Here is a 66,948-nt window from a genome sequence, read left to right on the forward strand (position 1 = left end):
TCTCAGAAGGAATGTAATAGGGTCCAATCTAGAAAGGATTCTTGCCAGACTTGCAAGCTTTTAGCTTTACGACAACTTCAGCAAAATTGGAAGCATGGAGTTGAGCATGAAGGTTTAGTTCAGAGATTTGTATTAAAGGGTTTTGCTAAACATGGACAAGTCCCACAGGCACCATAGTGATACTTTTGAAAGGTACAAGACAAGTCTATGTGCAGAAGAGAGTGAGTTTATGTAAGGAAGAAAAAAACATTTAAAGTACATTAGGTGAAAAATAGCATGATTAATACATCAAGGAGTTTATTTTAAAAACAACTATTTTTATTGGTATATTTCACATTTACAACATGACAAACATGTATTGCTCATCACGTTTGTTCATACAGGGGTCCCAGCACACGTGGCTTAGCTGCTGGTTGTACAGTTTTTCTGTGGGGCATATACACCTGAGCGACCCTGCCTCTCTACCGTACAACATATAACATAAAACATATACCCATTGGCGCTTGTGCTAGCGCTGCTGCACCCTGTGGTCCCCCAAGCACAGAGTTTCAGTGCTACGGAGGGAGTAAGATCCATGAAAGAAAGTAACTTGGTCAAGTAGTTGGGGGTATCTAGGTTTTTTTTGGAGGGGTGCTGCTAATAATGGGGAGTCAGTTGATGTATGGTGCAAGTTTGACCTCTGAAAGGCTTGCGAGGAGGTCCCTGCTGTTACTGTTCTTATCCGTACAGTGCACTTGGACTCAGTCGCTGGACTGGCATGCTGTTGAGCAATTGGCCAAGTTAGGCACCGGTCCCAATAACCTCACTTAGATGTGAGCAATAATTTGGGTTATGCAAGTGTTGATGCCCACAGTAATGCAGAGAACGCCTCATTTGTAAGCTCAATGAGTCAGTGGAGTAAAAAGAAAGTGACAGATTTACAGGGGAACAGAAGAACTGATGAAGTAAAGATTTATTTGGAAGCAAAAAGTAAAACAAAAAACCCGACTAATGCCTGGAGCTATATCAGACCCACTACTTCTGGGTAAAGACAGCGGCAAACCTCTCCAAACCTGGCATCCAAGCCAGGGGGCAAGAACTGCAAGATTGTGAGGAATGTTACTCCACATCTACTGATGGTATGAGCAATATGAGAACAAATAATATGCTCTCCTGTACGCAGTTCTGTATAACATTTTCTTGAGCTTCATTTTTCATCTGTCAAAAAAGACATTCTCCACCAATTGCACTCTAATCTGCACTCCATTATCCTGTGCAACTATTTTCAACCAGTTGTGCAAGTTTAATAGTTTGTCAAATTAAGACAGAAAAGATATTTTGAACACATACAATGAGTTGAAAAATTCTTAATTGCGAATAGGCTACTTAGGCCCACAAATGTTTTTGAACAAAAACCAATGGTCCCAAGTCTAAACCTTGTTATGTGCACTGCGTAGGCCTGACAGGCTTTCCTCCGGGGTTATGCCGTAACGGGTAAAACTGCAATTTCCAGTTATCTTGTGTTGGGGGTTTACGGAAGGCTAAACCCAGGAGTATTCCGGCAATGACAACCCAGGAGTATTAGGACGATGGCAACAATGAAGCCCCAGTAGGTCCATTTGAGGCAAAGTGTCTGCCCCAGATTGCCTCTGAAAAAGAAACCTACAGACTTTCAAAAATACCCAGTGACTATTCTTTAACTTTTCTCAACAAGAAAGTTGCTGCTGGTCTTAAATGTCTATTATCAAAAGGCAATATTCCCCAACTTTTTACCAAACTTATTTTCTGCTTGCAAACATGGTTAGCATAGAACCAAATATGTCGTTTAGCTCATAGCTATATAGGTTAGCTATTATAGTAAAGTGTTGACACAATTAATTCAGCTGTGCCATCTTTATTGCTCGTCTAATTATTATCACCCACCACTTTTTTTGTCACCCGTTGCAGTCAATTGGTGCTCCAACTCAAATTTAATGATCACCTTAACTCTTTTGAATGGGACATCCAGTGTGGACGTAAAGAAAAAAACACAAAATGTGCTTTACCCAGTAGAGCCCCGCCAACAATCGACAGTCAGCATTCCAGAATGTTCCTGTGTTGATGTCAGCTGGAGCTCTGAAACCTATTGTGACAGTCACCCTGGGGCCCCCTTTTATTCAGATATTATAATGTGTCATAACTTCGTATTATATCCAGTAATTTTTGTATGTAATGACATCACAGGCCTGGTTGTCTTTTCTACCATCTAGTTCTTGTCCAAGGAGGATCCGGATCTTATGTTCATCCTTCGCCAAGTAAGCATCTTTCGAGAGATTTCAATAGGGCAGTACTCTGTTTCTTCATAATAGGGACATTGTATGGGACTTTACGAAGGCTGAAGTTCACACGGACAGTCGGTCTTGCTGTTTTACAGGGTTGTGTCCTCCTTTTTCAAAATCGCAAACATGTGGTTGATGACCAACCAACAGTACCGCAGTGGCGGTGGACCTCATCTCCCGACCCATTAACCAAAGGAACAGCAAGTAGACTAGTTGGACGTGCACTCGTCATGAGTCTGTAAAGAGCACAGACGAGGAAATGGCCAGGCCCTCTCTGCTGAACCCACCTTCAAAGCTTAGTTGGTATGGTACCATAGGACGTGGGATCTACACTCGTAGGGGCAAATCCTGGAAGAGCAGAGGAAGCTGCTATAAAAGAATAAAGTAATGTTGGGTCCAGCAGGTCAAGAATGGATAATACCAAACCCGAAGGAGGGAAATGAAAGAGTTCTGGCTGACAGAAGCGCCGTCAGAAGACTGCATCTGACATTCAAAGGGGTGGAGGAACCGACCACAAGGAATATTAATTTCTCCAAAACGCCCAAAAAGGCGCTAGGATGCTGCGCGTCCCTACAATAGCAGTGTGTTCCGTTTCTAAGAGCTTCAGACGATGGCGTGCAACAGTGGTTAGGAGAATTATGGCAAACACCATCTGCTGGCCCATTTTGTATGCAAGAGGGAGTAAAAACCTTCAAATGGGCAAAGGTAGACAAGGGAACTTTGAAAACTTTGTCCAGTGTGAAAAAATTAAACTTTTCTCCTGGGAAGAGAAAATACCTTGTATATCACTATACTAAAGGCCACACTTCCATTCTTAAGCTTAGCGCCCAACAGCAACAAAAGCACAACAACCGCTTAAAGGCTTAAGGTGACGTACATTTTATTTACCCACAGGTTGATGTCAATTTTTAACACCAGGAATTTAGCTAACAAGTTATGACCCAGATAGGTTTTTATGAGTTTATGGTAAGGGATGTGTCACAGCTTGACGGACAACAGGGTATTGCAGGCAAGAGAAGGCAGTATTTGGTCACTTTACTGTCAAACCATACCCTTAAAACAGAAGGAAGCAATGCCTACCAAGAAAATCGGTGAAAATCTCCAATAATAAAGGGAAATTCTGAAGTAAATCTATTTTAAGTTAAGGCCATTCTGCACCAGTTTGCATATGGGATAGACTAACTGGTCGGCTTAACTTTAAGACAGCCGAAAACTAAATAACTAATCAATACCAGAAATTTAGATAGCTTATGGTTGTGAAATGGAACGGCTGCTTGAGACGGACTAGAAGAAAAAAAAAGTGTTGTTTCACTTTGTCCAGCATTTATGCTGCTAAGGTGCTAGAGGAAAAACCTACAGCTTAAATACAATTCAGCCTCCCTCTTAACCCCTTCGATGCTTATGACGGAACGGTTCAGTCATCAGCGTCGGTTGGGCTGTGCGGATGACGGAACTGTTCCGTCACGACCACGCCCGTTTTTAGAACCTTCAGCACAGCGCGAAAATTTGCGCCGCACTGAAGGTGTTAACTTACTTTCTGAGCTTCCGAGTAGTTGTGACACTGTACATTGCATCAACATACCACAAACACATGTATTTATTGTAAAAAGTCTTTATTAAGAAGGCTTTGATGTCAAAAATAAAACTCTTGGTACAATTTCATAACCGTAAGTCAGCTCAGCAAATATAGAATCCGGTCCTTAGCCCTGGCAGGTTAAAGGTCCGTTCTCTTTAAAATAAAATATACTTTAGTTCTTAAAATTTATTCAATAAAGTACATATTTCCTATAAATTCCCTACATATACACAAGAGGCAAAGGATAAAAAAATAAAACTAAAGATACAAACAAAACGCATCCCTCAGACAAAAATAAAATACAAAATTAAAGTATAAACTCCTCCCCCCCTCCCTCTTCATTTGAAACAGGACACACTTGCACGCTCCCAAACATGTAACATTTTTGGGCAGTTTTCACATTGGCAATTACAAGATTAAAAATAAAATATATTTATATATATTTATATATGTAGAAAGAACATTCCTTCCCAAAAAATAAAATACTACGTACAAAAAGAAACAAAAAACAAAACCCTTGCGTGTCCTAAAAATAAAAAGTGCAACCGGGCCTTCTCTTTCAGTTTATTTAACTTTTTCACAACGGAATACTGTTATTTGGAAAGAAATGATTTAGATGAGCTAGACTTTCCCCGTGCCAGTCATGAAACCCCGGGGCCAGAGTTAAAACAATTCTGTAAACATTTGATTTTTCTCTTCCAATTTTGAATTTTTGCCCCTTAGTATTTCTGCTCGCACACCCACCCCCACCCGACCCTCAATCCCCTCCCAACCATCTCTAGTCAAATTCAAAACTGTTATCTGCTCCTGTCCAATTCATATTAAATAAAGGGTTAATTTAAAAAGGTATATTGTAGTAGTTCTTAAAAAGTGTTCTAGGGGGTAGGGCGAAGCAAGCATTGCCCCTTGGATTGTAGCTCTTCCTGAAGTTGTCTGGCTAGGAGAAGATGCGTATGGCTTGGGTGACTGGAGTGTGGCAGGCAGGGCACTCTGGAGTGGGCCGTTCGCAGATCCGGATGGCGCACTCCATGCAGAAGAGATTGTGGCCGCAAGGCACCAGGGCGGCGATCACCTCACTCTCGTAGCACACCATGCAGTCGCGAGCGCTCTTCCGGTGGCCATCTGAGCTGCTAGAATCTGTCGGGGAGCCAGAAGCGGCAGAGATGCTTCCGGGTAAGGAGGAAGACGAAGAGTATCCTGTGCTGTTGGAGAAAGAAGAGAGCGAGCCCTGAGTTGGCAGCCAGGACAAGGTGCTGACGGGGTCACTGTGGATCCGTCGGGCTAGTGGATGTTCCAGGGCGATACCACCAGTCTCTGGGAGGGTGGGAGAGTGCCGGGGGGTGGCGTTGCCACTGATACTGCTGTTTCGTCTCTGGTTGCCGTTGATCGAGGAACAGCTACTGAAGGTTTGGAGGGTATTTGCCCGCTCAAACGGGGACCATATAGTGCCTGGGGCAGTAAGGTCCAGGGCCAGGAATTCAAATCCAAAATCAGATTCTTCAGAGCTCAGTGGTGGGGCGTGGGCGTCGTTGAAGGTAAACCCTGTGCTACTGGGGCCAACACCGCTGCTACTGTTGGTGCTAAACGGGCTGGTGGGACTGGCATCGGCCACGCGGCTGCTGTAGTAAGACTCAGTGGACGCACTGCCCAGGGAGCTCAGGCTGTCATTCCGCAAGCTGGCAGAGGGCCTGCGGGTGGGATTGGGGGCTTTGGCCCAGAGGCTGGACGCATTGCCTAAGAGGTCCAAGCAGACGTCGGTGCCATTAGAGTGAAAGTCATTGTCTGTGTGGATATCCACAAAAGAGCCTGTCCTCATTGTAATGTGGGCTTCTATCTCCTCCCGGGCGCGGTCAACATTCTCCGGCATTCCAGTCACCTCGAAGACTGGCTCCTTGTCTCGGCTTGGGGTTACAATGTAGGTGTGCGTAGTCTGTTGAATGCGCTTAATGGTTGCGCCCTTGGGCCCCACCACCAAACCAACCACACGGTAGGGTACCCGAACCTGGATAGTGGTCTGACCTGGCAGGTTGGGAGGCCCTTGGACAGTTCCAGTGAGGCCATTGACCTTGTTACGGGTTGCTCTTATCATGGAGAAGTGCTCAGCAGCCGACAAAATCTCTCTCTTGGCCATCTCTACATCTTCTTTCCGTCCAGTGACGATAAATATGGGTTCTTCACCTCGGACGGGGGTCTTTATGTAAGTGTTGGTTTTTGCTCGCAGGGCTTTGATCTTGCATCCTAAAGAAAGATAAAGAAAATGAAAGAAAATTAGGAGCATACACGCAAAGAGATACTCATCGCAGACCGGTTACTTATTACAGTTCTAAACAAAATCACTTAAGTGCACAGTTCTAATAAAAACGTTTAAAAGAAATTTAGACCCAAGCCTCAAAGTTCAATTCAGCAAGAACAGAGAAGGCGTCATCTTTTATGTATTGAGAACACAGTTGTAGTTAATACCATCGGACACTTGACATTTCTAAAACTAGGATCAAACACAGGAGAGGCTGCCAATATTCAAGCCCAATGTTCACTCCACGAGCAGTCTCGCTAGTTAGCGGCCAAAACCTCACAAAAATGCTCACCGCATACCAGTTCCTACATAGCAGCCCTTTTAACAATCTGGCGGGGTTAAAGCTTCACAGGGGCTACACAATGAACCATTAAAACGTTAAGATGCAAAAAAAAAAAAAAATCATTATGTCATGGGTACTCGCAGGACACCTCGAGTGTAGCAAGTGAAGAACTGATGGGGAGGGGGCATGTATTGGTTCGAATTACTCGGTTCAGCATGACAACCAACACGTCAAGAAGTACAGTGGTTTCAAAACCCACACATTCGTGAATGCGGGGAGGAAATGTCTTTTTGGAGGGTCTGGAAACTCAAGGGCCGGAGTAATGTGAAGGTCACTCCTGCGTGCAGACCGACAGCGCCCTCCCTCGCTGCTAAACTAACAATTCGCAAACCAGAGTTTTCCCCTTCCAAAAGGTCCTAGGGCTCCTGGAGGGAGGACTCGTCTAGTGATGGGGTGGCATGCCAATACACAAGGGTAACAGATTCATGCAGTAGTAACATGGCCACACACTGGAAAGACGCGTTTCAGAGGATCATAGCTGGAGTTGGAGAAAAGGTTGGGGTTGCATTGGGGGTGGGGGTCACTCAAGGGAGATTAAATACTTCTTCAATATCAATGCCTGGACAGCTCAGCAAGGGCACTCCGCAACCTAGCGCCCGGGAAGTCAGCCATCTGTTTGAAAATAGTCTACAACGGGGTACCTCTTTGAAGGACAGTCCAGGGCAGTTATATGAACTCTATCCATGCTTGCAAAACATTTCTGGAGAAGGACATAGGGATCCACCCTAAAGAGAAGAGTATCAGACTGCCAATGAGCAGCCATCACTTAAGAAGGTACGTACCCAATTGGAGTGCCACACCTCAAAGCACCACAGGGATTTGACACACCTTAAAGTATCGCTTGTGAGGAGGTCAACAGGGCATGGGGTAGGGGTGGGTGGGGGCGGGCGGAGAGAGACAACCACAGTTTGGCACAGGCACGCCGGGTTACCAATACAGCAAGATTTGCATCAAATAGAAAATCTCTAGTGTCATTTTCCAATCAATGGCTTGCAAAATTTGTAACCAAAATAGGCTGACACTTTATAACTGCTGAGAGCAGGATGTGAAAAATACCCGGTATAATTCTCTAGTAAAAGTGTATTTTCTGTTGGTACATGTCTGGGAAGTGCAACTCCCACCATCTAAAAAAAATCGTTTCCATGGTCAAAGGATGCTGTGGAGGGAAGAATTCCCAGTTTTTTAAAAACATTTTTTAACTACTGGGAGCAGGAGGGAGGCAATCCCCGAGCAGGTTTTTGCGCTACTCAGTTGCCCAATTTTAAAAAAAAATAAAGTTAGTTTGCACAAGTGTTAAAACTACAATCAACTACTGCAGCATTACGGAGAACACAGCCCGTCAAGAATACTCGAGATACTGGCCTGAACGCAAACATGCTCCCAAAACCAAAAGGCAAGTACTAAATGAGAATAAAAGACAACATGCTGTGGGGACCATGGGTCATCTATGTAGTAGCACATGTATTGTGCCACACGCTGTTCCCCAACACCTAAAAAATCTACCATAAAGAAATTCACTGAAGACCAGACAAGAGTGGTTTTAAGGAACAAGCAACCACACTTGACTTGTCTTCTGAAAAATACTAATCTAATAACTTGTTGGCAATAAAAATAAGTTTCCGAAATCTTCACACAAGGTTTCATGTCTTTCTAGTGGCTTCCTGCCAAGGCTCTTGTTTTGTCTTGACTACAATTGTATATCAGTTTTCCCATCGCCCCTCGTTTCCCATCTTTTTCACACTCTTGCAAGTTAATTTTCAGGTCAGCCTTCTCTGTCCCACAACAAGAGAAAAAGGCAAAAAAGGGAGAAAGATAAAGCCAAGACAGTCTAATGATGAAAAATCACTTCTCAGCCTCATTAAAAAAAAAAAAAGTGCTGTGCCCACCTCCTGCAATCCTCACCACATTTCAAGCAATGTGAATCTTACATAGACCGGGGACCCAACTTCATGCTACTACAAACGCTCTGCATAGAACATCTCATCCAAATATTGAAAACATCAAGGTGTAGAGGGTTCCCATCCTCAGCTTTGAGGGATGAAAGGCAGGGCAGAGGTAAACCAGGGAATCTGGGTTAAGGTATATCATACGACTGCAGTGAAGTCACACCAAACACTCATGATCTCAAACTAAAGGCTGGAAAATGTTCTATCATAGTGGCCTCGGTACCTCATTCGACTGGACGAACCCAGAGCCAAGGCCCATCTCTGCCAAACTAGAACTGCTAACAAACTTGTCGTCACTCCCTCGAGAAACTCGTTCACTAGAAAAAGGCCAACACCGGCAATAGGATTGGTCAGCATTAAACTAACCTCAGGTTAACAACAGCTGACAGGCCGGGTGGAGTGCTGCAAGGCCAGAACCCAACAGCAAACCACCACTCAATGACATCGTAGGAGCCCACCTCATCCCTACATCAAATGACTCCATTAAGGGCAACCCACTGCCTCAAACACCCAAACCAGGTAGGACCTCATCTCCCCAAGCCCCCCTCTCGGCACCAAGCCCAAAACACGGTCCACTTTGTAGACAACTCCGCTGAATTAATCAACTGCTGACGAATTTAGTACAAAATGTAGCAGTGCTCTACAAACATCCACTAACCTTACAAAATACACCTCCGCTGGCTATGCATTCGGGCTAGAAAAGGATGCTTGGGAAGGTATAGAGAGGTATATACATACTTAAGGCATCTGTTGCCTACAAAATATGTCGTACAGTTTGATTGGGGTATTGTCCAAGTGTTGATAAGCCTGTGACGGCTAATAAAGATTAATTAAAAACATTTTGGAAATAAATTCGTGAGCGGATATGGCCCACCAAAACCAGCTTTCAGCAATTTATCTGCACAATGTCAGATAGCTTTTGAACTACCAAAAGAATAATTTACATAAGACATCCCTGCAGAGTTTTACTTGCAAGAATGACTTGTGCAGAAGCCAACTGGTTTCTCATAGGCGTTAGAAATCTATGAAAGATGATTATAATGAAGGTTGGGGGGCACTCTTCGTCTGTTACTCCCCTTAATTCAGAGAAGTTACACGTAAGTTCAGGAGCCGTGGCAGATTCAGGATAACCACTTATTATGAAAATCAATTACATTTGAATATTGGGTATAGATTGGTGTTTTCTGAAAACAGAGTATGGATCAGGCATCAGAATTCCAGTCTTGACAAAGCCTTCCTTAATCCAACTCTGCTAGATTGGTAGAATGGAAAGAAAAATTCCTAAAAAAAAGCTGGTTGGTGGTGTGGCATTTAGTGTAGGGTTACTACCCACCTTGAAAATGCAAGTCAAAGAAAAATAAAATTACTGAAAATATGTAGCAGGGCATTACTGAACCATTCAATAATTTATAGCAAGCTGGTCATTCCAGTTTTCGACTTTTGTAATTTCTAACAGATGAGGAAATACCTAGTAGAACTGCAGAAAGATGCTCCATTTTATTATTTAGCAGCAATAATATTTAAATCCGAATAGTCACAGACATCATGGCCTTTACGCATGTAATACTGGGAGACAGTTTAGGACTGGTTAATTTGCGCCATCGGTTAAATAGGGCAGTTGGGACAAATGCAGATATAGGGCAATGTACCATTTACTTGGTAAAGGAACATTAACGCATTCAGCCGCCATTTATATAAGAGCATGTAGGTATAATAATTCAGCAGATTTTTTCAGTACAACTTTGAACTCAGAGAATAGGTGGCATGAATGTTGGTCAAGTATAGAGTTCCACTAGGGGGGCCAAGAGGTAAAGGATTTGGGGCTTAGCAGTGAGGGAGCGGCTTAGTTGAGACTGGTGGCTCTTCCAAGCTGGTGTAACGTGTTAAGGTTGGCAGTCACTTGATCCAGTTTGGAACACAAATGTAAATAAGTTGTACACAGCCCCACTCGCAAAGACTCCGCGCTTTAACCCGTTGCATGCTCATGCGGAGCCGCTCCGCCATGAGCCGCGGTTGCGCTGTGCTCATGACGGAGTGGTTCCGTCATGGCCCTGCCGCCACGCCTGCGCTGCGCGTTCTATTGAGCGGGCGGGGCCATGACGGAACCGCTCCGTCATGAGCACAGCGCAACTGCTGCTCGTGAGACGAGCATGCGAGCGCCGCTCGGGCCCCCCCCCCAGCGCTGCGGCGGAATTGCCGCCGCAGCGAAGGGGTTAAGGAACCATTTAGAGTTGTGGTTGGTCCTACCTATGGGGTGAGGTGGTACCGTTTTTTTTTTTAATTAACCCCAGTCTCCCTTCCAAGTAGTCATGCTAGGATTCCAGACACCAATTCCCACAACAATATTCTTCCATACCAAGTAGTCAAGGGAGCCACAAAATGTTTTGGGTTAAGGTAAGAAAGAGTTGCTCATGAATCCAAAGAGGGCTATTAGGAAACTGATTATGGTATACAGTCGAGTTAGTCATCACAACTTGAAATACTTTCCTTTCCTCTGTAGCGCTACTAGAGAAGCGAGCGCAAGGATACATTGGCGGTGATAGTCTAATTATATAACATTTGTAGAGCTCGACTAACAAAAAGTAATATGTGATTGTGAAAACCCAAAACAGACTCAACCAGTCACCGTCACCAATTGAAAGCAAGAGGACTCCAGAGTTGAGGACACTTTTCGCACTAAAAAGTTCTGGAAATGAAGAAAGATATACAATAGACATGATTACGGTTTGTGGCCCGCGAGCACACAAAAACTGGTGATAGGTTTGTAGACTACATTACCCATTCCCTACGTGTCCCTTCACCATAACAATAGCACGCCCACGGAACGGGAAAAGGAAAGGAGACGTCCACATACGTTTCATTTGGGTTAGTCCTAGACCAAAGCAAGCCCAACGTCACCAATTCAAGCGTAAATCCAAAGCCAGGTACTCATTCTGGTCATGAAACGTTTTTTCTACCCGGAATGTGTTGGGTTAAAAAAAAAAAAAAAAAAAAAAAAAAAGTGCGCAAACATACATTCTCTCGACTTATGGGTCCAAAGCCCAAACAATACCTTCTGTAAGCGGATGGTCTCACCAGGTAATTTTTCCTGCTCCCACATGACCACACCAAGGGTAGCAGAAAAAAAGAAAATTAAAGCTTCCAAGATCACGATCTGGCATTTCTCAACCCCTCACAGGAGTGTTGCCGAAGCAGGGAGGTGCCCTACAGCAATGGCATTCATCGGAACATTTTGAGAACTCTGTGTAGTCAAAGTGAAGTGTTCAGACAGAGAAAATTATTACGAGTAATTTGGAAAGAAGAGAATTCCACAATGCATTAAAAATAAGACAAAGTGGGCTAAAATGAATGGCCGACCTGGTGGAAGGGTGGGTATTTTTTTGGGGGGTGATGGAAGAATTTCATGATTAATAACTAATCCATTACCAACAACAAATTGAATATCAATGGATTTAAAATTGTTATCTCGAAACTGGGATATAAAGCAGGAGGGCATACGCATTATGAAGCAAGTGTCTGAACACCACATTCCCACAAGCCACACAATCACAAATGGCTATCACACCTTATCTGCAGTTAAGATAACACGCATAACTATATGATATCCAAGGCACTTTAAGAGCCCGATATGAAGCACCATGATTACTTTAGGAGGTGTAAAGCAACCAGAACACCCCGTTTCACACGCATCGCAAACTTGTAAAAGGCATGTTTGAGAGATTGTTCTATTTGCTTGGCGGTCCAGGGCGACCTTTGCCTCATCGGAGGATTTAAATAAAAGCCCTTGCGTCTGTTAAGTCTACAAAGTTACGCTTTACTGCAAGGGAGCACAAAGTCCAGGCCCTTGTCCAATATGTGTACGAAGGCAGGATAGTTTCTCTGAAGATATGAGCCACCAATTAAGTTCTTTATAAGATGGTGTGTTGCTTCACAGTTGTAGCAGTTTGGGCCCATAATGCTGTCTGTTGGCGCTCAACCCCAGTCATGCGCACTGGCTTCTTGAACTGAACTCCTCCATTGCTATGCTGTTGAGGCCACCAGTGCCATAAAACACATTTGGACTTTAATACTAGGTTTCAAAACTGGAACTTTTTTTCCTTTCTAAAGTTCCAGGCCTGTGCATCCAAAAGGTGGGTGCCTGCACCCATTAAGTAAGATCTAGGTGGGAAACTTATCCCAAGTGATGGGGGGGGGGGGGTGGAGCATAATGAGCAACCGTACCCCAAATGGAGAATCTACCATTTGATGTGGGATGGCACAAGTATAGGGCTAAAACTAAATAAGTGATACATGGTCACAAGTGAGGCTCGCACATCATACCCATGAGACTGAAGCAGGACTTCTGCAGCATCCGAAGCGGATGCACCCACACAATAGCCTTACAATCAAAGACTAACGCTTGAAGCTGGGGGGGTGGTGGTGGACAGCGAGACGAAAGATTTAAAAAGAAAAGTCCATTGACATTTAAAGGGCTCTATAGTGTGCCCACAAGATGAAACACATTGAAATGCAATTCAATTAGGATTACTAACATTGCCATAAACAGTGTGATCAATTCGATATTTCACATTTTCTAGCTTTTGCTAGATTAAATGTAGGTATGTTCTCTTTTATATGCTATAGAACAGGAGCTTTGACACCTACAGATATTAAGAATTTGTAGGATAAAACTGGAGAACAGAAGCAAGTCCGGTGGCAGCGAGATGGGACCAGGTGGGAAGGCAGGTCTGAGGTGGAGCGGGTCGAGTGTGGAAGAAGGGCTGGGATGGGTGCTCTCAGGGGGGTTGAGGCGTAGGATAAATGAAGAGATGCTGCAAGCCTGCCAGCGGTGATGCAGGGAATAAATGAAAGACTGGACAGAGTGGGTTGAGCAAAGTTTCAGAAGTGTAGAAGAGCTTGCAAGGGGGGGGGGGGGGGGGAGGGGGGTTCCTACTGGTGAGGTGGAGTCTGCCGACAACAGGTAACAAGCTGCCCTCCACATATGGAGGACGACGCCCCTATAAGCCTTGATTTCACAGACTGGGGTAGTGGTCCAAGAGGAGCTTGCTGAGGTATGAGGGTGGATGGGAAACTCGGCCTAATAACACAAAAGTAAAACAAGTTCTCTCAAGCAGACGTCTAAGTCATTGAGCAGGCCTCAGAATGATTACTTGTACCAGTACTTTATATGCTGAAAGAGACTAAATACACTATTCAGTGAATGTAAATTTAGCAAAAGAACAAACTTTTAGATAAGATAGCAATCAATAAACCAAAATGTAAAATCTTGCCAGGAAAAGGTTTAGCCAATAAGCTTTGTGAAGAAACTCCAATGTAGCAGAAGGATAACCGTCCTTTATACATCAGACAAAGAGCTGGGTCAGTGAGAAAAAAAAAACAACAAAAAAAAAACACGAAATGCACACAGTCTTTCACTCTGTACTAAACCATCAGATCTTAACGCAATTCATAAAAAACACATTAGATAGTTAAAAGGCGGGGTGAAAACTATGCAGAGACATTGCTCAGCCCAGAATGTAGAGCTGGGCAGCTAATTTGATTTGGAAGAGACAACGGTGCCTGAAAAGTTAATTAACGCAACCTAGCTCAAACGTTTGCCCTTCAGCAGACCATTAGAGGTGTATACATTTGGTAGTGACGAGAAGTGGGGGCCTTTTGGAGATAGGAGGGTGTGGGTAGCCTTTGCCGAGTACCAGGCTGCATTAATTTTAGTTCTGTTGAGCCAGTCCCAGATTAGTTGTATTATGCGGGGTGCAATTTCAATATCATGTACTGCAGCTAGTGAACGTATTGCACCCACACTTTGGGCTGAGATTTCAATGGATGTGGCTTTGGCTGCAAATCCACAGCGGGGTTGAAGCTGAAAGAATTTTTAAAATCACAATTCAGCTTTTGCCTAATCCAAATAACTGGATAGCTGTTAGTTAAAACTAGTACTCAGATTTTAGGTTCTCTCCTACCGTAGTCTAAAGGCTGCGTTTGGCTTTTTTCTCTAAAACCTAATTAAGGGCTTAAGGAACATCAATTTAGATTTTATTTGTTGAAGTTTTCTACGAGATAAATACATTTAACTTGTTTTAGATAAAACATGCGCGGCTTGACTTAAAGGGACAATGTTCGGTACCTTGCAGTATGCAAAAAGAACGATTGATGGACACAACGTGGAGCAACATCAAACATTCACCCCAGTGGACATCTGGGCCTAAATCTATATTTTTTTGCGCTCTGTGCCATTTCAGTTTAAACCCAGCCATATTGAAATCAGTCTTGACCAACAGTGCAGCCAAAATTGCCAAGCCAGGTCCTCCCTGGACCGGAAACAAGCATCCTGAGACTGGTTTCGGTGTTTCACCTCTCATCAGTCATGCTAGCGTAACTCCAGCGGCTTGGCTAGCACGTGATGTCTGGGTCTAAACTGGGGTGGCATGGTGAACAAAAGAACTATGGAGTTAACCCAGATCTCTTGACTGGGGGTGCATGTTTGATTTGATATGTCTTCAGTCCATAATTTGTGCCTTTTGCTTTCTCGCCCCTAGTGCGCCGGGTATCCCCAGACATTTGTTCCAGGTTCACTGCGTCTCTGGATCCAAGGTAGCCTGGCGGATTAAGTTTAATGCCCCAAAACTGGTCCATGGATGCTTGGCAGTTAGGGCTGGACTGTTCCCATTGGGCACAGGGTCAAGACTGATTTGCATATGGCTGGTCTAAACTGGGGTGGCATAGTGAGAAAAGCAATGGATTTAACCCTGATCTCTTGACTGGGGGTGAATGTTTGATTTGCTCTGCATTCCGCCTATCATCTATAGGTCTCTTGCTTTCTGCACCTTGGAGTAGGCAGATTACCACTAGCTAGCGTAATAAGTTTTGGTATTTTCACAGTTACTTGCTCTCTCACATCTGAGGAGGAGTTGGCATGCTCAGGCAAATGCCATGCCAAGGACAAGTTCCTGGAGGACTCACTCTCTAAACCGTACCCATAATTTATCTAGTCGAAATATTCTGATGGTCTATTTCACCTAGCAACGCCATTTTGTAACCGTTCCTTGACATCAAAACTACAACATTTTAAACAGGTCTTCAGGTGCTTGTTTAAAAAAAAAAAAAAAAAACACACACAAGGCGTGTTCTGTCTCTTGGGCACATGGCTATAAAAATCCTGGCAGCCACTAGACAGAACAACTCCCTTCAGGACGCCTAGAAAGAAGAGGGGAAGGAGAGGCTACGATTGGGCAGAGACCAGAGTGCTGCAGCCAATAGGAACCTGCCTGCATGATGTCACCACACTATGCAGAGCACGTCTGGGTCTAACAAAGAACAATGGAGCAGCCAGGCGGCACAGTCTATAAGCGAACAGGAGATGCTCCAAGCACCCGACCTGGAGACAAAATGTAAAGAAGCCCCGGATTAAAGGTCAGACTGGCATCTGCAGCTACTGGGAACAGAAACCTGGTACCCCTGCATCAAGACAGGCTACCCAGACACCAGCTGCCAGATTTAGGAGAAGCAGCCTTCCCTGGTGATGTGTGTTGAGCCTGGCATCTTAAAACTTCAGTGGGAGGAAAATTCAACAGCATGAAAGGAGGCAGGGGAAAACCAGCAAGTGGAGGCATGCCCCGAGATCCTTCTGCAAGTGTTGTATTCTGCAGCCAAAACTTGACAAGAATCTCCTGCAGAATACTGGGGTCAATATGCCTCCAAATAGACGTGCGTTTTGTTTCAAAGCAAGAACCCCCACGAGGTTAAATAAAAGCACAAGGGACTGCAACAAATCGGACACGTTTCGTGTTAGTTGTGCGTGGGCTGCACTAGAGGGTTAAGATGCTGCTGCCAGCATTTAAAGGTACTAGAATAAACGCCATCTGATTGGCAGCACGCGGACGGCAGGTCGATACTGCTCTACCCAGGAAAGCAGAGGCCTCCTGCTCAATGCATTTTAAATACTAATGCAAGAAACTACTGCAGATACAAATAGTCCCTTGGAATGAGACAAATAGACCTGACAAAGGAAGTGCCTGGATGTTGCATTTCACTTAAGCAGCCCGATGAGGTCAGCACCATTGGAGCCTCCACCTTGTAAATACAAGCATTGGCAAAGCCAATAGGCGTGGCTTCCATTTTTGAGTTCGGACTAAACCATCAAAAGCATGCTGAAGGGAGACACAATTTTTTTCTTATACAACACATAAGCAATGGGTCACTGGGTAGGTTTTAAAGATTTGTTAACAGGTCGTGAAGACAGTTTTGCTTTATAGCCAAACATAAAAGGCGGAAGCTTTGAAGGTGTTCAAGGCCCCACAGAAGCCAGCCCAAAGCCTCTTGTGTACCCACAACACCGCCCTAGGACTTGCCTGTACCTTTCCATACATACTCGTCACACCACCTCACTAGGCATCAGGACAGTATTATGAAAGAGCCAGATTGCCAATCATCAGGGGTAAAAATCTGCCTACAAGGCCCTCATTCTTGCAAGATTTTCAAGTAAACATGTTTCATGCCAATTATTTACACTTTATCTATGCAATCCTTGCGGCTCTCTAAGAAACCTTGCATTAACCGGCCCTCTGGACTCCACTCTTCATTACAGGCCCCATTCAGCAGATACATGCACCCACCATTTAAAAGGCCCTTAAAAGTCAGACTTGCCATTATACTTCCTCTCCTGCATCACAAAGCAGGCATTGGCAAAACCAATGGGTCTCACCTTTATGCTTTGACAAAGCAAGGGTATTGGCTTTACCAATACTGTCCCACATTGGTGGAAACAAAAACTAATTTACATATTGCTCACCACTAGCAAAAACATTTTTTAAAGGGCGATTATGCACACATGTGCCACGAGTCATCACACATGCACATGTAAATGTCAAGACCCTATAGCAGACCCAGAATCGCCAAGAACACGCAAGTGGCCATTTTGGTTTCTTTAATTCACTATTCCAAGATAGCAGCTACCCAGCTAGAAAAAGTAAATAAGTGAACAAAGGGTTTTTTTTAAAGATCTAATTGCACGAATTGCTTTAAAGGGGGGGGGGGGCGGTTTAAACTAGGGCTGGCTATGAAAGTATACAATCAAAAGGATGGCAAAGAGCTGTGCTTCAGAGGTGGGATAAACAAGAAGTTAAGAAAGCCATTAAATAAGCTTTCTAATGAAATATCAAGAGCCAATCAATGAGCTTATCCAAGGTTCACTTAAAGTTATGGTACGGTCCACAATAGGTCTTCCTCAACATAAGACTACAAGCTGTCCGAAACAAAGGCATAATTGTCACAATGGGCGCGACTGCTTACTTGCTCCAAATTTTGTTGCACAGAAAGTCATGAAAGTATTTTTTTTTTTTTTTTAAACGGCCAAAAAAAGTTGATTGGTCCAAAAAAAAAGATACATCTTTAAGAGACAGCATACATCCATGAGCAAATTTCGAGACTGCTTGTAACGAAGAAAAGAAAAATGTTTTAATTGACACTTGTGCAAAGACTACTACTATGTTAAGCAATTCTATTGATCTCTACAGTCACACATACTAAGGAGGGAATGTTCTACTAACTTCAATAAAAGAATATTGCGAAACAGACTCCGCATATCTTTAAGGAATTAAGATCTACAGATGCATAAAAAAATATTAATGGGTGCAGAGCCCTTTACGTGCAGTGCATTGTAAATGAACAGCAAGGACTCCGGCAGGAGATAACACCGACCCAAAGCTATGCGTGGCAGATGTGAAATCAATACCCAAACTCTAAAGACTCCTGCAACAAGAGCAAGCAGTCCCAAAACAGAGACACCCGTCAACACTGAAGTACCTGCAGGGTGAATGAAGGCTTCCCGAGAGAAGGCCCTGACAAAGTATTTTATTTTTAAGAGAACTCTGATCCAGGGCCGGTAATCAAGAGAACACATTTTACCCACCTACTTGATAGATGCGCACGTACAAAGCCGCCAAGAAGAGAAACAAACTGGAGTCCAAGGGGAAGAATTTATTAGTTTGTAAAGTTGGTCACCGCGGACCACTTCTAGTGGGATGTGAAATCTGGAATCCTGCAGATAAAACGCTTTCTAGTGAAGACAAGGGTACGTTTTTAGCTTGGGGTACCGTGAAATTGGGTAGATTATGTTTAAAATAGAGTGGGGTAGACTGGAGTGGGTGGTGTCGATTGGAGTGAGGCAGGTTGGTGTAGACTAGAGTGGGGTGAATTGGAATAGAGTGGGTGGGGTGGATTAGAGTAGATTTGAGTGCGGCGGAGGGGGTACTTGGAGTGCACTAGATTGGGTAGATTAGAGATAGGTAGATTGGAATGGAGTAGAGTGGACAGGGGTAGAGTAGGGTGGCGCTAATTGGAGTGGCTGGAGTGAAGGGAGTAGATTGGGGCGGAGTGGAGTGACGTACTTGACCCAACTCCAATCAGAATGAAGAGAAAATTGGAGTGGTGTGGGATAGATAGGAGTGGTGTAGATTGGGTGGATTAGAGTAGGGTAGACTCGAATGGAGTGGGGTAGACGGAGGTAGATTAGAATGGGATGGAGTGGGGTGGAGTAGAATGTAATGTGGTAGAGTGGAGTCGCGTGGAGTGGGGTACATTAGAGAGGAAAGGGACAGGTTGAGTGGGGTAGTGTGGAATGGAGTGGGGTAGATTGAAGTAGACTAGAGACGGGTACATTGGGTTAGAGTGGGTAAGTGGAGAGGAGGGATGTGGAGTGGCAAGATGTGTCGTAGAGTGTCTTACAGCAGAAGAACGGCACAGAGTGGAGCAGAATGTTCTACAGTGAAGATGGGTACAGTGGAGTAGTGTAAAGTGGAGTGACAAAGGATGATTAGTGTGCTAGCGCACTGCAATTACAGACAGCACATCTCCAATTCAAATGGCCATGACATTTGCAGACATCCAGTTTTACTGCGCACACACACGTGTGGAAATGTCATCACCTAGTGTATTGATCTTCTTAAAATATTTGTTTCCACCACACTTGAGAATTACCAAAATTGTGCTTCATGTCTACTTTTTTCATTTAGATTTATTTTGAAATATCAGCATAGTTTGTTTTTGTGGTGTGCTGGAAAAAACAACACTACAGCCCGTCATCTCACATAGGTACTGAGCAGGATGAATTGTCGCTGAAATGCTTTCACTTTGAATTCAGCAAAAGAAAGGTAAAGAGCACGGTTCCTTGGAGAAGACAGCTTGACAATTGACCTCAGTCTTTGAATGCCAAGCTAACATGACAAACAGAAAGCAAGTTCGTGGAAGAATACAGTTACGGTTTGGGCAACGGGAAGGAGGAACTCTAGCTGGACAGCCTAAAGCAAATAAAGCCAGCAAATCTGATTTACAAGCCACAAAAGCAATGGTAAGCAATGGGCAGAATGCATCCCTAGGCCAACTTTCTGAATCTCCCCAAAATGTATTTAGCAAACCAGACAGCTGTGCTGTGTGGTAGGCTGTGACCTACAATGGGGGCTTCTGTGCCAAAAGGTTAGGTAATTGGACAACATTTGGAAGGAACTGCAAGGCACTGGTCTACCATGACCACCCCCCACCCCCACCATTTAGGCTACTCGGTGAGATGGATAGGGTCCTGTGGCCTTGGATTACCCGCCTCAGCCTTAATTCATGGCACACTTCACGTCCCAGGCAAAACAGCCTGTTCAATGCTATAACTGAAGCAGAGTCTGCAGTCTTCAGAAATCACTACTACTAAATTGTCTTTCACCAAACTTCTGAATACAGCCAATACTGCAAAATTGATCTATGAAACATAGTAAGTATTGAAAAATAGAATAAATGTTTTGACTGATCCTTTCTTAAAGGATACAATAGTTCATGCACTGCCCGAGCTTTCAAAAGGATGTTCCTTGTCCTCACACATCATTCAAGCCCAAAAGAACAAAAGCACAAGCAAAGGCAAGGAATTAACTGAAGGACTGTTGCCCCAGAAGATTATGTATATAATGAAGACTGTTAGAATACCCTTAACATGTTTTTTTATTTAAATAACTTCCATAACAACAGGGAAGACTGACAGAAGTCTCTGATGTCAACAAGCAGGAACTGTGCAAAGGTTTCTATAATGTACCAACTTCTTCATGTCTCTTTACTAGATAAGAGCAATAGGTGTGAAGTGCAAGGGGCGGAAAGAGGACAAGGTGGATTATCTACCGGAGAAGTAATGTTCCAAATATGGCACAAGTTCCCTCTAGCTGTAATTAGCAAAATCTTTGAGTCCCGAAATAACCTTTACAGAGGAAAAACTACTTTCAGACGCCAGCCTTTGGCACCTAAATTGAGTACCATTGAAGACATAGGTTTCCATTTTAATACTAGGTGATAAACTATTTAAGTTTATGGCAATCGAGCCCTGATGTTGAATCTATGGCTGCAAATCAGCACAGTCCAGCTGTTACTGTATCATATTAAAAGAATATATATTTCAAGCTTCAAAATGCAGATTCTATAGCCTTCCACCTCCATCCACGCGCACATGAGCGGGGGCTACCTTAAATACAGACCTGCAGGGGCTCCATCGAATTGTCTCCTCTCAAAAATCAAACACTTCACAATTACCAAAAGAATACTCGGAAAAGAGTATCACACTAACTCGGTTTAAGTATGAAACAGCTAGGCTAAAGAGCTGTAGGTCCTTGCTGGAAGAAGTTGGTTCACCCTTGACAGGTCCTAAACAGAACTGGGCACCTATTACAGAAATAAAAACTAGCATCTCATCACCAAGGCCGCCAACAAGCGAGGAAGGCACCATCTCACCCGAAACAAAGGCGAAAACAAGGAAGTGTGGATGCCTTTGTTCCTTTGCACTTCCAGGCTCAAGTGTGAGGCAATGTTCACCCACTGGAGAAGAAAATGGAGGCCAGGCCTCACTGGCCAAGGAAGCCTTGAAGAAAGGATGCTACTAGGTTCCATCGCTGCAGACTAGCTCCAGGTTTTGCAAGCTTCAGACAAACGATAAGAGGACTTGGTTGTTCTCTTGAAAGAAGACTCTTCTAATGCAAGCTCATGGCACTTGTCCAAAAAGCACTCACCGCTCTGGCTATATATAACAACAAAAACAGGCTGGTAGCAAACCCGACTAAATCAAAAATAGTCATTTTTGGGCACTACCCCAAAAAACAAAGAGCAAAATGGAGTCTCGGCCATTTAACCCTCGACAGCACCCAGAAATACCTATACTTAGGGGTCTCCTTCCACGAATCAGGGTTGTGCGGCACCCACTTAAAGAAAATTCAGGGTAAAGGTAAATCCATCATTTTTGCCCTATGTAAACTACAAGCCCTTATACACAGCCCTTCAGCAACGGCCATTCAAAGAGTCCTCAAGGCCAAGTTAATGCCTGCCCTTAACTACGCACAACAGGCGTACCCAGGCAAATTAAATAAGGAGCTGGAAAAAATCCAATGTGGGGCATACAAGAGACTCGCTGGCCAAGGTTTAATTTTCCATAAGGCCTCCAAGACGAGTCGAAACGTCGACGCCATAAAATCTTTGCCCTGGATGTTGTTATACAATTTCGCGTGCAATATAATTTTGAAAGCATTGTCTCCATAAGAAATTGTTTTGAAAACATTATACGCCAGGCCATCTGTAAATTGTTTGTGTAAATCTATTGTTCGTGTATACAAATTTGAAGTATTCTTCATTCTATGCTCTTTCTATATTTTTCTATTCTAACACGCTAAATTCAGTTTCTTGCACATACTCTTGTTTGGGCAACCAAATTTCTTCTCTTGTACACTGAGATAGCTACGATTGCAATGAATTAAAATTGCCCTGGACTTATAATTATTGCTGTTGCTTTTTTGATTTGATTGTATACATATTATCATTGAATGTATTTGGGCTGATCCATTGGACATGCCCCATGACTAAGAGGAAGTGATCATTGGTTGAGTAGAAATAACAGTCTGAGACCATGGTCTTTGAATAGCATTTAGACCAGTCCAAAGCACATGTTCCAAAGAGGTCCTACACTCAACATTTTTCAACTGCAGCATAAAGTTGTTAGTTCGGGTTCTGAAAGTGTAGAGAAGTCACGACAGTGGACCATAATTTGCCATCAAAACTATCGGATTTGCAAAACATCTCAGATGCCTACGAGTGATCGCCTGACAAAAAACTCAACTTGCAAGATTCTCCGGCAAAAATGGTAGTGGGGATTAATTCCCAGTCAATGATCAGAGTAGAAAATGTCCACGCGTCAGAGTAGCTCTGTTCTTCAAAACACCAAGGGGAGCCAAGAGTCAAACACGCTATGTACAAAGATCCTTCCAGCCTCTGGGGTAACAATCAGCCAATTGGGGATATTTCACTGGCAATGAGCCCCACATAGGGCCTACTGAAATCACTTGTTCAATTACTGGACCAGAAAGGTCCCGAACTAAGAACATTAGGCAGAACTTAATGTTGCTGTCACTTTGCAGAATCAGATCACTGAAATTATCGCATTCCAGCCCCTATTGCTGCTTGCAGTCACACTTACCGTCCCACAGGTAAAGGCTCTGTGTTTAAAGCTCAAGTACTACGGATAAGCATTTGTGTGTGCACCTCGCATCAAGAGTGGCAGCAACCTGCTAGCGGAGAAAAGACGATTCTTAGTTAGACTGGACAGTCGAAGGCCATCAAAGCCAAATTGAAGCAAAAATGCTACATATGCCACTTGGCTATCAATTTTGCTGGGATTAATCCTGCATCTTCAAATAACGAGCAATAAATGGACGTTAACTATGCACAAAAGGAGGTGCTCTCCCATGCTGGAAACCCATGGCAAAATTGTTACACCCGAGTTACACTTTCAATAGGATGTTGGCCCCTATCCCACACAAGGTGGCACACGCTACATTATTGAAGTCACCACTCCTCACCAGAAAACGAGACACTCGCCGGGCTAGGCCAAAGATCTCTCAGCACGTTGTAGGTGTTACCAGCCATGAACGGGCCCCTGTACAGCTAAAAGCTGGTGCTTTGAATACTTTCTTTTTTATTAAGTGCAATATTAAAAAAATCAAAAGGGAAACAGATTAACTGGCATAGGTTAGCTAAGGTGCAAATAAAAGACCATATTACCTGCGACAACGCAGATATAAAGTAGGCATTTGTCTCCCCCCACTGAGATTTGGCACAATAACCTCCAATAGTTTGGTGTTTTTGGTTCACCCGAGGGCGGAGCACCATGGGAAAGCGGCACAGAGATGCAAACTTCTTTCAGAGCACCGGTAGTGAGCACTGCAATGGACCACATGCACCTCTTGCAGCCCCCACCCCCAGAAAAGAATTGAAAGAGAAACTGCCTGAAGCACACCACTGCCTGCGTTTGTCAGCCAGTTAGGATCTAAAATAATAATAATAATAAAAAGACCAAAAAAATTGGCCAGTGTAAATAAAAAATTCAAGAGGTGCTTTCCCGTGACCACAAATGGTTCCCCACAGAACATACACTACACTCGACCCTTGCATTCTCCATTGTCAATAAACGGCCTTACACCTTGGGCTCCCACTATCACAAAAATCATTCTGCCTCAAACTCAACCCAGAGGATGCCAATATTCCCCACAGTCATGATACTACCTCCTGACCCCTTTAACACCCTCTTAAAAAAACTTTCTGTAATATTGCTATAATTACTAAATACTGTACGTGAAGGCCTCGGGGCACCAGTACTGCTGTGGGCCACCTATCCAGTACTGATGGACGTGCCCCAGCCATCACACCCATGCACCGTCTCTATTCGTGGCCCTCTCCTGTGCCTGTTAGTTGAAGCAGCTTTAACCTTGTCTGCTTCTCCTGCACTTGTGGGGTGGAGGGGAAGTGGTGAAGGCATGTCCGGGCATGGGATGGGAAGGAATCCAGATGCACTCTCTGAAGAGAGCTCTGCGGAAGCACTGCGTTTATTTACTCAGCACCAGCCGGTCCCCATTCTGAGAAGTAACTAACGGAACTGGGAATCGGATCTACTAGAATCCGAGTAGGATGCTGAGTCCCTGCACTGGAGGAGGGTCTTTGCAGCGCCTGTACAAGGCATTGTGGCTCAGTGAGGTACCAGCTCATGGCCATCTTCTTCACAATGATGGATACTCAAGCGCTTAGACAGCACCTGCTGGTTTAGGGGGCGCTTCTGTAAGATGATGAAGCAGTGAATGTAACTCTAGACTCTTCATACCAGACACAAAGCCCAGATGGGACAATTGGTCCAGAACACAGCCAGGTGTGAACTAGCCTCACAGTGGGGAATCTGAGGCCCACGAAAAACAGACAGGTGGTTAGGTTAAACTCAAACGGGAGGCAATGTCATGAAGATTTGGAGGGGGGCTATTCTGGAATACCGACCCCCCCCCCCCCCCCCATCCAAGAACCTTACCTAGCATTCCCATACTCACAAAAGGTACCCCCGCCAATCCCTGCTCCACCCACCACCATTTGCAAGGGACCAGACATTAGCCTTAACTCCCCCATACACCCTTTTTTGGTCACTAGCGACCCCATCTTGCAGCGAACAAAGCAAGGTAACATCCTAAAGTTATAAACCGTAAATAAGAGGCCTGGGGACCTAGGGTACCACCTAAGAGAGCACAGCACACACACTCCTTTGGAGGAGACCTACACCAGTCGCAGATGATGTGAATTCCATCCACTACTGGAGCATCAGACCTCTAGGACCTTGCAGGTCAGCATTGCTAGGGTGTACCCACCTTGTAGAGCTGACCCTTGATCCAACGAGGTCCATACTCGAAACTTAAGACCAAGTGCTCTGGCGTCAGACTTGGATTTTAATTTCTTTTCAGGCCGGGTGCATGGATCCCAGGACGGCTATAGCAAGCACCGTTACCTTGTAGGGAACAATGGCTTTGAGGAGTAGACAAGTGCAGGCTTCCCTTCAGGTGAAAGAAAAATCCTCAGACACGACTTCAGGGAGACTACAAGATGTTAATTGGATAAACCTACTATTGTGTCACAGTTCACACTAGAATAACCACCGCCAGGTTCAGCTTTTCAAAAGGCTCTCACTTCTTTCGATGTTCTATTGTGACATGACAGGGTTGCATGACAAATACTGCGAACACTGCTGGTGTGGTCTACCTCGACAGCTGCTCTTTGGTCAGTCGCCTATGGACAAGTTGCCTTTTCAACTTGTTTTAGCATATAAGTATTTAATGAAGTTAAATCGTTAATGCCCAACTTGCTAATGGTGCATATTTGTTCTTCGTATATGCAAAAGTCGGGTGTGATGAACGACCGGTTATGCACATGGGGCAGCAGAGAGGTTATCTTATACAATTAGCCAAATAACCCTAGAAATAGAATTCCTGTACACATGACCGTCACGAGGGATGCACTACAGATGCATGACGTTTAGGCCAGTTCTAAGAGCACTCCAAGACATTCTAAGAGGTAGTCGTCACTTGATTTCAAGAAGCTCTTCCCCTTGCCACCGTGGTCGAGGCAAGGAGTGCAGAGCCTGGGTCTATCAGTTACAATAGCATCGTCTGCTTCAGGCTGCATTTATTTTTTGCTGGTTGTCAGCAGCAAGCAGGCATTTGCTTACTTGAGTGACTGTGCCCGTCAGGCACCTTTTAAACGTATTCAAAGATGGGACTGTATTCATTTCTGCAAATGATTGCAATAGTGGTGCTCTGGTTACTGGAGAAGGACGTTCAATCATACAATAAAAAGTCTAACAATAGCTCTACGGCATTACAAAACACTTCCTGCAGTTCCCTCGGACCTTCTCATCCTCCCCGCCAACAGGAACACATGCCGGTTCCCCAGCACACTGCAGCTCCGAGTCAGTCCCGGTCCCCCACAATGACTGCACTAGTATACTAAAAGTAAAGTTCGCATACAACGTCCCAAGCCGCTATGGTTCTAGGGGGCGCCACCCACACTTCACCGATGAAGGGCCTGAGCACCTGGTTCTGTGATAAAGGACTCACGCCTTGCACTCTTCATATCGGTCTAACAAAGGCACCCGATGGAGACAGTGGACAAAAGTAGAGCCAGGCTGAGGCAGATTCAGCAGGCCGCGCGGAGGGCATGGGAAGTAACACTCACCTAATGCTGGGATGTGAGGCCCCAGGGACACCCACTGGTCCAGAAAGTAAAATCTCAGGGGTGGGGCAGGGTGGAAGCAAGGACCCCACTGGCCCAGAAAGCAAAACCTCAGGGGTGGGGCAGGATGGAAGCAAGGACCCCAGGCACCCACTGGTCTAGAAAGCAAAATCTCAAGGGTGGAAGCAGAGACTCCTTGCATGTTCAAGGGAGGGGGTGCTGATACAGGGCAGGAGGATTCGTAGCACAGGTAGCAGAGGGCCTTTGTCAGCTGCACCCTTCCACTTCAACGCAATGTTCAGAGCACGGAGAGGGCAGGGACCACCTGCATAGCGCAATTAGTCCCAGGGTGGTGATGCTACTACACAGTGATGCCACAGCTAGGGAACAGGGAGGCATGGCATGGGTAATAAGTACTGCTAGTACCCCCACGAGGGGGTCCCCTGGTGATGACGGTACCACCACAGAGGAGTTTGCAATAACAACAGGCCCTTGCAAGGTGCAGTCACACAGCCCTCGGCCCGTAGGCCACCCACCCCCAGGCCCCAGCATCAAGCCCCCGGTACTCGCCTTGCCGGCCCACGATCTCGGCGACGTGCTCGGAGCTGGGCACGGGCACGCACTCGGTCATGTTGACGCTCTTCTTGCGGCTGCCGATGATGCTCATCTGCTCGGCCAGCAGCGCGGGGCCCAGGTGCGGGTACGCGGCCCCGGGGTAGAGCTCGGCGGGGCCCTGCGGGGGGCTCCCGGGCTCCGAGCCCAGCAGCATCAGCTCGTCGTCGTCGGGGCCCGGCTCCAGCGGCTCCGCGGGGCCCTGGTCCTCCTCGTCCTCCTCCTCCAGCCCGAGCAGCGAGAGCTGGCCCAGCGCGAAGCGGAAGGCGTCCTCGGCTTCGGGGGGCTCGGGGTCCCCGGATCCTCCGCCTCCCCCGCCGCCGCCCTTGTCGGCTTCAGCCTCGGCTCCTCCGCCGCCCCCCGGCTGCGGCTCCTCGTCCTGCGGCTCCCCGGCGGCCGGGCCCCCGAGCCGCGGGCTGCCCCCCGCCGCCGCCGCCTCCTCCGGGTGGTAGATGGAGCTGGGCATGGCGGGGGCGCCCTCCTCCCCGGGGAGCCGGCAGGGCGCGGCGCCGGCAGGCTCGGCCGCCGCTTCTTCTCCTCCTTCTTCTGCAGTCCGGGCGGGGGTGCGCTCGCGCCGGCTCTCCTCCGCTGTCCTCGCGCCGCCGCCGGCTCGCGCTGCCTCCTCCTCTGCTCCCGGCCTCGTGCAGCCTGCGCTGGCGGCGGCTCGCGCTGCTCCTCCTGCTGCCTCCTCTCCCTTTGTCTGCCGCCCGGCGTCCGTGTCCTGCTGGTGTGTGTGTGCGAGTGCGCCGCCCGCCCCGCGGTCTCGCGCACCTCTTTCTCTGGCTCCTCAGCGCGCACACGTAGGCACGCGCCCATACATTTACAATACGAAAAACACACACGGGGCCGGGGAGGTGAAGAAAAAAAAAAAAAGAAAGGCGCGCGCGGGCACGCGAGCTTCTGCGCGCTGGTTGGTCGCCTGGTCTGGCCCTCGGCGCGCGCCCCACCTCCCCCCTCCCCAGTAGGCTGGCGCGCGCCGCAGGCCCCCCCCTCATAGTTCCCCCCCCCCCACACACACACTTGGCCCCGCCCTCAGCGCCGCGGCTGTCAACGCGTGACACCAGCAGCAACACAACAATGGGTTCAGAGGACACGCACATGGGCAGCTGCGGCAAAGGTTTGGGGGAGGAGCCGACTCTAGGGCACGCCCCCCGGCCACGCCTCATCCGCGAGCTGAGGTTTCATTCTGCGGCTGATCCCAGCGACTTGAGCGGTGCGGCCCCGCCCAGGACACGCCCTCTCTCAGCCAATCACCGCGCAGGCTCCTCCCCCTGCAACCCAGACGGTGTCCAGAGGCCAACCTCTGCTAGTGATCGCCTTCGTGTATGGCACCCCCCCATTGGCAGCCTCTACTGATTGATTCATTTATTTGATCAATTTTATAAAGCGTGGATGTGGCCCGAAGGCATTAGAGTGCTTTAAAAGAGTAGCAGGTTACAAGCGTAGTGCACGTTACAGTTGCAATAGCAGAAACAAATAGAAAAAAAAATACATTCGGGAATTTTACCTTCGGGTAAAGTCCGCGCTTTATAAAATGCATTAAATAAATACACAGTTCAAGCATGGCGGGGTCACATACCGAGGGTAGTTCCATCCTGGTGGAGAGAGTGATTTACCAAGCCCAGCCACCTGGGACCCCCAGCCAGCATCCTCAGCTAATGCCTAAAATAGCTTTTCAGTCATAATCTTAGGAGCGCCTTCTTTTGTGTGATCAAACCACCATTAGCAGCCAATCACTGCCTAGGATCAATCATCAATAGCTAAGTCCCTTTAAGGGAATCCTACTGGTAGCATCTTACCGCACACATCCCACTAAAACCTGCCAAACCTGAAACTTCCTAATGTCCAGTCTGCACCAGCCTCCTCGGCTTCAATCACCATATGATACCCAATACCAGTCCGTTCCGCTCGCCCAGTCACCCAATTCTCGCTCGTCTTCAAACCACCAAGTCATGGCCTACCTTGGCAGCAACTGCCATGGTCTACGGTACACAATACTCTAATTAGAAAGGCTTGGCTGTTAAGGATATGTTTACATCCAGGTTTTGGCAATGAAGCTGTCAAGTAGAGCCACTGCTTGAGATATACATATAGTGGGCTTTAGGTCTGTCTTTACAACCAGGGCTGGTGCTAGGCATGGGCAGTGTGGGAAGCTGCCCAGGGCCTCGCACTCTGCCTACCAGGATGGGGCCCGCACAATGGCAACACCCCACCAGCCCTCGTGTACCCCTGCCGATCAAAGTGAAGGAAATGCGTCTATTTACAATTGGGCTCATGGGAGGGGGCCCCCTTTCTGGGGCCTCTAACGGATGGTGTGGTGAAGGCCTAGGGGAGGGGGGACACCTCTTGGGGCTGTCCATTCAGAGAATCCGCAGGACGCACATTGTCAGCACTTTAGCACACACATGTTTAACTCAGCCCCAAGCAATTCTCACATCTTCAGTCCAAAATGGGCTGTACATGAGGTGCTTGGGTGGCTGAGAGAAGGAGCTGCAGCCCAGTTGGAGTCTGCACTAAGCAGCTTCCCCAAAATCAGAAGGTGTCACTTATGTAAATTTCAGGGGCCTCGCACATTCCCTTATGTCTAGTGCCCTGAAAATCCTAGGACCGGCCCTGTTTACAACCATTGATTTTCTTCGACCAGCCTCTTTCAGCCATTGGCTTCAGACTTTGTCACTATCCTCTTGGATTCACCAGTTCAGTAGTTATCTCTCACTTAATGCTATTGGCTGTTTGGGTATACCCTTTCATCCCCTCTACAGTACTTCCATTAAACTGCACGAGTGACTACTTTGCAGCGAAGGAGACTTCAATAAAGTCTGCCTTTTGTTTCTTGTCTGGCTTTAACAGGCTTATGCTGAATGAGTTAGCATATTAAACCAAGATATACTGCCTTCCCCAATGCTTAAAATATTATTGAGACACGCTTCATACATTCAGACATGGCATATACACAATACCCCAGGAGATGCAATATGCAAAGTCCTATTATCATTCAAGGCCCCACCCTTGCCTGTCAGTCACTGCTCAGGGCCCAATCCCTGCCAGCGACTCAATGTGCAAACTGTCCATCTATCCAGTCTGGCCACTCATTGCTAAAAAATAGAACTGAATACAGCAAGCGTAAATATCAGTGCTGTAGAGTGATACAAGCACTTCCACCAGTTGTCTTTGTGCTGTGCAGGACCTGACCTAGTCAGAATACAATAAAGCATTTAGGTTTACAATTCAATACCTTAGTGGCTCTACCAGGCGGGTTCCTCCTTTTGCAATCTGGTATTTGTAGTTCTGAATTTATGACAAGTTAAACAGGGCTACAAGTTCCTGAATAAAAAAAAATCAGGAATTGGTAAGTGTGAGCTCTGCTCCCAGGGCTGAGCAACTGCACCACTGTCCCACACAGGACCCTAGTGTTGGACCAGTCTCACAGGGCCTCCACAATCCTTGCAGCCACCCACCTCACAGTCCGCAGTCTACCTCCTGCAAGCAACCCCACGCTTGATTAGGGTTGCCACCTTTCCCTGAGAAAAAAGCCATCCATTTGTTCACATTTTAAGATTCTGGCATGGTTCCATCTTTGGAAGGGAAGTAACAACATGGGAAGGGCCTGCGGCTTGGTGAGATATTTTTCTGTACCACTGCTGCATAACTTTTCCAAAGTTCAAATGAATACAAAGAGTTGGATCTGGAGGCCCACGTCTTATAGAGTTTCAGGTCGAATCATTCACCCAAAGCCAACAGCAATCTGAAGGTGTGACACATTCAACATCTATAACTAAACAATCAGTGCAGGAAAGACATTCGTGGGCTTTCTCACCATGGAATATCGTGGACTGGCACTAATGATTTGGGGAATGTGTATTCCAAGAGATTTTACAAAACTGATTGCCATGGTGGTGCCTACCCCTCCTGTTTTTAGACAGGTACCGCATTAAATCAAAACGGAGAACCCAGTACATACATATACTTTGAAGTCTCTCTCGTGTCAGTAAAAACACAGTTTTTCTTGTAAAACCCTCACCCACCAGGGTTACCTCTTGGTGGCATGCTTCATCATTGGGTCAATCCCAAACCGCTGCGGATCGGGGCGTGCTGAGATCGATGAACTACGTGGGAACACGTGTTGAGCATTATATAATAAAAAGGAGATTTAATATCAAGAAGGGGAGGGAGTGGAGAAAGTTAAAAAATAACTGGCTAGTAGGTATATCTATTTTATTCCTGCCTCTAGGCGGTATGATTAAAAATTAGGGGTGATTAGGAACGCAGGGTTGGTAATGCACCTGCGGTTCTAAGGGTCAACATGTTTCAAGCCGTGCCACTATGGCTCTTTTTCAGGACCATGGGAACCTAGTTCCTTGGTACCACTCCTGTATGCTTAATCACATGAAACACGCTAATTGCATGCTATGCCACCTAGTGAAAAAAACATAAATATACCACCTATTTGGTGTTCTTTGTTTCCAGTGGAGATAAGAGAGATAGAGAAATTGAGTATGTATCAACTTCTACATACTTCACTGCACCCGATTGTGGGCAAACGTGTTTAGTGGAATAAAGCAATAAGTGAACGCTACTAGGTGGGCTGGAAAGTGAAGAACATAACAGACAGTGTCAATACACCATGTTCTACAAACTGGTAACATTTCAATACTATAACTAACCCGGCTAAAACCCCTTTCTCCTCCCTCTTTTTCTGAGATACACTTTAGATAGGTCCCACCATAACACACAGGGACAGGCCATCAAGATGTGAATTAGGTGGGGCACAGTGGTCCCCTGTAAGAAGTTGACTCTGTATATACTATACCAAAAAGAGGTATAGTGTGCCCAGAGTCCAGTGAGTCCCCAAAGGTATGGCAGAGGTTAAAGTAAATAATACCTTACTCTCAATTTAGTGGTAGCTGGGCTGAGCAGTTAGGCTTATCAGAGGACAGTGTTAAGCATTGATTGTACACACTCAGGCAAGAAATGATATCACACACTCAAAGACTGAATCCAGACCAATTTTTTGTGCAAAAAGTTGTTACATTGTTATTTTATTACTAGAACCAAGAATCACTTATTGCAAGTAAGTTGTACAGTTTGTAAAAGTAGCAATACTTTTCAAGAATGCAGTAATGTTTTGTAAATGCAATTGTATGTATATTTTTCAGTATTAAGAATGCTTTCTGTAGATGTCAATCAAATACAGTTGTACGCTTTTGCAGTGATATCATTTGAAAGTTCAATGTAATAGATAGAACTTATAATGCAATCCGATAGAGGAAAACAATAGAAACTGTTTGCAGGTAAGTACTCCACTTACTCCCCTAGGCTTTGGTTTAGGACAACACAGGGCAAGGTTCAAGACCAGGTAGTTACTGCACCACCAGCTGCACTGGGTCGGACGGGTGCAGAGGTCACTGGGCCCAATGCTATCCAATGGAGCCAGGGCAGTACCTCGAAGAGGCACAGGTTGCAGGTAGGTACCTGCGGTCTTAGGGCAAATGCCCCAGGGTTTGAAGTGATCACAGGGGGGGCACAAAGCAGCACCAAAGCTACACAACCAGCGGCACAGGGGCGGCAGGGTGCAAATCAGTGTCAGGTGCCCAATGCTTTCCAAATGAGGTTGTTGGGTTTTGAAAGCGGCTGCAGGCTTGAGTCAGGAGGCTGGACGAAGGCGACCAAAGGCTGGAAAGGTAAGTTGGATAGCTGGGGGACACTGGGCCACTGTCGGCTGGGCTCCCCAAAGTCGGGGGTAGAGGATGCAGGGGTGCCTTTTGGGGTCAGGTTTCCTCAGCTGAATCCGGTTGCATCGGTGGCCCTTCAAACAGAGGTTGCAGATGTCGGGGGGAGGGGGTCCTGTAGAGGTCAGTCACTGATGCGAACGAGGTAAGGATCGCCAGATGGACATCACAGGATAGGTGAGTCACTCAAACTCGGGCCATGGGTTTCGGGTGCAGAGTGGTGCACTGTCATGGATCTGCCTGGATCCGGAGACTGGTATTGGTTTCTTTGCCGGACAAATCCGGTGTCCACAGGAGACAGGAGTCATTGTCAAAGACAGCACATGTCCTCTGGGGTTCTTGAGGTTGGAGGTTGGTGGCTGTGGGCCATGTCGGTTTTGGGAAGCAGAGTCACTGGAGGAGGAGACAGGACTGTAGTGCTGGGGTCAAGTGAGTTGTAGTCTTCTTCTCCACTGCTACACTGTTCTTTGGTCCTTTTTCTTCTTAGGTTGTCATATCTAAGGAGCAAGGTCAGGGGGTGCCTCTAAATACCTTGATTTAGGGTGTGCAGGTTGGGACTAATGGGTCCCTTTCCTGGGTGTCTTCACCCTCCCTTATGCCACCCTTCAGTGGGAGGGGACATCTGCCTCATCCTTATTGGGTGAGTCTCCTCATCTTCAAGATGGAGCAGACTGAGATGTGTGCTTCACTTCACCACATGAGGAGTGGGGTTGGCAAAGGTGGGCACACCTTCTGTCTTCCTAGGTTTACCAGCCGATTACCTGCCCAAAGTGGGAGTCAGAATGGGTGAGAGTCAGCTGCTGATAGCAGAAGAGGCGAGGGTAGCTAACAAAGGCAGCAATCCTTTGAAGTTTCCCCTATGTGGACCCTGCCCATCCAGGGGGGAGGAGGCATGACGCCTCTGCCCAGGATGTGCTTTGTTTCAGGACCGAGAGAGCAGGGGCTCTCTACCCAGAGGTCTAAAAACCTGGCTGGTGGTGGCAGATGGCGGGTAGCCATACAGGAACAACACCAGGGTTGGTCGTTTTTCAGGGAGCATCACTAAGATGCCCTCTTAGTGCATTTTACATTAAATCCAACACTGGCATCATTGTGAGTTAAATGTGCTGAGAAGTTTGATACCAAAGTTCTCAGTCTTCAGTAAAGCATCATGGAGCTGTGGAGTTTGTGCTGACAAACTCCCAGCCCATGAACTCAAAATGGCTTCACTGTACTTAAAACGTCTGTGAATGGCACAGACATCGTAGGGGGATGTTGCTCAGGCAGCTTTGCCCTCGCCTGTGGTATGGTGCACCCTGCCTTAAAGGCTGTAAGGCCTTCTAGAGGGGTGTCTTACCTATGCCACGGACAGAATTAGTGGGCATGGCACATGTGTGCCATGTCGACTCTTCAGTTTGGTCTGCACTAAAACACACAGCCTGCAATGGCAGTGTATGGGTGTTAAGGTGAGGGGGTCTTTGAGGGTGGCATAATACATGCGGCAGCCCCCAGAGGCCCTCTCTCGTTACAAGGCCCTTGGTACCAGGGGTCCTTTTACAAGGGTTTTACATGTGGCCAGAGCTGTGCCAATTGTGGAGACAAAGGTACAGTTTTGGGAAAGAACACAAGCCCTGGGAGCCTGAGTTGGCATCATGCACCTGGGGAAAAGTTAGGGTTTAACGATTCAAAAAGAGGCACTTTCTTAAATTCCCTTTACAAAATTCCTAATAATTCTAATCGGGTTGGAGGAGGATTCTGCAGGAATTGGGATTAAATGATGTGCTGTAAAGTAGACCCTTTTGGGCTTTTCAGTGGACCCATTTAGCCTGTGTAAACTTGAGCATAAACACTGATTCCTGTCGAACCCTTTTAATAGTGTAGCAATACTGCACCTAGTACTGCTGTACCACGTGGTATTGGTAGTGTCAGGTGTTTACTCATCTGTTTTCCACATCCGTTAAGGGCAAGCATGCAGATTCCATGCAAGGTGCATGGTGTACAGTCATGATTCCCTGCATAACTGTGTGTATTTGATATCCTGCCTTTTCATTTTTTGCTGTGATAAAGTGGCATGTCACTAACCCACTTGTTGTTCTATATCTAAGTTCTCTATGGCCAAGGATGGTGGGTTGCACAGAATACTCAGAGGACTTCTGTGCAAATAGAGCTTGTGTCTGCCTGACAGCCAACACCCCAGAGGTGACGGAACAGCACTGGAGTTTGACCCCTTGCTGGAAGCATCAATGCGATGAAAAATTCATAAGCAAAGTCAACAGACTGTTGCACTTGCAAAGTACGACAATGTGACAATATCAGAGATTTTGATGCAATATCATAAATATGGGAGTGTAGATGGATTCCCCAAGTGGAGGGGCCCATAGATCAGAAGAGGCACTGAATGAGTTAGCAAACAGAGCTTAATACCTATTTCCCTAAGTGAAGGGGCCCATGGATCAGAAGTGGCACAGAGAGAGATAGCGAATAGAGGTTAATATCTTTTTCCCTGAGTGGAGGGGCCCATACATCAGAAGTGGCACAGAGAGAGATAGTGAAGAGAGGTGTAGCACTGCCTGACAGCACCCACAGACACTAAACTGTATTTGGTTGTAATAGTGTTTCATATTACACTCAACAGTGCCCTAAAGACTTTCTTCCTTGAACAATAAGAATTATGTTGGACACTTGTTTATTGTGCTGTTGTGTTATTGTTGAGCTCTGAGCTTAAGCATCCCCACACTCCCTTCCAGAGAGGCCTGTGATGATGCCATCGCTAACACTGAGAGTCAAGTGCTGAATGGGTTTGTTCCTGGTGAGCTTTCAAGGCCATAGTAGCACGGACTCTGGGACATCAGAAGCAAACAATCTAACCCTCAGCAGTGGAGGGCTAGTACTCACAGCTTGCCTAGTAGCCCCCCCCCCACAGGGTCTGACAGTAAGCATCTCATGGCAGACAAAGCAACAAGTTGCCTAGGCAACCAAACAGGTTTTGGTCAGTCCTTTGTTCTCTAGTAGAAAGGCCTGCGGTCCTTCATCACACCCAGATGGTACAGGGCATTACAAGAAAAGGCTACATTAGGAGTGTTATCAAGAATTTCCATCTTGTAAGGCAATCACAGTACCCTCACTGCAGTCACAGCCCACACAGTCTATATACACCTTTACACTTCAGCTATAAAATCAAATGTCAGCAACCACTAGGCTCGCTGTAGTCTGGCGAGGGGCTGGAGCTGTGCCCCCACTATAGGCGGGGGGGGGGGGGGGGGGGGTACACTTTCAGTGTGACACAAAGGATGCTGGTGTTAGGACACCAGAAGGGTTTAACCATCCTGAGAGCTATATTTTCGTTGCCAGGAGCACTATCCCTCCATCCTCTTAGTATCCAGTATATTGGTTGGCAGTGAACATTTCCTCTCCCTCAGGACAGCCTAGATCATGAAGGGTTTGTTGTGGGGTCAGTCGCGAGCTTCCCTGACTCCATATACCACTGCGATCTCTGGGGTTGTCATAGTCAGTATGTTCATCACTACACCCTTCTCCCTTTATCTCTGCACTGCTTAGTATGTACAGCTTCGAACCAGGCTCTGATCAGGGGCCAGAAAAGGGTTTCTTTGACTCATTTTATGGGGTTCCTGTTGTTTTTATTTGTTTGGCCTGGATGAGGTAGGAGGAAACATTCATACCTCATGAAATCCAGAGTGCTGGTACTCAGGCAGCCTGCACCTAGACTAGAAACATAGATCCGAGGTTATCTAGAAGCCAGGGCTCACTGACCCCAAGAATCACATATGACATAGAGCCGCTTGGCAGTTACAAAAGTTCCTGAGGTTAGATTACTGTAGCCACTGGCTATATTGAATTTAGCAATCGAATAACAAGCCATGCTGTACCGCGGACTCAGCTGTCCCTATGAATTTTGTGAAGTCATGTTATTTGAATCTTGATATAGTGCACAACTTATCCCAAGAGGGACATCTGTCATGCCTGTCGGGTTCATGCAAGTAAGACGGGGTTGGCAATGGTTGGCAGAAAGGAGTACACGGGCTTTGGAGCATGCGTAGTAGACGCGCATGCGCAGTAGTGTAGTGTTTCAGCCTTAAGCCAGCCCCAATCCCACAGGAATCGCTTCGCGTTTATCCAGTGTGTTGCCCTTGTCGTTCCGGGTCACGGTTTGGCGTCCGAGGAGCTAGTGGTTCGTGTTGGCGGCATGTGTTCGTTAGGCTCGGCTGAGCCCATTTCGAGTGTCAGTAAGTCGGTAGGAGTGGCTTGCTTCTGCTGGAATCGTTTTGTTCTCGTTTTCCTTTGGGTTATGTGTTACCGCTGTGGATATTAGCGGTAGTCCTAGGTATTGTTTTGTTTCTTGAATGAGCTTGTTCGAGAGCAATTATAGCCACGTAGTTGTGTGGTGTTTTGGAGTTTATTTTACCTAAGCTAAGAATTAGGTTAAAGAGAATTGTTAAGGCGTTTTCAAGTCATAGTAGTGATTAGAGTTACATTGCATAGACCTCAAACATCCAAAGTCCCAGAGCATTCCTATGTTTCCTGTTTTATAAGCTTTCTCCACATTTCAAAAGTGCCATTTCCAGAACAGAAAACTTCATCTGAGTGGAAGAGGAATGTGGAGCGCCATTTTTCTTTCCTTTTCTTACCCTTGTTTTGTTCCCCTGTGTTCCCCTTGGTTACTTGTCGGGTGTTAGTGTCTCTTCTTGACGCCCCGGGGGTGACGAGGGGGATGACAGGGTGTTAAGCATCGTGGTTCCAGGACACTTCCGAGACAAGAAAGGTGCGTGCATTACTCATCTTGGTGCTTAAAAGACAGGCACAGTTGCCCCTGCTACCGGCGCGGGAGTGAGCTCATCGGCGCGCCTGGAGGAGCCTCAAGCGGAGGGAACACCTCCCGCACCGCGGGACACGCGCAGGACAAGCCCGGGAGAAGCCCGGGACTGTGGCAGTTCGGGGCAGAACGAGGCTGGACTGGGCCATAGACGTTGGACGCTGACGAGGCCCCTACTTCATATCATGAGACATTGTAATTTATCTGGCTTATGTATAAGCATAGTGCTCCTTTTAAAGATCTACACCACTAGGTGTTGGCTTACTTTTAAATTGTGCAATTCATGGTAGCTTTATGGTAATATTTTTTTACTTGATTTGTTTTCTTTAGTTTATCAACTATGTCTAAACAGAAGGCTCCATTAGTGTCGGCCACTTTTGATAACTACTTAGTCAAGATTGTTAGCAAAATTAATAGTGAAAGGCGAATGTCGTTAGGACTATGTAGTCCTCCCCTGTCCCATACCCTGCGTATTTCCCCTGTTCCTCTGGCGCTTGATGATAGTTGTAACCATAATAACCTGGACGTATCAGTCAAGGAAGTGCCTGAGCAGTCCACTTCCACCCAAGCCGAGTTGGACGACTCTATAGACACTACAGTACAGCGTTCTCCGACCCCTGCTCCCAGAGTGGTTAGAGCATGCAGGAAAATTCAGACCAAACGTGGGGGTACTCGTAACACCAGGAAAAGAGCAGTTACCCCCCCCCCCCCCAATAATATAGCTGAGGATGATGGTACCATGGTCAAAGATGGCGCTATAAAATTGGATACTAAACTACATAACCATCTAGTCAGTATCATTGATTTAAAGATAATAGGTATGATGAAACCTCTAGTGGCCAAACTCGACCGGATGTCTGCAGAGGTAAATAGATTAGGAGGCCTATTTAACAAGTATATTGGTGAGGCGAGTAGCTTAATGGTTCCTACAAAGAGTAGTGACGTTAACCAAGAAGCTCCTCTTGGAGGTGGGGCAGGTGCATGTGCTAGTGAGATAGCTGTACAGAATCCCCCCCAATAGTCGGTCAAGATAAACAGGTTGTAACACCAGCAGAAAGCAAGGTAGGGTGGACTGAAGTAAGGCGAAGGCGCTCTATTAACCTACCCCCTGATTGTGCACCATATGTGGTAGTTTTAACTAATGTACCACCCCCTGAAACCGTGAGCAAACAAGAAACACACAAATCTTTAAAAAATAAAACGGTTTCTTGGTTGCATAGACAATGAGGTTTTCCGACTGCATTTTCTGACCAAGTTTTAACTACCAGAAGGGTCAACTGGATAAAGAGTTCTGGGAAGAGTTGTAGGGGAGATTGTGTCATTGTAAATTTCAAACACCCACAACATGCTGCCACCGTACTTCTTAGAGCTGCCTCCCTACCGACCACTGACAATAATGTGTGTGCCCGGTCACTTGGCTTCTTTTATAGCCACCTTAACACTACCTCTTATGATAGTAAAAAAAGCAGTCCCTATCCTCCCATTCATAGACCTCTTTTTGATATTACTATGCAAAATCGTTTTCAGGCTCTGAATTCTCTGGATGTAAATGACTGACTTAAACAGGAAGGTCAGCCCCATCCCCAGGAGGCCACTAGTCCCCGTTAGGATGATATAGAAGACAATACGGTGGCATCTGAGTTAAATTCCACATTTGAGTCAATGCTGGTGGCTGATTCAAGTGTGATCAGGAAGTGTGGGGACACAAGTAATAGAAACCAGAATGAGGGTGAGGGTCAAAATCATCAAACTCAAAATTAAGCATGGGCGAATTTTGCGAATCTGGCGTTCGCGAATTTGCGTATTTGCGAACTCGCAATCCGCAAAATCTGCGAATTCTCGCGAATTTGCGGATTTTTTTGTTTTTATAGTGTTCGCAATGGTTTCTGCCAGTTCGCGAAGATTTTGTACCAGTTCGCAATTGCGAACTTACTTGTCGGCACGCAACGGTCGCGACTATGTTGTTTCTACGTCTGGTTCATAATCACAGGTTCACAGCACCCTCTGTTTCAACACTGACACCCTCTGTTTCACCCATGCCACCCTCTGGTACATCAATACCACCCTCTGGTTCATCATCATCACTGTAGATTATGGGGGGGGGGGAAAGCAAGCACACCTGCCCTGCTTCAACTGACATGAATTAATTTGAGGTTGATTTATTAATGTGTCACTGTTTTAAAATTCCAGTCTGGCACCTGCTTCCTTATCTGTAATTTGCTTTCTGTTGCAGTGCAATTTTTTTTTCCAGGACCTTTGTGGCCTACTTGTAGCTATTCTATGATCCGGCTGTGAGGGTCAGAGCAGGGTCATACAATTGTTGCAACTAGCAACTGAACTCTGGAGGGGCCCCAGTCAGGAAGCACTACAGGGAATGGTTACTAATGATGAATTTGAACTTTTGCACCTGCTGAGTGCTTTCAGTTTAGCAAAACTCGTTTTTCTGCAGAACAGCAAATGTAATGCCCCAAACAAACTTACTTGTGAAAGTTGATTTCTAATCCAAAAGTGATCCAAAGAAAGTCAAAAGGCCTCAAATCCAAAAAAGGGCAGGCAAATGTCAACCTGAGGAGTTATTCTGAGAAAAATCATCATTTTCAGAAGGTATATGCTGCTTGCTAGTGGATTTCTTGTGCAGAATTGCAAATTTTGTAATTTCGCGAGTGCGAGATTGTTGCTGCCCGCCGCACCTACATGTTCGCAATTGCGAACTTACGCCGCACACCGCGAAATTGTATCACCAAGAAAAAAAAATCCGCTGCGTGCGAATTTGCGGATTTTCGGTAAATTCGCGAGCGTTCGCGGATCGCGAATTAACCGAAAATCCGCAAAATCCGCGAGCGGAACGGATTTTCCGCCCATGCTTACTCAAAATCATTGTATGATGCCTGATAGTGTTGGTTCAAGTGGTAGAGAGACTCTGATAGTTAGTTGAAATGTGGCAGGATTAAAATCCAAGGGGAATGACTTGGGTTGGCTTAATTTTATTAATACCTACGACATTCTTTGTTTTCAAGAAACATGGTGCAGGGATGAGGTTAGCTATGTGGGATTTGTGTCCAATAACCTACCAGCGCAGGGTGTGGGACCAGGAAGAGCTAAAGGTGGTTTATTGATATTAGTATCGATTCTTCGCCCGATTGTAGTTAGAAAGTATATAACTGTGGGCGCCCACGTGCAGATTCTCTGGCTTACTGAGGACAAAGACCGCAATATCCTATTGATTAATTATTATACCAATATTTTTGATAACACCAGGGCTAAAGTAGTAACAGACCTGGCAGGTGCCATTGAAAATTTATGTTTGGAAGTGAATGTTGTATTTGATTTTATTTGGGTGGGGGATTTTAACATCGCTTTATGTGAACTGTCATCACTAAAAGTGTGTGGGGTCACTAATAATGCCGGATGGGACGACCTGCATTTCGGGCATAACAGCTATGGGGAAGCATTGCATAAGCTCATGGGCTGCTATGACCTGGAAATCCTGGAGTACAGTAAAGATGTAAATGGTCTATCCATCCCCACCTTTAAAAATCGGCATACCAGTTCTGTAATTGATCATGTGATTGTCTCTTCTCATATTATTTCTTGCTGTGCTCCCCCTAGAATTGATGTAACTTAATTAAGTGACCACAATTGTATTATTCTGGACACTACTTTTTGGGTTGGTAGCTCAGTCAAAGTAGGTAGTACAATCACCAACGTAGAACCCCACAGGACCAATGGTGTTAGATTAAGATGGGTAGGAGACAGGGCCCATGAATTAATCAATACTATTGTCAAGGAGAGTCTGGAGGACATTGTCTCCATCCTGGAAAACAGATCTGATCATGAGAAGGTTTTATCCTCTTTCCATGATATTAATAAATCTATTGATGCCACGTTCACCGGACGCAGCAGCGGGCAGTGTAGAAATGGACCGGGCTGGTTCGATCATCACTGTACCGCCACACTAACTGATCTGAAACAGGCCCTAACAAAAAAGCCTAGGGATAATAATCTAATCATCAAACTAAGATTTGAATATAAGTGTGCACTAAAACAGAGGAAGAGCAAGTTACAGCAGCAGGCGTGGGACTTCCTCAATCAAGCTGCAGAGTTATCGAATAGTACTTTGTTTTGGGCCACGGTTAACTCTTCTTTCCTTAAGGGAGAAAGGACACCTGAGCTAACCTCTAATGTATCGAGTGATGGATGGATAGTCCATTTCTCTAACATCTTTGATTCTAATAGAACTGTAAATATTGACCCCCATGGATGGGCTGTCTTGCCGTTGGATATCTCGGTAAGTGAGGTTGAACGCGGCATTCGTGCTAGTAAGGGAGGGAAAGCCCAGGGCCTAGATGGTGTGCCCATCGATGTGTACAGAGCGGCACCAGAAATTTGGGGACCTCTTTTGGCCACTGTTTTTAATGCAGCCGTGAGTACTGAGGCCCCTGCAACCTGGGGAGAATCTATTGTAGTGCCAATTTACAAAAAGGGAAGTAGGTCTGATGCCAATAATTATCGCCCCATTTCTCTCCTTGACTCCTCGGTAAAGATCATGAGCAGAGTCATGCTCGTTAGACTAGAGGAGTGGGTCGAGCAGGAGGGTATTCTGGCTGACAGCCAGTATTGGTTTAGGAAGGGCCGGGGCACACTCGACCAGTGCATCAATCTTGATTTACTGATCGGGAAATATACTGAAGCTAAACCTGGCTCACTCTACCTCTGTTTTGCAGACCTGAGTAGTGCTTTCGATATGGTAGACAACTCTATCTTATGGCCAACCCTGTTGAAGTTAGGAGCTCCTGATGGCATAATTTTCTTTCTTGCAAGGTTGTATGAGAAATTGCAAACTAGCGTGCGCTTTGGAACTAGAGGAGAATGCACCCCAAAATTTAGTGTTAAAAGAGGAATCAGGCAGGGATGTGTTCTGGTCCCCCTTCTTTTTATATTATTTATTAATGGAGTTGATGCTATCTTAAAAAAAGTTAATGCAGACGCCCCCCAGATTAAAGGTGCCCCGGTGCCGGTGTTATTGTACGCTGATGACTCTGTTTTGCTTTCCAGAACCCCTGTGGGATTACAGCGACTAATGGACAGTTTTTCTTCCTTTATTAAGGATAGAAAACTAGTCATTAATAAAGGGAAAACATACACAATGACCTGTGGGGCTAAAAGTAAATTTTTAAATGTTTTCTATATTGACAGTGAAAAGGTGCAGCAGGTTGACAAATTTTGTTACCTTGGTATAACCTTCTCCAAGGACAGGAAATGGACCAACGAATTTAATAATATTCGGAATAAAATGGCAAAGAATGCCCATGGTGTTTTTAGATTTGCTGCGAAGGTCGGGGATCGACGTACCAGGGATATGCTCAAGATGAACAAGTTACTTACCTTCGGTAACGATATATCTGTAAGAAACATTAGTTAGTGTTAGATTCCTTACCTTAGAATATCCCCAGGCGTCAGTCTGGATCCGGAAACTTTTGCGTAGCAGTACCCCTGCGCGTCGGTAGGCGTCGTCTGCAGGCGTCCCCTGCGGCTCCGCGTCCGTCGTTGGCGTCGTGCGCCGTGATGACGTCGCTGGAGTATATAGATGCCGCCTCCGCGCGCTGACGTCAGTTCTTTGTACACAGCTTTTCCGCGCCAGAAAACGCAGAGCCATGAGAGAACCAACACTGGTGCCATTTGAAACTAGGGCCCTGAAAGGGATGTCCTTAACCCTAGGTATCAGCTCGCAGAACGGGGAGGATGGGTGGGTTCGTTAAGGAATCTAACACTAACTAATGTTTCTTACAGATATATCGTTACCGAAGGTAAGTAACTTGTTCATCTGAAAGAAACACGTTAGTGTTAGATTCCTTACCTTAGAATAGATACCCCAGCAATACCAACCCCGGTGGTGGGTCTGCGAACCAATACATTCCTACACCAGAAAGTCCTGGAGGACAGAACGGCCAAAGAAGCCATTCCTCCGTCCTTGACTGTCCAGGCAGTAGTGCCTCGCAAAGGTGTGCAGCGAGGCCCACGTAGCGGCCTGGCAAATGTCCTGCAAGGGGACTCCCCGGCCCAGGGCAGTAGTAGCCGCCGTGGCCCGAGTGGAATGGGCCCTCAGCCCAACAGGAGGCTCCTTCCGAGCCAAAGAGTAGCACGCTTTGATGCACAGAACGACCCACGAGAGATGGTCCGTTTACACACCGCCCGACCCTTCTTCGCACCCACGTAGCCAACAAACAGTTGGTCATCCACCCGGAACTGGCGTGTGCGATCCATATAAAATGAAAGCGCACGTTTTGGGTCCAGACGATGGAGCCGCTCTTCATCCTTTGAAGGATGCGGAGGCGGGAAGAAGGAGGGGAGGGTGATGGACTGCCCGATGTGAAAAGCAGAAACTACTTTGGGCAGGAAAGAAGGTCTAGTCCTCAGAACCACCTTGTCAGGATGAATGGACAGCAAAGGAGGCTAGACAGAAAGAGCCTGGAGCTCACTCACTCTCCTGGCAGAGGTGATGGCAACCAGGAAAGCCGTCTTCAAAGTCAGGAGACGAAGAGGACAAGAATGAAGGGGCTCAAAGGGAGCACACATCAGAAAGGTAAGAACCAGGTTCAAGTCCCACTGAGGCATCACAAACGGAACAGGTGGATACATGTGTGTGATGCCCTTCAAGAACCTCGTTACAATCGGGGACTTGAACAAAGAAGGCTGATCAGGAAGCCTTAGAAAGGCTGAAAGGGCAGAAAGGTAGCCCTTGATAGTGCCCAGAGCAGAGCCCTGCTGGGCAAGAGAAAGAAGACACAGAAGAACCTCGGAAAGAGGGGCAGAAAGAGGATCCACAGCCTTTGCTGTGCACCATGCCACAAATCTGTTCCACCGACAGGCGTATACCGACTTAGTGGAGGGACGCCTGGCTGCCAGAATTACATCACAGACTTCAGGAGGCAAGTCAAATGGCCTCAACTGCCGCCACTCAATCTCCAAGCATGGAGGTGGAGACTGGACAGGTTCGGGTGGAGGACCGTCCCCTGCTGCTGCGACAGAAGGTCCTCCTGAAGGGGCAGGCAGATCGGGGGACCGACTGACATGCTGAGTAGCTCGGGATACCAGTACCTTCGAGCCCAGTCCGGAGCCACAAGGATAACTTGGGCCCGGTCGCGCCTGATCTTCTTCAGCACTCTAGGCAGAAGTGGTATAGGCGGAAAGGCGTATAACAGACCGCAACTCCACTCGCGCCGAAAGGCGTCGCCGTGCGAGTGCCGTCTTGGAAACTCCAACGTGCAGAACTGATGACATTGCGCGTTCTCTTCTGTGGCAAATAGATCTAACCAAGGCTCTCCCCATTGCAGAAAGATGCCTTGCGCCAAGTCCGAGTTCAGACGACATTCGTGATCCATCGAGCACCGACGGCTGAGTTCGTCCGCCCTGGCGTTCAGAGAACCTGCCAGGTGTTGAACCGTCAGAGTCACGCCCTGACGTTCCAGCCATTGCCAGAGGCGCAGAGCCTCCTGGCAAAGGGTCCACGACCCCACCCCGCCCTGTCTGTTGCAATACCACATGGCGGTGGTGTTGTCCGTGAACACCTGCACCACACTCCCGTTGACAAAGGGGAGGAATGCCTTCAGTGCTAGACGAATCGCCCGCAGCTCCAACAGGTTGATATGGAGCCGGGACTCCGCCGGAGACCAGATGCCTCTGATCTCTGCCTCTCCCAAGTGGCCACCCCAGCCCTGGAGGGACGCGTCCGTCACGACAACGTGCTCCGGTTGGGGAAGGGAGAGGGATCTGCCTCTGACCCAATCGCGGTCCGTAAGCCACCACTGCAGTTGTCTCGCAGTGCCCTCCGAGATCAAGACGTGGTCGGACAAGTTGCCCTGATGCTGGGCACACTGAAACTTCAGGTCCCACTGCAGAGCCCGCATCCGCCACCGGGCGTGATGCACCAGAAGGATGCAGGAAGCCATCAGTCCCAGCAGCCGCAGCGTCAACCTGACCGAAACCCGGGATAGCGGCTGAAAGATGGGAATCAAAGCCTGTATATCCCGGACCCGCCGTTCCGGAGGATAAACCCGAAACTGCGCCGAGTCCAGAACCGCTCCGATGGAAAGGAGCTTTTGAGAGGGACACAGGTGTGATTTCGGCACATTGATGGAGAACCCCAGGTCGTGCAAGAGGTCTGCCGTCATCTGAAGGTGGTGGACGACTGTCTGGGGCGAGCCCGCCTTCAACAACCAGTCGTCGAGGTAGGGGAAGACTGAAACCCCTAACCTGCGCAGATGGGCTGCGACCACCGCCATCACCTTTGTGAACACCCGTGGGGCGCTGGTAAGGCCGAAGGGGAGCACGATAAACTGAAAGTGCTCCTGGCCTACCGTGAACCGCAGGTAACGCCGGTGGGCCGGCAGGACGGGATGTGAAAATACGCATCCTGCAAGTCCTACGCTACCATCCAGTCTTGCGGGTCTAGAGCAGCCAAGACCTGAGCCAAAGTCAACATCTTGAACTTCTCCTTCCGGAGGAAGCCGTTGACGTTCCGTAGATCCAAGATAGGACGTAGGCCCCCCTTGTCCTTCTTGGGCACCAGAAAGTAGTGAGAATAGCAACCACGCCCTACTTCTGGCCCAGGAACGCGCTCGATGGCCCCCTTGGCCAAGAGGGCTGTAACTTCCTCCTGCAGAAGTGTCAAGTGGTCCCCCGACACACGGCGGTAATGCGGTGGAATGGCTGGAGGAGTAGTCTCGAAGGGGAGGGAGTAGCCCCTTCGGACGAGCTGCAGCACCCACCTGTCCGACGTAATTGTGCGCCAGTGAGCGTGGTGATGGCGAACCCTGCCACCCACTGGCGTCACATGGGGCCGAAAGCACGGACTAGGAGGATTTGGAGGCAGATGCTGCGGGGGGAGGTGTGGTCTGACCCCGCCGTTGACCCCGACCGCCGCCACGGCGGTTTCCACGGCCGCCACCGCGTTGAAAGGATTGTTGCGGCGCATGGCTGGCAGCACGTGTGGGGACGCCCCTTCCTTGGCCACGAAAGGAGCGAAACGAACCCGTTTGCTGGCGCTGGGTCGAAAGACCCAAGGACTTGGCCGTGACCCTGGAGTCCTTGGAGCGTTCCAGCGCGTGGTCCGCCTTGTCACCAAAGAGGCGACAGCCATCGAACGACATGTCCATCAGGGCATTTTGGACGTCTGACGAAAAGTTGGCGGATCTCAGCCAGGCGTGGCGACGAATCGCCACCGTCGTTGACATAGCTCTGCCCAGCGAGTCGGTCGTATCAAGACCACACCGTATGGAATATTTAGCTGCGTCTCGGCCCTCAGCCACAGCCTTGCCGAGCTTCGCCCGCACCTCCATGGGGCATTCTGGCAGCAGTTCCGCGACCGTGTCCCACACAGAGTGGGTGTAGCGGCCCAAGAGGCATGCGGTGTTGCAAGACCGCAGTCCCAGACTCAGGGACGAGAAGACCTTCTTACCATACTGGTCATACCTCTTGGATTCCCGATCGGGCGGGGCCGACGGGAATGCGGTCTGGGAGGTAGAGGCCTGGATCACCAGACTCTCGGGGGTGGGATGGGTGGACAGGAATTTGGGGTCGTCCGGACAAGGACGGTGGCGTCTGGCCACGTTCCGATCAACAGGCGAACCTGAAGCGGGCCTGGACCACGTGCCCAACAGAACGTCTGACAAGGCTTCGTTAAACGGCAGCAGTGGCTCCTGTGGGCATGACTGCGGTTTGAAGACCTCAGTGAGGATGTTAGGCCTCACGGCCGCGACGGGGAGCTCAAGGTGTAAGGACTTGGCAGCCCTCATCAGCACCACTGAATATGCAGCTCCCTCCTCCGACGCCACGGAAGGAGGAGAGACAAAGCCAGGGTTAGGAGAGTCGTCCAGACCACTGGCATCCCCCAAATCACCTGTCCAGTCCGGGTCATACTGGCACTCACGTGACAGAGGGTCCTCAGACCCCTCCCAACCTTCCCCGTACTCTACATCATCTCCATACTCGGAGTCAACGATGTAGACCGGCTCCTCGGGGTTCACAGGCCCCATCGGCGTCGAGCCCGGCGTCGATCGACGCCGGTCCGACTCCGCGTCCGGATTCGGGGAGGGAATGGAGCCGGCGCCGGCCGAAGCCGGCACAGGAGAACCGGCGCCGCGCCGGGGCGTCGTCGGGGGTAACCCCGATGGAATGGGCGCTGGACCAGCCGGTAGGCCAGCCAGCGTCGACCCCGAAGGCCCTTGCGGCGCCGGGGTCGGAGCCGTCGGCGGCACCGGGGCAGGAGCACCCGATGGCGTCGAGCCAGGGACACCCGACCCGCTAGGGCCCCCGGACGGTGGCACTGGGCCCGAAGGCGCCGTAGGCCCCGTCGGAGAACTGAGCGCCCTCATGGCCATGAGGAACGCCTCAATCTCCTCAGGCGTCGCACCGTGCCCAGGGACCGGAGGGTATGGGGCAGGCCGCGCCGGCGACTCTCGTGGAGCCGCGGGGATGGGGTCACCCGAACCCGGCCGCACCCGGCCGCGTCGCGCGAGCGTCGGGGGGAGTCGGGGGTACGATGACGACGCCCCGACTTCTTGTGTTTCTTACCTGATGAGCCCGACGAATGGTGACGACTTCCGGAGCGCTCGGCGCGGCTCCGCGACCGCTCCCTCGAACGCTCCCTGGACCTCCGGCCGGACCGAGACCGTTCCCGACGCGGGGCCGACACCCGGAGCTCAAGCAGCTTGCGGGACCGCTCCCGTCTAGCCTTGTTAGTGAGAGCCCGGCAGTCGACGCAGGCGTCCACGTCGTGGTCGGGGCCCAGGCACCGGAGACAGAGTCGGTGATGGTCCGTGACCGACATCGTGCGGTCACACCCGTCACAATTCTTGAAACCGGGCATCCTACCAGGCACCAAAACGAGATAGAAGTTCAACAAAGTTGGTCAAAAGACCGGAGTACTGCTCTTCGGATCTGCGCTAACTGGCGCGGAAAAAAGAAGAACTGACGTCAGCGCGCGGAGGCGGCGTCTATATACTCCAGCGACGTCATCACGGCGCACGACGCCAACGACGGACGCGGAGCCGCAGGGGACGCCTGCAGACGACGCCTACCGACGCGCAGGGGTACTGCTACGCAAAAGTTTCCGGATCCAGACTGACGCCTGGGGATATTCTAAGGTAAGGAATCTAACACTAACGTGTCTTTCAGATCTATCAGGCTAGATGTGTCACTATAGCAATGTATGGGGCGGGAGTATGGGGCCACAGTTGGGATTATAATCTGCAGCTGGAGGAAAATTATTTCCTAAAAAAGATCCTGTCTTTACCAACCTCCGCTCCTACCGAACTAATCCATCGAGAATTAGCTATCAACTATTTAATTGATCTGTTATCGCTTAGGCCACTAATGATCTGGCGCTCTATTTGGCTTAAGGATGAGAAGTCATTTAACAGATCTATAATCGCTGATTTTTTATTATTGGATAAATACCTTGAGATACCCGGGTTAAATATGTTGTTGTTTGTTATTCAGACATATTTAATTTGAATATTTTAACCGAACCCAGTGCAGCATCTAGGATTCCTAAGGCTGAGCTGAAAGGCAAATTATTGGCATTTACGGAGAGGAAGCGGGCATTAGCCTCTGGATCCTTGTCCACTGTCATGTTTTACAATAGATACAGCTCTGTGGAAGGTTTTTCTATTTATTTAACCTTGGTGAGTAGGCCTTCACATAAATTTGTGATTACTAGACTTAGATTTGGTATGGCGCACTATTTAGTGGCCCACCCGAACATCAAGAAACACCCGACTGGGCCATGTATGTGTGATGGCGTGTCTATCCAGAGCACTTTGCACTTTTTGCTGTTCTGTAAACTGTACATGAATTTTCGTACTACCTTTCTGAAACCTATGTTTGTTAAATATGGTGTACGCACAGTTAAGCAGGCTATGAACCTAATTTTTAATCTGCAATCTGCAGATGTCTGTTTTTATACTGCAACGTTTTTTAATCATTGCATCAATTCCCGGAAAAGTATGTATTTTTAATGAATTACGACTGTTAATATTGCTTGTAAATTTTTTGAACTGCTGTATTTGTCATTTATGCTTTGTGCTTTTATGTTCATTTACATGTACCGAATAAAGCTTCATGAATTGAATTGACAGGCACAGTGTAGAGGCAGTGTAAAAACAGTCACGTTTTAAGGTGTTTTTTTGTAATCAGGTAGACTTGGGCCTGCCCAGATGAACAAAGGAAGGTTGTTCCAGTGGAGTGGGCCAAGACAGGAAAAGGCTCTGCCTCCATATTTAGCCGTGCGAATGCGCAGTGGGCATAGTAGCAATTGATTGCTTGATCGCAGCTTCCTGTTCGGGACATAAGGAGTGAGTGAGTCTGTTCTGAAGGTACTTTGGGCAGGAGCCTGACAAGGCTTTGTGAGTCAGGCATAGCAGCTTGAACAGCGCTCTCCTGCGGTTGGGTATCCAGTGTAGGGCTGTGAGTGTGGGGGCTAAAGGAATTCTCTGTGGCCGGTTGTTTACTCTAAGAGCAACAGTATTTTGGGCCACTTGCAGTTTTGATAGGAGGTATTAATTTGAGGCAAGGAACAGGGGATTACCATAGTCTAGGCGACTAATGACCAGGGCCTGAATGAGAGTTTTGCACAAGCTCAGTGGAAGCCAACAAAAGATTTTCTTGAGGAGGGGCATGGTACCAAAACAGGCTCCATGTATGGCGGTGATATGATTCCTGATAGATAGTTGATCATCTATGAGTATGCTTAGGTTTCTTGCGGCGCGGCTGGGTGGAGGGGGAGGACCCAGTTCTGCCGGCCACAAATCCTCCATCCAGTACAGCTGAGCTTTGCCAAACAGTAGAATCTCTGTCTTGCCCCCATTAAGTTGGAGACAGTTGAGGCACCTCTAGATGGCATTCTCTCTCATGCATGAGAGACATCTCAGTTTGACATTCTCAATATACTGCCCAAAGGAGATGACTAACTGGGTGTCATCTGATGCCCCTGCCTTAAACGAGCAGCTATTTACAAGGGAATTTATTTTGCAACGAACAGGATGAAATCAAAGATTTAAAAACCTGGAATGCACGCCCCCTTCGATTTGCTACGGGTTCGCAGTGCACAGTGACTGTACTCCCAATGGGTACCTAGCCCTGCCTTGCACACCTCCCAGTGGGTGACTAGAACTGCCTTGCACACTGCACTCTCAATTGCCCACTAGCCCTGCTTTTCACACTGCACTCCCAGTGGGTTACAAGCCCTGCCTTGAGCACTGTACTCTCCGTGGGTGACTAGCTCTGTCTTGCCCAGTGTACTGTCAATGGGTGACTAGCCCCCCTGCCTTGCACCCCTCTCAGTGGATGACAAGTCCTGCTTGTACACTGTACTCTCAGGGAGTGACTAGCCCTTCTTTACACACTGTAGTGCCAGGGAGTGACTAGCCTTGGCTTGCACACTGCCCTCTCAGTGGGTGAATAGCCGTGGCTTGCACACAGTAGTGGATGAATAGCCCTGCCTTGCACACCTCTCAGTGGGTGACTAGCCGTGTCTTGCACTCTGTACTGCCGATGAGTGACTAACCCTACCTTGCCCACTCTACTGTCAGTCAGGGAGTGGCTAGCCCTGCCTTGCCCACTCTACTGTCAGTCAGGGAGTGGCTAGCCCTGCCTTGCCCACTCTACTGTCAGTCAGGGAGTGACTAGCCCTGCCTTGCCCACTCTACTGTCAGTCAGGGAGTGGCTAGCCCTGCCTCGACCGCTGCACAGACAGCACGCGCGCCTCTTCTCTCATCCAGTCTCCCAATCCGTGCAGGTGAGCCGAGGACACAGCCTCTTCCTGCGTCTAACAAACACAATCTTTCAGCACGTTTTATTCCACTCGGCCGCTTTTGTTTTCCGTCCTCTTTTAGCCAGCTTGAGCTTAAAACTATTTCTGTTGAAACAAAGTATGACTGTGCTGTGCACGTGACAGGGGAAGTGCAGCTGAAAAATAACAACATAATGCACAAAGGCTCGCGTTCTTGGTCGCTTGCGCATCAGCCGAAGGAGCACTTCTCGCCAGCCTCCCGCAAGGTGGAGAACCCGGCCTTTGGCAGACATAACTCCACATTTCACCCTGGCAGCTCAGGCGCACTGAACATTCCCAGATGCATCATGCTACATGGTACCTGCTCCTGGCAGTGCCTGGCCCCACCCACCGTCCCTCGCCACGTGCACAAGGTCACAGAACCTGCATGCGCGGGGACGCACCTGATTTATACCCGGGCCTTCCTTTAACACTTCATGGGGTGTGTTGGTCTAATTTGGTCAACGGAATATTAAACAAGCATTTACAATGCAATGGTTTCGCCTTTGGAAAAGTTTGAGCTATTGGCATTGTAAATGACAAAATTTGTATTTATGTGTTGGTTTTGAAAACAGATAAATAAATGGCATTGTTATTTACATTGCAAATGGGACATGTTCATGCCCCAGCCAAATGCACAGCTATACGCCGCCCTTGCGGCATTCCAAACTTCAACCATTTTTGTCCAAAATTTTTCATTTCTTTAAACATTACTTTTTCCTCCACTTGTGTATTCTTATTCCGTTCTTAATATCCACGTGTGACTTATTCTTAGCCCATTTTTTCAAGTTTCTAATATTTATCCTGTGCCCATCCGCAGCGCCCTTCTTCGGGGGTCACTAGAAAATAATCAAACATGTACCACTTTTTACTAAACACGCAATTTCGAGCACAGATGACTAATTGGTACATGTTTGATTATTTTCTAGTGACTCCCGAAGAAGGGCGCTGCGTCGCCCGAAATGCATTGGGTTTTTAATGCAATAAACACTGCCTGAGATGAGCCTGGCATTAATCGTATTTATTGAAGAGGTCCGGATGGGCACAGGATAAATATTAGAAATTTGAAAAAATGGGCTAAGAATAAGTCACACGTGGATATTAAGAACGGAATAAGAATACATAAGTGGAGGAAAAAGTAATGTTTAAAGAAATGTAAAATTTTGGACAAAAATGGTTGAAGTTTGGAATGCCGCAAGGGCGGCGTATAGCTGTGCATTTGGCTGGGGCATGAACATGTCCCATTTGCATCACTTAGGTCGTACCAGGTGGCTATTGGGCATGCCACACACCAATCTGCACGCTAACACGAATTTAATGACGACGAACATGGGAAAAAGGACTGTTGATTACAAGGTGTGCATCCCTCAACTTTCTGAATTGTTATTTACATTGCCATTAGCTTAATCTCTCGCAAATGTGAGACCTATTGTACCCTACGGACGAGCTCAGCAGACAGCAATTACTACCACACGCACACACCCAGAGCCACACACACACACCCAGAGCCACACACACACCCAGAGACACACACACTCACCCAGAGACACACACACACACACACCCAGAGCCACACACACACATACACACACACCCAGAGCCACACACACACATACCCAGAGCCACACACACACACATACCCAGAGCCACACACACACACACCCAGAGCCACACACACCCAGAGCCACACACACACACACACCCAGAGCCACACAGACACCCACAGCCACACACACACACCCAGAGCCACACACACACACACACACCCAGAGCCACACACACACACACCCAGAGCCACACACACACACCCAGAGCCACAGACACACACACCCAGAGCCACACAGACACACACACCCAGAGCCACACAGACACACACACACCCAGAGCCACACACACACACACACCCAGAGCCACACAGACACACACACCCAGAGCCACACAGACACACACACCCAGAGCCACACAGTCACACATAGCCACACACACACACATAGCCACACACACACACAGAGCCACACACACACACCAAGAGCCACACACACACACCCAGAGCCACACACACCCAGAGCCACACACACACACACACACCCAGAGCCATACACACACCCAGAGCACTGCACACACAACACAAGCATTGTGGTGATTGAGCTAAAAATTAGAAGCACAAATGCATTGCATGTATCATTGGAGGAGAGACTTGGGTTTGCAGCTCGGAATGGGGGCACCCAGATGGGCAAGCACTTAGGACTGCAAAATATTCATGGTGGCCCAAGCTCTCCCAATTAATCTTAAATTCAGATTCATGACTTTTTATTCTGGATAGGACAACTTCATCGGCGGCTCCAAGTTTTGAAACACATGTACACTTTCTTTTTCCCAGTTTTGGACAGAGAGCGATTTCAGAAACTTCAAATTAACTTTTCACTCTCAGTGGTTTTCTAGGGGGAGATGCTGTGCTTTCCCTATCTCCGAGCCCTTTTGATCTATCACCACCTTTGATGTTCTGTTGGAATATCTGCCACCACACTAAGATGCTTTTTACATTATCTCCTTGTCCTTGAGGATTCATACTGTGGATACTATTTTCTCCAGAGCTTTTGCCTGACTCCTGTATTATTCTTTGACTATACATCATATACTTCGAGTCTTTCACAACACGTCTATGCTGATGATATAGAAATCTCTCTAGCCTTCTCGTCCGTCTCGCCTCATGTCCAAAAAATGTTTTCTACATGTCTAAGTGCTGTCAATCTTTAGATAAAGTCCCACTCTCTTCTCCTTAATAAAAACACAACACATATGACTGTCTCTTCTATTTTTTATCTAAAGTTTCCCCAGTCTTCACTTATCACTCCAAATAACCTTTCTCCTTCTGATAATAAGGCACTGGCGGCTGGTCCATAGGGGGCGACAGGGCAGCGCCCCACTAGGCAAAACTAACCTCAATAATAATTGGGTAGGAAGAAATGGTAAGTTTGTTTTTAGTTTAATTTATCCATTTAAATAAACGCCTACCCACGCGAACTCCCCCTCCTCCCCCTTCCCCCGTCATCGCGGCTGGAATTCTCATGCATTCAACTGACAGGACGGGATAACTACAGGTCAGAAGGGGTATGTGAGGAAGAGTTCAGTTGTGGGACGAAGCGGGGGTTCAGTTTATGACTCTGACTTAGTAGTTTCCCTTAGGAAGAAGTGAAGGCTGATGCACTGAAATGAAAGGAAAGGCCGAAACTCTATTGATTATTTAGAACAACTAAATCCATAACATATGCTTAAAACATTTAAAACACCTCAGAAGAATAAAGTACTTAACCTCACCTATTCGCTACAGGTAGTTAAACCTTCATACAGGTCACCCTCACCCAACATTAAGTTGTCCCTGCGCAGCGTCGTCGTCATATATTTCACGTCTTCGAGGCGCGTGCAGTGCGCAGTGAGACCTGTGGGCAGCACCGGCCCATTTTTAGCTGACACAAAGAGTAATTCAGCCGGGCCTGCACTGAGGCTCGTTCGCCCCATTACATGCTGTCCCATTACCGGTTCCCATCGTGCCACGCGCACAACAGGCCACTGCTGGGATCTACTTGAGTAAATCCAGGTTTCTGGAAAATTAAAAGCTGTCCACACCCTTACATAAAGCATTCTCTTCACATCCGTTTAACTCGGCTACATTCTTTGTGCTTTGTTGCTTCGAGGGGAGTACAGTAACAGTACCTACAAATTTTAAAATCTACTCATTCATTGTATTCTGCAAAGGAAGGTCTGCTCCGTGTCCCTGTTTTAACTCCCCTGTATTTTCTGGCTATTAGGAAGCCTAATCATTCGAGTCCTTTAGGATTATAAAGTAAGAAACAATCACGCATCTTCTGCCGCAGAGTTCCTGCCGCAGCACTTCATAATTAGTGGTCTTTTGTGCACATATCTTCATTGTTTCTGGGTGAGCGGGCATGCACGGAGCCTGCATGTTAATACAGGGTGTGTGGCCTGCATTACCCATGTATTGTTGCAGTCCATCCTTGAAATACAGTGATGTGAAATGCAGTGGGTGGCTGCAGCATATATACTTATTTTTTCATGTATTCATTTATTTGATTATGCACCCGATTACCAAAAACCAATGTGGTGTATGTATCGGCGCTGAGAGGAGCAGAGCAGAAGTTTTAAATAGAAGACGGACCTCCGTAGGTTGTTCCGGAGTAAGTTCCAACTTAGCAGCCTTCACAAGATTATTTCACTCATCAATATCACAGCTGAGCTCTAAAATTCATGTCCCATCGGAGTCGCTCAAGCAGATCCCGAGCCTCCAGCCTTACAGCTGCCCTTCAACCAAATAAGAAACAAGTCAGGTCCCGGGCCGGCAGCCAATCACAGCGCGGCCCGGGGAATGACGTCACGGGGGTGTCCCGGGCCGGCAGCCAATCACAGCGCGGCCCGGGGAATGACGTCACGGGGGTGTCCCGGGCCGACAGCCAATCACAGCGCGGCCCGAGACAAGGGGCGGGACTTAAAAAGAGTCAGAAACGCCCCCGAATCGCGTTTTCACGGGAAAGCGTGATTGACAGCCAATCTCTTCCAATGGCTAGCCTCCATTTATGGAGCTAGCCAATGGAAGACAGAGGCGGGACTAAGCCCCACACTGTAGGAACATAAGATTTCTCCTGGGCGGAGCTAGTGCTCCGGCCCAGGCGAAACCTAAAAAGCTTCCACTTAGAGCCCTGGCGACATCAGGACAGTGTTGCTGCTCCCGAGTTTAAACAAGCATTGGAAATGCAATAGGTCTCGCATTTGCTTAAGTTAGAGCTCTTGGCGTTGTAAATGGGGTTGTAAATGATCTTTTAGCCATGTGTTATGGAGTGTATGTGGTGTGTAGTGTAAATAAAAGGTGTTGTCATTTACAATGCCAATAGCTTAAACTATTGCAAATTTGAGACCTATTGCATTGCAAATAAGTGCTATAAAAATAGGCCTTAGGGAAGAGCGTGGCGGACAAAGCTATTTGAGAAAATGGTGCTGGGAGGCAGTAATTAAAGTCTACTGAGGAACAACATATCAGGGGGTCTCGCCATGGGATGTTACAAAATGAGACAAGGTGTAGTACGAAGGAGGGACTACTAAGCCTTTTGACCAATGTACAGCCACAGTTTACAGCGGACAATCACACAAGCCAATGACAAATATGGGCGGAGCTTCAATTCCCTACCTGAATAGCCATGCCTCACAGGAGCAGTGCATGTGCTGCCGAGGCTCGAGCTAAAAACAAATGGCTATAACGTCACATACTTATCTTTATTGTCCTCGTCAGCATATGAAGCTCTCTTCTGTCCATCACACACTTCTCTGTCCCAAATATCTGCCAGTTAACTAGTAAATGGTGGCCTAAAGGATAAGGTCCACTCAGACCATTGTTAGTGGTATACTTTGGACCCATGTGTTCCCAGATCTAAGTTCCCGTTATTTACATTTGGCAATAATACTAAGAGCAGATTGCAGATAAGTCTTACTGGTGAAAAAAGCCGGTAATGCTTGCACACCCTTACCCGATTCACAGGCTTCCTTCTGCATCTAGAGGATGGCGGGCAGCTCTTGCTGCAACACCTTGTGGGTCTCCCCCTTCAGGTGGCACACATTGTCATAGGTCCTTCAATCACTGCCACACACTTTGGACATCAGCTTGCACTGGCACACCCCCTTGGCCATGCGCTTTCCTGCCGGGTGCTTGCACTCTAGACTGTCCTCACACAGTGAGTCGTCTTTGCGGCCACAGGCCTCCCCTTCACCTGCAGCGCAGATGAGACAGCAGTTGCCGCTGTCAGGCACATATCTGCTGGGGCAGCTGGGACTTGGGCATTTGGAGACATCACATTGTGAGGAGCACTTGCTGAGGCCTATGGGGTCCGCCGCATACTGCCCTGGGATCACGGCCACAAGTAGAAACACAATCATTTTGGCATGTGCTGATTTCTTCATCGCCATTTTTAAAAACTAAATAAATAGAAAAAAATAACAAAAATGATAAAAGTTGTGCAGTTTGGTCCAACTAATAACCCTCTATTTTGCAGTTTAGTTCAAATGGTAATCCTAGGGGTTAAAAGGGCAACTCACATAAAAAAACAGAAGTGGAGTTTTCCTTCCTTCATGTAAGCGGAAAGTTCTTTGATTTGCAATTAATGATTCTAATGGGGCAAGTTGTTCCGGTAACAATGGTCTTACGGACTGGAACGCGTAACCATGGAAACTGTAAACAAGAGGAACGTGCGAAAGAGCTCGGAGACCCAGAGGAAGGTAGGTCTGGAAAGGGAAGCAGATAAGCGAGCGACAAGAGTCCGCAGCGCCTCAGAGTTCACTCGGTGAGGTTTCAGATAGCAACCTGACATGTCTCATAGGTGCGTGCTACATAACACAGAGACTGTGACTGACCGATGTGACCCCACCAATGATGTTCCCCACTCCGGAACTGATCCAGCGATCCTAATAAATCTAGAAACCCTGCCTGACTATCTCAGCATTAAATGGACGCTTAGCTAAAAAGGCAAAAGTGCGTGTTACCGCGGGGCTATGAATGGGTAGGAGGCGTGTTTTGGTTGTAGTGGTTTTTATTTTGGCATACAGTTCATCGGTACATGTTTTTCTCGTTACGCCTCTTCTGGGTGATCGGCTCCTTTCTTGTCGGGTCTTTCGGAGCACTCCCTCCTCCTTTCTCCGGACGGGGCACCTCCTCCTGCTTCTGGGCTCCGGAGGCTCCGTAGTGTTCGCCCTCGCCGGCCGCCGAGGAGGTAAGCAGAAGAGAGGACAAGTAAGTACTTCGGTATATCGGCCACTGAATGTTGAGGGGGAAGGGGGAAGGGGTACGTGAGGGAAGTGAGGGTGACACACGGTGCACTTCTACAGGGAAACGTGATAGTGAAGTTACAGTGTTACGCTATTCGGGGGACGCCGGTGTTTTATCCGTTCAGCTTAAGCTAAGTCAGGCGTCTGCCTTTCCTCCTCCACCACCCCAGGAATCGTTCACGTACCTCAGATAGCCGTACCCCTCCTGGCGTACGGCTGGGCGGCTCGTGGGGTTGGCCTCCAGGCTTTGCAGATCCCGTCTCTCGGCTCTCAGGTCTCTCTGCAGACGACCCAGGTCCCGCCGACTCTTGATCCGATGATGCTGAGTCCCGTCTTCTCCGTTCAGGGTTCTCCTCCTCCGCAATGTTCTCCTCGCTTAACCAACTCGCTCCTCCGCTCCACTCCTCCTCGCTGCTTCCCGCCTCTCCACTCTCCTGCACTCTGTCCGCTCCTCCGGTGTAGTAACACACCTGTGGACTGTCGGTGCCGCCTTTTACGGGCTCTCCAGGCTCCTCCTCCATCAAGCTTTCAGTCCATTTAAAGGGCCCCCATCCTTCTTCATCCTCGTCGTCGCAACTATATCTTTCCGTTGCCGACCATCCAGGGGGTTGAGGAGGCTGTGGAGACAAGAGGGGGGGGGGTCGTACATCATTAAAGGGGGCCCCTCTGCAGGGCGAGACCCCGTGCCCAGGTTACACACCATCCCCCCTGAACACTTCCGTTCGGGAAGTGGATTCCGGGACAAAAAGTCAGCCCCTTTAATGTCGACCCCTTTTTTGTGGTGCACGCTAAAGGCATAAGGCTGTAGCGCCAGGAACTACCTCATGACCCCCGCATTATTTGACTTGTTGCGGGCCATCCAGAGAAGGGGGGCATGGTCCGTGTAGAGCGAGAACTCCCGACCCTCCAGGTAATAGGACAGCTTCTCAACTGCCCACCGGATGGCCAGACATTCCTCTTCAACAGTCGGATACTTGAGTTCCCTCGGGAACAACTTCCGGCTGATGAACAGAATCGGATGGTCGCAACCATCGGCACCCACTTGAGACAACACAGCCCCGATACCATAGTCTGAGGCATCCGTATGGAGAGAAAAGGGCCGCGAGAAATCAGGGGTGGTGAGAATCGGGGTGGAGGTGATTGTCCGTTTCAGGGAGGCGAACGCCTCGGACATGGCCGGAGTGGGTGTCCGTAAGTCAGACTGTTTCACCTTAGTCTGCAGGGCATCGGTGAGGGGGGCTGCCAACTGTGCAAAGCCAGGGATAAATCGCCTGTAATAGCCTATGAGGCCCAAAAACGCCCATAGTTCTTTTTTTGTTCTTGGGAAGGGGGTCTCAGCTATGGCCCTTGCTTTCTCCATTTGAGGCTCAATCAGGCCATGACCTAGTACATATCCCAAGTATTTCACTTTTTGAAACCCAATCCGGGATTTTTTTGAGTTTACTTTCAATCCAGCCTGGGTGAGTGTCTCTAACACCATATGCAGGTGTTTCAGATGTGTGCCCCAGTCTGGGCTGAAGACGACGATATCGTCAAGATACGCGGACGTGAATGACGAAATGTCCTTCAACACATTGTTCATCAGCCTTTGGAAGGTGGCAGGGGCCCCATGCAGGCCAAAGGGGAGAACCGTGAATTCGTATCTCCCGGTTTCGGTAGTGAACGCTGTTTTGTGCCTGTCCTCCTCCTTTAGGGGGACCTGCCAGTATCCTTTGGTAAGGTCGATCGTGCTGATGTATTTGGCTTCCCCGAGTTTTTCTATGAGTTCGTCTATCCTTGGAATAGGATAAGCATCAAATGTGGAAACGTCGTTCAGCGCTCTAAAGTCCATACAAAACCTTCTCGTTCCATCCGGTTTCGGGATCAACACGATCGGACTCGACCACTCGCTGTGGGAAGGTTGGATCACCCCGAGTCTTAGCATCTCTTCTACTTCTTGCTGGATCCCTTTCCTTCTGGCCTCTGCGATCCGATAGGGCTTGATCTTCACGGTTTTCCCCGATATAGTATGGATACTGTGCTCGGCCAGACGAGTTTTTCCCGGTATGTCTGAGAACACTTGGGCATGTCGTTGCAGTGTTTTCTTCAGCTCCTGTCTCTCGTTATCCGTCAAGTCCTCGTTGATCACTAGTTTTTCAAGGGTGTTAGAGGGAACGGTTATGTTAGATTCCGTAAGATGAATCTCCGCCGGAGGTCTACCGAGCCATTTTTTTAGTATATTTATGTGATACACCTGCGTTGTCCGTGGAGTGATTTTCAGTCTATAGCTGGTGTTTCCAATCGTTTCGATGACTTCGTATGGTCCGCTCCATTCCGCTTTGAATTTTTGAGTCGAGGAAGGCAAAAGGACCAGAGCCCAGTCACCTACTGATAGTCTTCGCCATTTCTTTCCTTTATCGTATATCGTCTTCTGTTTCGTCTGGCTTTTCTCCAAGTTAGCAAACGCCAAGTCTCGTAGTTTTCCCAATTTGGACCGAAGGTTTCTGGCATACTCCAGGGTGTTTATTACCTCTTCTGGGGTTTCCCTCTCCCAGGCTTCCTTGGTCATGTCCAACAGGGACCGTGGCTGCCGACCGTATAGTAGCTCAAATGATGAGAAGCCCAAGCTGCTCTGTTTTTGGCCCCTAATGACGTATAACGCAAGGGGGAGTATCTGGTCCCACTCCGCACCGTTTACCTCCAACATCTTACGCAGGGTGGTCTTCAACGTGCGATTGTACCGCTCCACTAGGCCATCAGTTTGAGGGTGGTATACGGCCGTTCTGATTTGGTGTATGTGTAAGAGGGCACATACTTCTCTCATGAGGCGTGATACAAAGGGGGTCCCTTGATCTGTTAATATTTCTTTCGGGAAGCCAACTCGGGAAAACAACTCCAGCATTTTGTCTGCTACGTTCTTAGTTGTGGTCGCAGTCATCGGGAAGGCCTCGGGAAATCGTGTGGAGTAGTCTACTATGACTAATACGTATTGGTATCCTTTTCTTGTCTTGGGGAGAGGCCCTATGAGGTCCATCCCTACTCTCTCAAAAGGGACTCCGATAATCGGAAGAGGTTGTAATGGAACGGCGGGTGGTCGGGTCATGTTCCGTTTTTGACAAATGTCGCATTCCTGACAATACACCATAGCGTCCTTATATATTCCTGGCCAGTAGAAACATTTCAGCAGATTTTGAGTCGTTTTTTCGGCTCCGGTATGGCCTGCCACTAAATGCGAGTGAGAATAGAACAACACTTGCTCACGAAAGGATATAGGTACCAGTAATTGTTCTGGGTCGTTTTCCTTTCCCTGTCTGTACAGAAGGTCGTTTTTGATGAACAGGCGTGGATACCTAATGGGGATTTGGTCCTGCGTTTGGTGGGAACTCTCCCAGGCATTAAACAAAGTTGCATCATTTGCTTGGGCGAACTGAAAACTCCGGTCCAACACCCAGGGTTCTGGAGAGGCTAAAGCTGGCAAGGACTTAGGTTTCTGCGAGGGGCTTCTTGCCCCTTTTTCGGGAGTTATGCTCTGCTTGAACTTGTCCGGAAAAGCAGGGTTGTCTGTTCCTATTATTAGGTCTTCTGGCAGGGAGGACAGGACACCCACTTTGACTCGGAAGGGGATGCCTGTTTGAGGAACCAGGGGGAGCACAGCCACGGGATATGGTTTCACGTCCCCATGAACACACCTGATATATACTTTTTCTCTGGGGATGATCTGATGGGGTCGCACGTGGTGGGCCTGGACCACTGACTGACGACATCCGGAGTCGAGAAGGGCTTTTACGGGGTTACCATTGATTTCCATACTCACTCTATATGCTCGTCCCATCTCGGCCGAGTACAACACGGTCCTGGGTAGATACCCGACCTCCATGGGCTCCTCTTCCTGTTTCAGACGAGGACAATGTCGGGCAATGTGTCCCCAGGTCCCACACTCGAAACATTGCCGCCCACTGTGAGGCAGAGGCTCCGGTTTCCAAGTACGGGGTTTCACAGCCTCCTGGATCTTTACGGGTTTCCTCTCAGTTTTGTAGAGGTGTTTCTGTCTGTCTGATTCCCCTACCATTGGGGGTCTCTGTGGTGCTCGGGAAAAGGTATTGGCCATTTCGACGGCCTGGCTGGTGGTTAAGTCGTGGTGTTGTTTTAACCACCTTTGGGTAGAGAAGGGGAGAGCCTCGAGAAATTGCTCAAGATAAATACGGTCCATTATTTCTTCTTTTGTACTCTCATTGGGTTTGAGCCACTTATCCGCGGCCATCTTCAGGCGGACAAACAAGGTCTTAGGCGTCTCCCCTGGAACACCCCTCTCCTTCCTGAACCTCAGCCGGTACGCCTCTTTGTCCAGTCCGAGATGGTCCAAAATAATCTTTTTGATGTCGGCGTATGAAGTGTCCCCTCGAGGGTTTGCCACCTGATAGGCCGCCTGGGCCTCTCCCACTAATAACGGGGCCAGGAAGAAGGGCCATTTAGCTCCGGGCCAGCCACAGGCCCGAGCCGCCCTCTCGAAATTAAGGAGGAAGGCGTCCGGATCTTCACCGGGCTGGTATTTCTGTAGAGATACCCCTCCAATGGTATGGGGTACCCCGCCCATGGCCACTGAACCGGTTGCAACAGGGGGGTCCAGGGTGCGGGCTACGACAGCTGCTTTAATGATCTCTCTGTCTGCTTCTGCAGCGAGCAGCTGCTGCTCGGCAATCTTTTCCAGTCTTTCCTGTCCGTGTACCAGGGCTTGCACTAACTCATCCATCTTGGGTTGACAGACGGAGGTTATGCCCGCATTCTCCACCACTGTTACCGCGGGGCTATGAATGGGTAGGAGGCGTGTTTTGGTTGTAGTGGTTTTTATTTTGGCATACAGTTCATCGGTACATGTTTTTCTCGTTACGCCTCTTCTGGGTGATCGGCTCCTTTCTTGTCGGGTCTTTCGGAGCACTCCCTCCTCCTTTCTCCGGACGGGGCTCCTCCTCCTGCTGCTGGGCTCCGGAGGCTCCGTAGTGTTCGCCCTCGCCGGCCGCCGAGGAGGTAAGTAGAAGAGAGGACAAATAAGTACTTCGGTATATCGGCCACTGAATGTTGAGGGGGAAGGGGTACGTGAGGGAAGTGAGGGTGACACACGGTGCACTTCTACAGGGAAACGTGATAGTGAAGTTACAGTGTTACGCTATTCGGGGGACGCCGGTGTTTTATCCGTTCAGCTTAAGCTAAGTCAGGCGTCTGCCTTTCCTCCTCGACCACCCCAGGAATCGTTCACATACCTCAGATAGCCGTACCCCTCCTGGCGTACGGCTGGGCGGCTCGTGGGGTTGGCCTCCAGGCTTTGCAGATCCCGTCTCTCGGCTCTCAGCTCTCTCTGCAGACGACCCAGGTCCCGCCGACTCTTGATCCGATGATGCTGAGTCCAGTCTTCTCCGTTCAGGGTTCTCCTCCTCCGCAATGTTCTCCTCGCTTAACCAACTCGCTCCTCCGCTCCACTCCTCCTCGCTGCTTCCCACCGCTCCACTCTCCTGCACTCTGTCCGCTCCTCCGATGTAGTAACACACCTGTGGACTGTCGGTGCCGCCTTTTACGGGCTCTCCAGGCTCCTCCTCCATCAAGCTTTCAGTCCATTTAAAGGGCCACCATCCTTCTTCATCCTCATCGTCGCAACTATATCTTTCCGTTGCCGACCATCCAGGGGGTTGAGGAGGCTGTGGAGACAAGAGGGGGGGGGTCGTACATCATTAAAGGGGGCCCCTCTGCAGGGCGAGACCCCGTGCCCAGGTTACAGTGCGTAAACATGTCACACAAGACACGGGACCACTTGCCAAGTGCTGGCGTATTTATCGACTGCCAGGGAACTCCTTTGTGACAGAGCTGCCCTGATAGGTGGTTGGTAGTGTTACAAGGGGGAGGGGGGATCTTCCTGGCTGAGCAGCGCCACAAAACAGTATACTGGACATTAGCATTTGTCCACATTACGTATGGTACAAGTTCGAAAGCTTCAGGGAATGGGTTCCTAACCAGCGCAGTGCGCGCTGATAGAGCTCATACCTCGAGTTGCTCTAAGGCAACAGCACAGCCCTCTGTCTCGTCCGCCTACCGGCTCTGCTCTGGAGTTGGGAAAACAACCCACAGTGAAAGTGAAATTAGTACGGTGCTCGTGAAACGGGCACCGCGCTGATACGTTATTTATGGACTATTATTAGTTATGTCCACAATTGTTAAATAAAGCCATCCATCGCTAATCGTTTAGATTTAGAGAAGTTTACAATTGATACCCATAAACTCTAAACAAACAAGCTGTTGCCATTGTGATAAAAAGATAGTGATTACCAACTAAATAAAGGACACCGGATGACACAGTAAGCAAAAGATCCAGTCCTGGTGGGCGGGGCCAAAAGGAGGAAGGGAGTGAATAAATAAGCCTCATTTTCAATCTGAGGCTAGCATTCAGCATAAAGAATGACAGCAGCCAATGAGAATCATGGGCGGGGCTTCCACTCCACTTCGGAAATCTGCTCGGCGACAATAGATCTCACAGAGCGAGGAGCGCATGCGCGCTCCAGCTCTAGGCGAGACCTAAAAATAGAAGTGAAATCCAGAGAGAAAATTACTCTCTTTAAAGGATTTCCCTTCCTGTAGAATGCTCACCTGGCATGACATCATGCCGTAACCTCTACTTGTGAGAAGTGAGCAGTGTGAGCACGCGCACACTAGTGAGAAGTGAGCAGTGTGAGCTCACGCACATGGATGTGTCTGCTGCCACTGCAGTTCGGAAAAAAACGGACTGCAGTGACAGCAGGCAAAAAAAACCAGAGCTCGAAAAAGACCCGTTTCGAGGCCCCCTTTAAAAAACTGCCGGTGCTCAGACCCAGTGAGACCGGGCCCACTTAAAGCCCTGGTTGATCCCATTAGATAATCAGGACTGCAAGTCCCAGAATGCAAAGAAAAAGAATCTGAAGTGTGTGAGGTAGGTATGGACTTGGAAAACGTGTGATGTCTGCCATTTATCCACTGCGTTTTCACAACCATCCTCATTAACCCCACAAGAATGTCCCGATAACCCCATCTCAGCCGGCCAATAACCCCACAGACATTTATACGGCACTTACCGACATCCTCACTGATATGCAAGTATGTACCATCATACCACTCGCCCAGCACTCACCCCCGCCCAATATGCACCAGAGCCTCTCACTCACTGTACCATTCACCCACTCTCTGTCACAACATACCCGAGGTGCCCCATTGTCCTATCAGTGCCCAGCATTCACTCACTACATACCCTGGCACTGACCCACCTAAAGCAACTAACTCTGCTAGTGGAAAGTCACTAACAACCCCAGTTACATTCAGCAATGGCACTCACTTTGCCACAGTCATTCAAAATGCCCCTCACTGGCGCCATTAAATCTGGGTACAGAACCAGTAAGCCATTTATGACCCTAGTTTTACACCTGCAGCCATTCTCACCAACTCCTGCTCAGACCGCTCACCAATATGCCTCTCTACACCCCAGGCCCCCACACCTTCCTGGGCTATATAGATCACAGCAGCCACTTACAAATCTTTCACCCCCCACAGACATTTGTTTACTCACTGCTCCACTGGCTTTCCTCACTTTATGGTATCACTGCTTACTATTGATAAATATTTCTGTGAAAAGATTTATGCGAGCCACGTTTTGTATACTGCACAGTCAATTTTTTATTTATTTTTTAAATATAGAATTAATGATTGTTAGCCCAGTATGGCTAAACTGTTGGAGTGGTTCTGGTGTTCCACAGTATTCAGAATTAATTCTTATAAATCGAGTTTTGTAAAGCGGGAACTTCACGCAAAGCCATCAGAGCGCCTCACAGATTTAATATAGCATCAATTACACATGTTACATAATGAGTAGGTAAAATAAAAGTACATGGTAACGTATACAAGGAGTGCACGATAGATAGCAGTACATGTAAACAATATAGCAGCATGTACATGGGTTACATAAAGAGTACATACAAATACATAACAACAGTATATGAAAGAAGTATACGACAGACACTAGGATATGAAAGCGATATAGATTTGAGGTTGTTATGGTAGGGATTGCAAGCGTGGGGAGAGTAGAGGCACAGTTTTTCCCCGAGGTAGTGATGCTCAAATTCCAGTGGACGGTGTAGGGTGGGAGGGACAGGTTAATCAGAAAGTTTAGGTATTTACTCAGAAGCAGAAGTTTAAGTTCCTTCCTGAAATGAGGAAATGTCACGTAAATCCTGAAGTAGTGAATTCTATATCCTGGGAACATTCCCAAAGAATGGCGGGGGGAGTTTGTCTTTCTTAAATTTGGGAGGAATCAGGAGTAGACTTTTAGAGCTTCGAAGAGGTCTCTTTTGGCCGGCTTTTGAAAGTTTTTTCGCGAGGTAGACTGTTTTTTTCGTGTAGAGAGCTTTGTGGGTTATGCATGCAGTTTTGAGTATACATCTTGCCTCAATTGGAAGCCAACTGAGTTTCTTGGGAGTAATATGATCAAAGTGACTCTCCCCGGACAGTAGTCTGGCCGCTGCGTGGAGTGTAGCTTCCAAAGGGGCTAAGTGTGCTTTTGTGGTGTCCATGATTGTTGCATTACCGTAGTTCAGCTTGGAGAGGACTAAGGATTGCACCACCGATTTTAGGTCTACAGTGAGGATGA

At 47.9% G+C, this 66,948-nt stretch overlaps 1 protein-coding gene across 1 annotated transcript; it reads right to left on the reverse strand.

The window, feature by feature from the left end:
* Positions 1-3,899: 3,899 nt before the first annotated feature.
* MEX3D (mex-3 RNA binding family member D) lies at positions 3,900-27,920 on the reverse strand. Its single transcript, XM_086947146.1, has 2 exons — positions 27,074-27,920; positions 3,900-6,111 (listed from the first exon to the last, which is right to left on the reverse strand). Exons 1-2 carry the CDS (start codon positions 27,579-27,581, stop codon positions 4,811-4,813), a joined length of 1,809 nt encoding a protein of 602 aa, XP_086803272.1. The 5' UTR covers positions 27,582-27,920; the 3' UTR covers positions 3,900-4,810.
* Between the last annotated feature and the right edge of the window lie 39,028 nt (positions 27,921-66,948).

This window comes from Lissotriton vulgaris, chromosome 12, assembly GCF_964263255.1.
Source record: "Lissotriton vulgaris chromosome 12, aLisVul1.2, whole genome shotgun sequence".
Classification (NCBI taxonomy): Eukaryota; Metazoa; Chordata; class Amphibia; order Caudata; family Salamandridae; genus Lissotriton; species Lissotriton vulgaris.

Bases quoted from the DNA above. Each gene is read 5' to 3' on its own strand.
- MEX3D (XM_086947146.1), bottom strand. From the start codon at position 27,581: ATGCCCAGCTCCATCTACCACCCGGAGGAGGCGGCGGCGGCGGGGGGC. The intron at 6,112-27,073 runs GCGAGTACCGGG...ATCTTTCTTTAG, and splicing joins CGAGATCGTGGGCCGGCAAG to GATGCAAGATCAAAGCCCTG.